The sequence below is a fragment of the Galleria mellonella genome, unplaced genomic scaffold (genome assembly GCF_026898425.1).
Source record: "Galleria mellonella isolate WM207_F2 unplaced genomic scaffold, CSIRO_AGI_GalMel_v1 utg35, whole genome shotgun sequence".
NCBI classification, from domain to species: domain Eukaryota; kingdom Metazoa; phylum Arthropoda; class Insecta; order Lepidoptera; family Pyralidae; genus Galleria; species Galleria mellonella.
The window spans coordinates 2185770-2257858 of record NW_026442082.1 but is presented as its reverse complement, the minus strand read 5'-3'; the positions used below and the strand labels follow the sequence as shown (position 1 = coordinate 2257858).

At 31.9% G+C, this 72089-nt stretch overlaps 3 protein-coding genes across 3 annotated transcripts; 2 read left to right on the top strand and 1 right to left on the bottom strand.

Moving 5' to 3' along the window:
• Positions 1-3155: 3155 nt before the first annotated feature.
• On the top strand, positions 3156-6980 carry LOC113514512 (uncharacterized). The gene is made up of 4 exons (XM_026898601.3): positions 3156-3580; positions 3984-4168; positions 4934-5212; positions 6217-6980. The coding sequence occupies exons 1-4, from the start codon at positions 3264-3266 to the stop codon at positions 6426-6428; spliced, it is 993 nt and encodes a 330-aa protein (XP_026754402.2). The 5' UTR covers positions 3156-3263; the 3' UTR covers positions 6429-6980.
• A 6446-nt stretch (positions 6981-13426) lies between these two features.
• LOC113514553 (uncharacterized) lies at positions 13427-15307 on the bottom strand. Its single transcript, XM_026898643.3, has one exon. It carries the CDS (start codon positions 15112-15114, stop codon positions 14347-14349), a length of 768 nt encoding a protein of 255 aa, XP_026754444.1. The 5' UTR covers positions 15115-15307; the 3' UTR covers positions 13427-14346.
• A 23152-nt stretch (positions 15308-38459) lies between these two features.
• Positions 38460-58629, top strand: LOC113514513 (uncharacterized). Its single transcript, XM_026898602.3, has 3 exons — positions 38460-39075; positions 42959-43086; positions 58028-58629. Exons 1-3 carry the CDS (start codon positions 38664-38666, stop codon positions 58193-58195), a joined length of 708 nt encoding a protein of 235 aa, XP_026754403.1. The 5' UTR covers positions 38460-38663; the 3' UTR covers positions 58196-58629.
• The last annotated feature ends 13460 nt before the right edge of the window (positions 58630-72089 follow it).

Genomic DNA, 72089 nt, shown 5'->3' with positions numbered 1-72089 from the left:
TCTTATCGTATATTTTTCGCTTTCTTTCTATACAATTAATAAAAAGTGGTATGCTTTAAGAAATAAGAAACAGGTTTCAGTAAATAAATAATATATATCATAATGTGTTTAAAATGGGCTGCACCTTGCTTTCACGTGGGTGTCGTCGTCGCCAAGCATGGCAACTACTAGCAAAACACCTCTTTTAAGGAAGGCGTATGTTCAGTAGTGGGCAGTTAATGGCTTATATGATATAATATATAATAATCTATAACGTATCATAATTATGTACTATGTACGTACAGCATAATCTGAATTGCATCATAATAAACTTATTAATTTAACATATATTTTGATATTATCTACTTCATAATAAGAACTTTCAATGTCTATATATGTACATATATAACGGGAAATTAATGAGCTCACATATGTATATAGATATCGGATAAAAAATGAACATATATTTTAAAAATAATAAGAACATACAAGTTACTAATATAAGATAAAGTAAGTAATAAGCAGCAATATATGTATTAATACACTTTAATTAACAACAATTAAATTATGAGTATAATACATATATATATATATATATATATATATATATATATATATATATATATATATATATATATATATATATATATATATATATATATATATATATATATATATATATCATGAAATTTTCTATAAACCATCCAGTACAATAGTTTATTGTATTGGATTAAAAAATACAAATCTAAACGCCTTAAAGTGTTCTAAAAAACGCTAATCGTTACAACAGATGAGGCAAAACGAGAAAACAGTGGTACCAATGTCATTGTAAAGTCGAGAAACTGTTACGTCACTCACAACTTTTACTAAAGACAGCCGGACGTATTAAAAAAAAATATACTTTCACTCCGTCAACGCATCGAGAACGAAAACGACGCAACTCGTAATCTAGAAACATTCTAAAATGGACTGCAACACGTAAATGATAAGAGAGAATTTAGCTTGGATGAAAATCTAAACATGACAAAATTTAAGGAGAACGATATAGCAGGTTGTAAGACAATGAAGAGGTCAGAGGCTCTGGAAGAGGTAGTCAGTTTAGCCTTGGGCACAATATATGTCAAATGCTTAACACAAAAATAAAAAATAAAATACTAATTCTAATTTCTCTAATGATAAATCCTATTTTTAATATATATTCTTAATTAGACTTAGAAATACAGTAGTAATAACAATTATTTGAAATAATATAAGCAAAAGTGAATTTATCTATATTATCTTGTTTTATTTTATAATAATAAAATGCGACTTCAAAAATGAAAACTTATTCTATTTAAATGTGTTTTTTTTTATGTTTGCTCCGTCCAATATCTTCACCAATTGTAAACAATTTTGAGTTAGCATACACTGCATTGGCTATAACTCGCATATTTTTGTTACTTATTTATTACATTTTATTTTTAATTAGTTAATTCTTTACTGACTATATTAAACAAAATGTTTGGTACAAAAGGCAGATTGAATGCCTAGCATTCTTTCTCGCCATGTGATCCCGGCATAGAATAGGTTATCCTTTCCTTTCCTAATGGTAGAAGGATGGACAGCAGTGTTCCTCATAAAACATCACTAAAACCTAAAAGCGGTAGCTAACCCGCCCGCCAAGCGTGGCAACTACTGGCGAAATCTCTTTATGGGGAAGGCCTGTGTTTAGCATTTGAAATATCCACGGCTGATATAATAATAAAAAGAAATTTTTCAGTTAACATCATATTATCAACAAATACACATTTCTGTATTTGTTGATATTATTAATCGATATAATTTAGTATTTAATTATTTTATAATTATTTATTTAGTGTTTATAGTACCATATTAATTTTTTACAATATGAATAGCTGTTTGTTTTTATAAATATTAAATTACTTTATACAAACCTTTTTAATGTACAGTTTTTTTTTTTAAATTTCAATACATCACTAAATTAGCCAAATCAGTTTAACTATTCGCAAGTCATGCACAAATGCTTTTATAAATGAAATTGTTAATTATATTTTTACAATAATAAAATCCGTGATTAGTGTAACAATCGAAATAAATGGTTTCTTCTCCGATTTCTATATCATAAATTGGACAATAATAATCCATATCTCGTTACAGAAATGAATCATGGTCATTATCTTCGGCTACTTTGAAACATAAAAATAACAAGCCTGTTGATTGTTATTGCTTAGATTTTTTGTTGAGATATACATTTTGTTTTAGATTAGAAGATTATATCACCATTACCAAAAACTATTTCTATTTTCGTTTTCTTTTAATAGATACACAATTATTGTTTCTTAAAATAGAAACTTTATCCTAATCAATGTCTAAAACTATGGCAACGTTGTTATTTATAAATTTGTCTGTAGTGATATTTATATTTTTAACTGTACTTTGTATGTTTTTTATTCATTTTCTATTTTATACTGATCATTTATTGCACCTTCATCCGCATAATACTCGTTGATTTTTTTTCTTTATTTAGGCCTTCGTTTTTATTTTCTCTGCAAAACTTTTATTTTTATACATTGTTTTGTTTTGATTTACTTCTTATTATTATTTTCTTTGATCATAATAAGGTTATAAACTTTAAAAAATACCTTTCGCACTATTGACAGTACTGTCACTAAACTATACAACCTCAATTAAAAGTCATAATACAACTGGTTCACAGATTTCGGAATACAAAAATAAACCAGATCATCTGACCTACTTTAGTTTGTTAACACACTTGTCAAATGGATACAATATAAAGTTGCTATTTGGTGATAGCACTATTTGTTTGTCATATAATATCGTACCAATCCATTCAAAATTCAATAGAACAATAACTTTTCACCGTACTAGACAGCACAAAACTTTACCTCACATAACCCAATAGCCACGTAACCAAAACAACTATTATTATGCAATGTGCCGTAATACGGACATATGAATCACAGATCACTCTCACAGATTTGCAAATTATCCATTAAGAATTTTCACCCTATTGTCGAGTCAGACGTGGGAACCAACCCGTGACGGTGTCTTGGATTCTTCACCAAAACAATGGCAAAGTTCACCGAGACATAACAAGGAAAGTCTATAAAACACTCGGAGACTTGATACAGTTTTGTTATACGTTATATCAGAAGCATCACCAACGGTGGTGTTTGCAAAAACGCGAAATCCTTCGGAAATGTAGTTGATTTGGAATTCAATAGCTTTTTTTTCCTAATTGTGATTTATCTTTTGCTTTCAAAATGTCGTCATTATCTGTAATATTAGCTTTTCTTTTTATTTCATTAAAAATTATACAAGTAATACCAATACAATTAGAATTAAAAGAGGGTGACAACTACAAAGATAATGTTGTGGATGATTCACAATTAAACGAATGTATAAGTGTTCAAAGAAGTGCAGAGTTGGGTGTTTGTTTCGGGAAAGAAATATTAAATAACCTCAACAAGTTTAACGAAGCAGATTCATTTAGTTTAGCAACTGGAGTATCGTTTGTAAGAGATGAAAAAACCCCAAGGGATATTGCAAGTTTCCTTGATAAGGATCCAATGGATTTTCGGTATATTTACTCTTTGATCAACATTCTCAATTCTCAATTCATAATTTTTTTAGTGTATATGTTATGTAATCTTCGTTAATTTGAAAAACCAGTTTCATTAATAATTCTATTACCAATCGATTGAATTTACGCCTGTATTGATTTTATATTAACAACTAATGTTGCAATATTTTGGGGAATACATTCCTACCTGATGTCATAACAAAAGAATTTATAATTATCCATTTATTTTAGGACATAGTACATGACTGAAGTGACTAAGAAGATCACAGTTATTTAATTCCATCAGAATTTATATCATAATTAAAACACTAAATTGTATAATAATTCATCAATTCAGTCACTAACGTAGAGTAATTCACTTACTTTATACACATTTCTACTTAAATGTAAATGCTTCTAGCTCCATGATGGAAGATGCCAGTAATCTGATCTCTAAAAGGTCATTGCACTGGGATCTAAGTACATTGTACCCAGGGTTGGTAATGAGGATTGGACCGACTCTAGCCAATGGGGTATTGGAATTTGTTATGGATCCGAGAGTGAAAGATCGAGCTTACCATCAACATCCGCATGAAGTATCTACTGGTAAGTGTTCACTAAAATAATTACTAAATATGCTGTACTGGCTTAGTCCACTATTATTACAATCGCGGAAAATTGTGAAAATGTTTGTTTTTTTTTTTATATGAATAAGGTGGCAAATGAGCATACGGCCCACCTGATGGTAAGCAGTTACTGTAACACGTGAACGGCTGCAATATGAGAGCCTAACCAACCCGGAAAAAACCTCTTTATTTCTTTTTTCAAGATCCTACTTCACGATAAAACTACAAATTTAATTTGGTACTTTTTATATTGATTTACACGGATAAAGCTTCGAAATACAGCTATTTACTAATAAGTTTTGTATCTTCTTCATTACATTTAGCTTATAATAATATCAACTTAGTAAAACTGGAATAAAATATAAATTAAATTAAATTAATTAAAGTATTATCGTATTTTTTAAACTAATAGATTCATGTATCAATATACAATAGATTTTGATGTGATCTAAATTAGCTTATAAAAAAAAATAAAGTACAATAATTCCTGCCATCTATGATTTTACATAAAGACTAGCACGTAGATGTTTTGTAATACGTAAGTTTCCATTGACATTGAACTTGAGATTCGATAGAGACATCTTGCGGACTAGCATTGAAGTTATATCGATTTTTGCTATAGACTGGTTGCTATAAAAATTTATACTGTAAAGTATAATTATATCATATTCTTTATTACACTTACAAATCACAAATTAAATATATATAAAAATTAGTAAGTGATATTATTTTTTCCTTTTTTCAGGACGTTTATTGGCAAGAAATCTATTGGTTCCATTTCTACTGGGCTTTAAATTTCAATTATCGACATTATTACCACTAATATTAGGATTGGTATTGATTGCAAGTAAAAAGGCATTCTTACTGTCAAAATTGGCTTTACTAGCAGTAACTGTATTCAGTGGTGGAGGTTCAAATTATGGTAGTTCTTATGGAGGAACGTATGGAGGATTCACGAGTCCGACATTATCGTCATATACTTCGTTTGATAATCCAGTCCATAGTCATGAGCATCATTCAGGAGGTCAGTATTAAACACAAATTAATTTTATTCATTAAGTTCTATATTTGCAAGTTAATTATTCAAACTGTATTTGTAATATCATTTATTTTCTCATAGGGATAAGACATTTAACCTCAATAAAAATGCACCAAATGTGTTGAACTAGAAACTGCATTATTATGACACCAAACCAAATTAAATTATATCAAACCGTCCCACTTTGTATGTGATGTTTACATAGACATGCGCCTTTTTCTAGTTTCGCTTTTAATGTGATAAACAGATTTTAAAATATGCTTACTTCAACAGATTTTTTAAATCACCGCATAGATATGATTGTAACTTTTTGATGCATGGCCTGACAATTCGGTGAAATTGCTTTAATTGAATTAAATTTTAACTTAGGTTTAGGAAACTTTATCCAGGTTTAAAAAAAAAATACTTTAGTAATAATATTGTATTAGAATTAAATTAGCACGACATACTTTGTGCTTATCAATATAGTAACTATTGGTAATACTAGCGATTCGATGATACCTATATAAAGCCTGCGAGGTTTTTGGGTACGAGAAATAATTGTACTGTATATCGAAAAAGTATATTGAATAAATAATACATATAAATAAATTTGGTTGTAAGTGATATTATGTTCTGAAGTTTACAAATTTGGCGTCTCAGGTTCACTAGCTAACTGCCGATGCACATTAAAGAAACCTAATTTAATTGGATCAACAGATAAAGTTGAAAATGTCTCTAGAAAAAATAATAAGTTAGTATGATAATTAACTAAAATTACGAAATATATAACAATTCGAAAATAAAAATAATTAAAAACATACCGACTTATCAAAGATATTCAGATATTTCTTCTTCAGTAATTAAATGTTATTGTTTTGGTGTCTAATACTTTGTATCATAATCATTCATTTATTTGCCATCAGCTTAATATATGAAGTTTATTAAAATAGTTCTAATAAAAGTTTACCGTCCTGCAATCGCCTCCGTATAGACATTTTTGATTTCAGGATACTATAATAGAAGACCCCATCATGCGGAGTACTATTATAGGGAAAAATCAGCAGAGCAAAGCACAGCTACGCCCATAACTCCAGATGAGTTGAGAGATAGACTAGAAAGGTTGTTCATAACTAAAAAAGACATAATAGATGAACCTAGAGATGAAAATAAGGAGAGAAATGCTAGAAATTTCGCATGGACACCAATTAATGCTGGATAGTGCTAAATGCAATATTTAGCATTACAATTTATGATAATATAAGTTTTTATTGGAATCTTTACAGAGGTAAATTGGTAATTTAAAAAATTTACCACAGCATTGAATGGATATCATACAATTTTACAACTATGATATTTAATATATAAAAGAGCAAAATTTATGCAATTGTATGCATACCGTATACCACCGCAATGTTGATGTAGAAAATTGAAAAAATACCGCACGAGAAATTCGTACTATATTGTGCCGGATCATGCTATGGTAAATTTTAAAAATCCTATCATAGTAATAAACCATAACGTTTTCTGTTTCTTCTACATTTACTATTATCTCTGTAGATGCTTGTTTTTCAATATTTGAATTCATTTAAAGCTACACTTCAAATTTTATTCATTAATAGCTCTCATAACTAATTTTATTTAATAATACCTTAGTTTAAAAATCTATCCTTCTAGTCAACTCTTTCTTTTCTTTCGAATCATTATATATTTCATCAATCTAATTTATGCAATATATATACATATATTGGTTATCTTGTACATAGATATTGGAATATCGTTAGATGATTCATATTATTGTAAAAATAATAAATCAATCAAAAAATATAATATTGTGTCAGTTTTTTACTCATGTCAATGTACAGTAAGTTTTCTTTAATAAATGATGATTGTGGAATTGTGTCTCGCAAAATTATTATTATGTATTGACTATTATATACATAACATTAAAGGTAAAACCAACGCCGGTTGTTTTGTATTATAATCTTTATAATCCTTATATTATGATATTACACCGAATAACTACAGAGTGGCTTTCTAAAGATGTTTTGACTGAAACAGTAAATTTTCTTTAAATGTAATATATTAAAATAATCTTTCTCCCATAGATTCTTACCTCACAAACCAAAATTTTATTTATTTACACTATCAATATTCTTATTCTTTTAAACTTTCGTTTATTATAAGAGATTGAACATTTAAATGCTCATTATGAAAAAATGCCAATAGTTGATTGGCCGTCTTTTTTAGGTATTTTTTGACTCGACTCAATATCTGGATATTTAGGTTATTTTTAATTTTTATTTTATTAATTAAATAAATAAAGTAGTAATATTAGAAAATAGTTTTCTTGGTATATTTCAAGATAACTAAGCATATAGCGGACCAGAGCGTGATGCGTCAGCACGCAATAGAATGTTAATAATTGTTGGTATTTCACGAAAAAAAGATGAAAGTCCACATTGAGAACAGTGGTGGCTCATTATAAATTACGGAGTGACTATGGGCGATCACAAGATCACGGAAAGCGAGGCTGCTTGTACGTTTTGTATGGGAACTAGTTTTTACCCGCGACTTCGTCCGCGTCACTGGGTTATGTTGATTGACCTGGATGAAGAGTAACCTACGCCCATTTCCATCCCAAATACAATATATAGGGTTAAAGTTTGTTATGATTGGTTAAATCATTTAGGTGTTAAGAGGTAACAAACAAATAAAGTCATTATCATATTTATAATACTTGTCTTTATCCGCGACTTCTTCTGCGTGACTAGGATATATTAATTTACTGAAATAAAATTAGTCTTCTGTTCTTCTTCATCTCAAATACTATAAATATACTAAGTCTTATGATTTATTTATTAGGTATTAACGTGCTAACTGGTAATAAATTAAATAAAATTCATATTTATAATATTAGTAATTTAAGCGTGAATTTACAGGGTACAGAGTAATAACACCTAAGTCCTCAGGAATGGCTACGCATGGGGGGTATCATGGGCGAAACAGTATACTCTGTTATATCCATGGTTATATACTACGTTATAGCTCATGTCTATAGGCGACGGTTACCACTTTCCATCAGGTGGACCGTCAGCTTGTTTGCCATTCTAAGTTGTATAAAAAAAGAATATTAGTAAGGACTACGATTTCCGACGCGTAAATTACAATATAACCTATTTGTGTACCAAATTTCATTCAAATCCATTTAATAATTTTTGCGTGAAAGAATAACAAATATCCACCCATCCTCACAAATGTTCACCTTTATGATAGAATTATAATGGGAGAATTTTGTACGTAGTATGTATAGATCAGGTAATGAACAGATTTTATGAATGCCCGTGTTCGGATATAACTGTAAATAGTAATAGTAAGCTGTGATGCATAAATTAGGAGCTCTAATATATGTATGAGACGAATTAAGATAATTAAATCGTGTTCCACAAAAAAAACCGATTTGAACTGTAACAAAATCAGTTATTTTGATTTAAAAACTGAATGTCTTAAACCGATTTGTACATCTATTCAGATAAAAAAAGAATTTTCATAATTTGGTTAGAGGGAGACTTTGTACAAAAGTCGATTTCTTATGTACCTCTGTCCCATTCGTGTTTCAACCGTGAAGCAGTTGTGTTTGCATGGCTGTGTTTCGGTTTGAAGGGTGGGATATGGCGTTAATTTACTGGGTACAAAGGAATAAAATATGAGTCCTCAGGAATGGCAACGCATGGGGGTTATCATGGGCGAAACAGTATACTCTGTTATGTCCATGATATTGCTCATGTCTATAGGCGACGGTTACCATTTTCCATCACGTGGGCCGTCAACTTGTTTGCCATTCTAAGTTGTATATAAAAAAAACTTTTTTTTTACTACACAGGGGGCAAACGAGCATGTGGTTCACCTGATGGTAAGTGACTACCGCTGCACATGATCACCCACAACACCAGCGGCATTGCAGGTGTGCTGCCGACCTTTTATTGTGAGATAATAAACACAAAAAATACATACAACTGAATTGAAATGTTCTTTTATTTTGAAGTCGTATGAAAATATATAATGAAAGAGATAAATTATATACACTCGATTGTCGCTACCGACATTGTAGGAGACTTTATTAAACTAAAACTTAACTTCTATTGGGGTACTCAGAGATATTTTTGGCTATTTTACAACTTGTCAACATTTCTTAAAGAAAACAGTAGTGTAATTTTCGATACATGATTTTTTTTTAAAATAGACTAAATTTTTTTGTATTCATCCATTACAAGGAAAAAATCAAATCTTTTATTTAGATTTTTATTTTACAAACGGGAAATAATAAAAGGTTTTTCATTCTCATTCATACTTTCCATGGTTTTGAAAATGTCCGATAGTCGTTGTGTGCGATACAAGTGAATTGGCAGAAGTTTCCAAGTTAACAGAGCGCGTAATCATAAAGACATGGAGCAGGATGTTTTAATGGGGGCACGGTACTAATAAAACTGATAGAGATAGGAAGTGCATTTTCTATATTATGCCCTGAAGTGGCAATTGGGCATTGAAAAAAAAAGAAACAAGTAAAATAACAAGAAGTGACTCTATATTGTACCCATAATACAGAGTACACTACTTTCTTTTTTATATAATTTTTTCTATTTATAATACTGAAGATAAAAAAATAAACACAAAATAGGTAATTTTAACAACTTCCAAAAGAATATTTTCAATTCATCTGTATTTCTTTTTTTATGATTTTGTTACGCATTTCTTTTTGCAGTAGATGGAGTATAATTCACCATTACTACAATAATATAATTTTAATTTTATTTATATTATTGAATTATATTATACATGTACTATACTAATTTGTAAAAATAAAATATATCATTATTTACTGGATGAATTCATTATTACTCATCATATTTACATACGACTTTATCCACACGATCAGGGCTTATTCATTAACCAGGTTAAAAAGTATATGTTATCACGAAATTTCACGACAATTTACTAACCTTTTAATCCATCAAGAGATAATAAAACTACAAATTCACTTTCACATTTGTAATGTTAGTAAGAATATAAAATAAGCTGCGCTATCGGTTTTAGAGATACTGAAACTCTATTTACTGTTATGGGCCCAGTACAACTGACGATGGATATAGACATCTCTCTCTCTCTCTCTCTCTCTCTCTCTCTATCTCTCTCTCTTTTCATTTAAGAGTTTTCTTATAGACATATGAACTAAATAAATATTTTTTATTACTACCACAATATTTTTTATTTTAGTCTAGAATAAAGTATTCTATTATGATAAATAGATAAAACAAATAGTGAAAATTTTGATACAAAACACCAATAATTCACGTGCAATTCAATACTTATTTTGCGTGCAACTTAAAACTTAACGGAAAATCAATTCATAAATATGAGAGATACGCTTTATTTCGTAACTTTTTTCTGAACCTAATTAAACACTGAATTGGATTAGCTAGCGGTCTTGTTGTGCTCTAACTGCCATCTTCACCTGGAGTTAATTGCCAACGGTATTGATAACGTATTTAATGATTAACTATAGTAATTCTCGCACGCAACTTTAAAGTATTACCATGTGTACATAAGTTTACGTGTCTTTTAGTATAATGGTGTATATACGGGAATTAACGAATAGGTATTGTAATGGGGGTTTGTTAGTAATAAGTGACAAATAAAAGAAAATAATATTAATTATGATCAACATATAATTTTCCCATAAGGAGGGTTTTACCAGTAGTTGTCATACTTGGCAGGTAGGTTGGCAACTGTAGTTAGGCTTTTGGTGATTTTCAAGAGAGGCATTGCTACCCATCCGTCGGCCATTACGTCGATTAGTACACTTAGTCGCCTTTTATGACACTAACGGGAAAAGAAAGGTTGCCCAGTCTATCCCGGAACTACATAGTATATATGATACAATAAATAATAATATAAATACACGGCGCATATATAACAATGCAAATGTAAAATTGCTATAATTAATTTATTAAATAAATTTAAATTTCCAAAGTATATATTTCCATGTTACTGTCAAGACATTACAAGATTTACTTAAATAATATGCATATAAACTAAGTAATTGCGTGAACTTACAGAATACAGAGGAATAAAACCTAAGTCGTCAGGAATGGCAACGCATGGGGAGTATTATGGGCGAAACAGTACACTCTGTTATATCCATGGTACTGTTCATGTCTATAGGCGACGGTTACCACTTTCCATCAGGTGGGCCGTCAGCTTGTTTGCTATTAAGGTGTATAAAAAAAGTAACTTCAGAATGATATTTTGATGTATTCTTTTTTTGTTTTTGCTAAACACTATTGTAATCTTTTGAAGGAAACAATAATGAGTGTCTATTTATATTATGAAAAGGCAACTAAGGCACTAAATATACTCTGTCAGGTGGAGTTCCACGGGCTTCTCCTTGGAAACTGTCGTGATTAAATCCTGGTAAAATCGTCATGATGAACTAACTGACCTAACTTCATCATCACCTGTTATGTCTCATGCTCTCTCTACTCTACTAATGCATAAACCAGTAACATTAGTGCAAATTACATTCATTTAATAATGAAATTATATAAACAAAAAAACTAGAGAGCTTATAATAAAAACAATCATTAGAATCCACTCACAATTAGTAAATTAAGTAACGTACACACAAAAAGCATACGAATGAATTGTTAACCTCATCATTTTGAAGTCGGTTAAAAAAACCATTTCCTATACAAGAAAATTCATCAACGAGTTCAGTGCAATTGTGGATAGAAAATCGCATGACGGCTAATCACTTCGTATCAATACGAAGTTGAATAAGCGTGTCGGAAATCACAGGAATTATCTTTTTTTCTGCTAATTACAAATATATATTACTCGTTAGGCTTACAACGATCTATCAATCATATAGTTTATAAGGTTTTATTATTGGTATACCTTCTATTTATTATTAATACAGAGAAAGTTTTCTATTTCTCTCTCTCTATCTCTCACCTCCGCTACATTATACATTTTTCTTTAGATTGCATCTTGCAATAATACAAAAAAAAAAAGGTAGTGAATAATTTTTTTTTATAATATATATTTTGCACATATTTACTTGTCAACGACTTTCTATTTTACGTTCTATTCATTCATTATATTTTATATCTTCCTATAATTTTTTTTATTCGACAATTTTCTCTTTTTTGCCTTTTTTATGATTTTATTAATTATTCTGTTATTTATATTATTTATTTTTGTAATTATAGTTTTAAATTATATCAATTATTTTATACAAATTATAACTGGCGTATAAAATCAGTAAATTAATTGTATGGAATTAACTGCAATGTTCAGTGACGCATTCATTGAGGCGTGATGGTATGAGACATGCTCCAATTTTCTCTTCAAATTAGTCCAAGCACTCGCGTATAAGCGTTTCTACTTCACGCAACTATTTTATATATTAAAAAAATATGTATACCAAATGGTTTGCTTGTTTGGCTTATAAAAAAGTTTGTCAGCGATAAAAATAAACGGTATAATTAAGAACAAGTTTAGAAGAAAGGTTTTTAACTCATTTTATCAAAAATAAGATTACGATACTGAAATTATTCAGGAATCTCGTACGTTATTTTGGTACTATTGTTTCATTTTTGATGATGTTGTAAGCTGAGTTCTTTTTGCGAAATTAATTTTTTATCAATGTTTTTCGTCGTCAGAGAGTTAGTCAAGATTATACAACACAAAGTCACATAAATTTTTGATATTACGCAGATTTGAACTTAAAACTTTTGTGATCTGTTTGGAATAATAAACCACTACGCCATGATTATCTGAAATAAATGGAAATTCGCTAATTATTGTTTTCACGGAAATTACCAAAATTCCTTTTTAATTGTTCTTTAATATTTTTGAATAATTTCGAATTATCATTTTTATAGACTTTTGTAGTTATATTCGTGTATTTATATTTCAATCAGTTAGCTTAATTTTAACAGATAATATGCTGAATAATATGTCGTTTGATTCTAATGCATTCAGCATTAGAATTTAGAATTCTAAATTTAAAAATAGATAATTTTATCAACAGTATTTTGGTTGACACTGGACGAAAAGTAAAAAAAAAATATATTTTACATACCTAAGACTACCATAAGACAACCTATTATAATCGACTTATAAAATTAAATGGATTGGGTACAACAAAAACAACATCGATACTTCACAAATATTTTTATTTCCTTCAACCATGGCCGTAATTGTCACATCTATGTGGTCCCCAAATAAAACAAACTGATCAGTATATATCTTTATGATCTCTAAATATATTCCATTTTAGTTCATAATTAGAATATATTTCATCATCATTTATTATTATAATTGAGCTATGATTATTGTTACACAATAATAGTGACATACTTAGTTACATAATATTTTTGTAAATAAATATTTATATTAAAGGTACTCGCGTAACCACCTTATTACTGATAATTTATAAAAGATAAAAGGTAAAAAAAGGGAAACAAACATTCAACTACTTAATCTAAAAAAGCACCCTTATAAATAAAATAAATATCATATTTTCTTCACATAACTAGTCTTAACATTATTTTATACAAAATTGGACAATTGAACGCTTTAAGAAAGAAATGCACAATACCCGTCGACTAGCCTAGAACTTAGAAAATATTTATTACATAAGCTATTATATATCATTATGTCATCTATCATCATTCATTTCCCAATAATTATTTGGTGCAAGCGATTATACAATATTTATAATACTATCTCCATTAATATTAATGCTATACCCAAAGATATATTATCATTCTTATTTACAATACTAATAAATAAATTAAATTTATAATTGCATTAATATATCTTTATAAATACGATTATGTATTTGTATACAGCGACATATATTATTCTACTATATAATATTGTTATTAGCATTTATATGTTTCTTCTAAATCGATTCCAAGCATTACAATATCTAATATAAATAATCTTTGTTTCCTATTTGCATTAATTAGCAAAAGGGCCAAAATACATCCGTTCGAGCTACGTATTATAATGCCCATCTGATCGTCGTTGTTTTTGTTAAGAGTCGTAAGTCTCATTCTTAATGCATCTTACATCTATTGCTGTTTGGCATAAGCTCGGTAAGCTCTATCCTGGGCTGCAGCCTCATCTTCAACACTTCTCCTATAGTGACCACCTGGGCCAGTCGTATCGAAGTCGCTTCCGTAATGGGATGACGAATAAGTATGACTCTGTGAAACTTGAGGATGTTTCACGATCTCATAGGTGGTCTTCTCGTGGGATTCTCCGCCAGATACCAACTTCTTCAGTCCAATAATCGCCGAAAGTAACAACGCTATCTTGCCAATAAGAAGTGCTTTTCCAGCAATAAGAGCAATCGCCTGGAACGCTATTGCTAAAAACCCACCTTTAATAGCAACACCTGCAATGATCGGTCCAATCATCTTCTTCAATTTTCCTCTAGCTTCATTTAACGATCTTCCGACATCGTCACCTACAGCACTTGGTGATATCACAACCCGATGAGTTTGCAGCAACTTTGTAGTAGCTAAATTGAGATATTTGTCAACTTGATCAGAAGGTAATGAATTCAGATCGCCTTCAGGCAACGATGAGGGGAACGCTCTCCCTAAATCCGATCTCTTCACTAAGGCCACACCATCCAGAATCGGTAACGTTTCCATTCGGGCTGCACGGTCAGCAAATTTTGCGGCATGGATCTTAAAGCACTTTATAATTTCCTGGGAGTGTTCGCAGTTCTTGTACACCTTCCCTAAAAGTTTTAGTCCATCTCCAAAAGTTCCAGCCGAAGCCACAGCAAGCACACTCAAGCACACCAGGACAAAACTTCCGCGGCACTGCATTTTGATTAGAAACCGCGTCAGTCCAGTCCCAACACTGGACCAATGTCCACTTCAAACGGTTGCGTCTATTGAAATGTGCAGAAAATACTTGAGCACTGGCATTTATCTATTTTCACCGGGAACTGCATTTATCTATAAATCTTTTAGAGCGTGCAATCGTTGCATCGTATGGCCGTGCACTGAGGCGTGTATGTGCATGCTGTCAATGGTTAGTGTGTGGGTGAACTTGGCCATGTATTGGTGGCCATGGTCGCTCTCATGATGACGTAGCGGGTAGTTTGGTCAATGTTAAGGTCGATGACGATATTTCAGGATTTACAAGAATTGACTATTTTCATATATACTCGTAACAAACATTTAATAGAATGAAATCATAAGACTTAATTACATTGATCATTGAAATGCTTGTTTACTGTCAGTTTGCCTAAGAAAGGTGATGTTTTTTGGATGTAGGTTTATACATATATGTACTAGTATATATATTGTACATGTCATATCAGGGTCATTGATACGACATATCAGCTAAAGTATTTGATAGATTTTAATGTATAGTACCTGTACAGAAATCAGACAAATCTAACCGAGATTTGTCTTATTTCTGAGAATGACCATCATGAATGACCACCATCACATGTGGTACAATCCATAATCATTCTTTCCCTTTTAGGAGAGAATATTAGTTACTGACCTAGCGATATGGTATATACCAAACCACCTAGCCAGCGTAATATTAAAAGGAAACCAATAGGATATTATTATGATTTCTCCTTCTTTTTTTTGTTCCCTTAACCGTCCGATGCATAATACTGATTATTGTCGTTTACTTATCCAGCCGACCTATGTTATATTTTATTTTTATTTGTATGCTCAATTTAATGTACGTTTTTTGACTGCTTAGTGTACGTTTCCAATTTACAACGTATCAAAGCGTATAACAGTATCATTGTTTCTAAATTACACTGATAACGAAAAAGAAACAGGGCATACAATATTTTCAAGTCACTTTTCAAAATCCTATGACCTATGAAATGAAATAGATTTTTTCACAAACTATCTCTCATAATTAGAATCTACTGATATTAATGCGATTGTTACAAATATAACCAAAAGTACAAAAGTTATTTAATTCTATTCGTGTTTTACAGGTAGTTATGCTGTATTTCAGGTTGAAAAGTGGCCTATAGAATATGGCAGTGAAATTACGTTATTGTGGTTACATATGAGTGGTACCAAAGCAATGGTGTGAATCTGACATTATACTGCTGTACAAGAAAGGCAACCCGCTTGATATTGGCAACTACAGACCTATCAGCTTACTATCCACAGTTTACAAACTCTTTTCATCCATTATTTTGAGCAGAATAGCAACAGAAATTGACAAATATCAACCAATAGAGCAGGCTGGATTCAGACCACATTACTCTACAATCGATCACATCCACACAATAGAACAGATAATAGAAAAGTACAAAGAATTTAATAAATCACTTTACATAGCATTTGTGGACTACTCCAAGGCCTTCGATAGCATTACACATTCATCCATATGGCATGCTTTGGCTGACAATAACATAAACAGCACCTACATAAATATTATAAAAAATATTTACTCTAATAGTATAAGCAGAGTCAAACTGGAGAGGCAGGGTGAAAAGTTCACAATTGGAAGAGGCGTAAGACAGGGAGATCCACTTTCTCCAAAACTTTTCATAGCAGTACTTAACAACATCTTTAAAAGTATCGACTGGAGCCATGAGGGTATATGGATACTGAACAAAAGACTAACACACTTATGTTTCGCAGATGATATAGTACTTTTTAGCGAATCGGTTAGCAACCTAGAAAAAATGCTACAAGAACTAGATTTGGAAAGTAAGAAAATTGGGCTAAATATGAATGCAACCAAAACAAAGATCATGACAAACCACAGCAAAAAAAATATCACAATAGAAGAGAACCCTATAGATTATGTGGATAGTTATGTGTACCTAGGTAAAATGGTCTCTTTCGAAACGAACAGTGGAGAAAATGAAGTTGATAGAAGAATAAACATAACATGGAAGAAATATTGGGCTCAAAAAGAAATCCTTAAAGGGAACTACAGTCTCAACTTAAAAAAGATAATTATGGATTCCTGCATCCTTCCAAGCCTAACATATGCATGCCAAACATGGACCTATACAGAAACAATAAAGAACAAAATCCTATCATGTCAGCATGCGATGGAAAGAAGTATCTTAAAGTTAAGAAAAATACAGAAAATAAGAAACACTGATATTAGGAAGAAAACCAAAATAAAAGATGCTCTTCAGCATAGTATGAAACAGAAGTGGAGATGGGCAGGTCATATAGTGAGGTACAAAGATAAAAGGTGGACTCTCCAAACAACAAAATGGCGAGGTCCAGCAGGAAAAAGAAATGTTGGAAGACAAAGAAAGAGATGGGAAGATGACATAATAAAGATAGCAGGAAAGAACTGGACGGGTATTGCTATAGATAAGGAGAAGTGGAAAAAGATGGAGGAGGCTTTTACCCTTGGGGACCACGGAAGTGGATAAAAAAAGCTATAATAATAATAATAATAATGAGAGGTATGATATGCATCGCATTACATTCTGTGACATACATAGTAGTGTATATGTGAATATGCTGCTGTTACGAGTTTTTTTTTTAATGGGTGAAAATGGAATGGTTACCCTGCTTGCGCTATCAGTATACACTAGCAGGGCACCAGTGAGAGGTGACAGGTGAGAATGAGAGCAGGTCAGTTGGCCCATTGTGAAGAATTCCACGAGAATTAACCACAATAGTTTCCAGGGGAACCGCGTGGAGGTCGACCTGATAGGATACATTACTAACAATGGAGGTGTTAGACACCATCACTAACAATCCCTTTCCCTCCGCAGTTACGAGTTTCCACTAGGTAGGCTTTTAGTTTGATCATATCTATACTAATCATCATCTTCCTACCCTCATCCCAATTTATTTGAAGTCGGCGTAATATGTTTTTTATCTACATTAAAGATTTGGCTTATAGTTTTACGACCGGTCGGCTGCCTGACGTCAACGGTCTTTAGAAATTTTGTTTATATCTATACTAATATTATAAATAATTTATTATTTGTTTATTATTAATTATTGTTTGTTTGTAATAGATAAATTCAAAAACTACTCGACAGATTTTAAAAATTATTTTATCAGCTAATAACATAGACATGCCGTGTGGTCCAGACATAGAATAGCCACCCCTTTCTTTCCCGTGGGTGTTGTAAGAGACGACTAAGGGAGAGTGAAGTATGGGCAAGAGCGCTTTCTTAAAACATCTCCAAAACCTATATACGGTTGCCAATCCACCTGTCAATCGTAGCAACTACTGCAAAACCCCCCCAAGGGGGAGGTTTATGTTCAGCAGTGGACAGTTAAAAGCCGATATGATGATATGACGAACACAGACTATTGGATGTCTACTCAGATGCAACAGATATCACTTTTTACACGTGATTATAATAGACAAAATTGCTGGTAAGAGAAGGGTCGGTCGTAAGTAAAAGTTTTGACTCCGGGAGCGAACGGGCATTTTTTTTTATGGGTGAAAATGGAATGATATCGGTATGTATATACCATGTTATCGGTAGATATATATCGGCTGGGCATCAGAGGAAGATGACAGCTGAGAATAAATGCAGCTAAATTGGCCCACTATGATGAATTCAACAAGAATTAACCATAATGGTTTCCAGGAGGAACCGTGTGGAGGTCGATCTAAGAGGGTATATTGTTAGCAATGGTGCTATTAGACATCATTACCCTTTCCCCTCCCTGAACGGGCATTGAGAATGCAGCCGAATTTTTCCTTCTCGCAAGAGATAAGGACAGATTCTGTGAGCTAATATCTAATCTTCACTCAGTGGGGAGAAGAATTTGTTAGTAATGGGGAGATTAGTCCCCATTGCTATCAATATACCCTATCAGGTCGACCTCCACGTGGTTCCCCCTGGATACTATCGTGACAAATTTATCGTTGAATTCTTCATGATGGGCTAACTGACCTACATTTTTATCTTCATCTATTACCCTTAACTGGTGCTCCGCCAGCGTATACCGTTGGCGCAGGCGGGGCTATCATTTCATTATCATCTATAAAAAAACCCTTCCCCCTACTAGTGAAGGTTTTTTTATAATGGGTGAATATGGCATGACAATCCCGCTTGCGCTATCGGTGCATCTGCAATACAGCACGATAGTTTCCAGGAAGGACCACGTGGAGGTCAACTTGACAGGGTATACTGTTAGCAATAGGACTGGTAGTCCACATTACTAACAATCGCTTCCCCCCTGGGGAGAAGGGGTTATTAGTAATGCGGTCACGTCGACTCCTACGTGGCCCTCCTGGAAACTATCGTGCTGTATTTCAGATGCATTCATCACGGTAGGCTAACTAACCTGCATTTTCATTCTTACCTAACATCCCCATTCCATTAGTATCCATTAAAAAAAAAACTTTTACTAGTTGGAGAGCAAAGGAAAAAAAAAGAAAAAAGAAAATTAGCTATATTTTCATTCATACCTATCTAACAGTTGCGTTCTTGTTATATATGTCTACGAGTATAATATTATTTTTGAAAATTCTATCTACCAGTGCGAAGTTGAACCAGTTCGAATTAGTTTGCTCTAAATTAAATAAAAAAAGATTTGATTGATTACTAATTTACCTGAAGATAGAATACTGACTGCAACACTAGCTGGATACGTAATTTAGTCTCAGTTGCGCTTTTATCGGCTACTGTAAATGATATTACACTCTGCATCCGTTTCAAAATAATAGTACAGTTAACTATAATAACTAGATCATTTAATAATTTCTTTCATCAATCAAATTTATAGTAATTGATCCAATAGAAATATTATTAAAATTATATTATTTATTTTGCCAATTGTATGACGTATCTGAATATGGATAAATTTTTTTATGCAATTTTGAATGGCAAATAAGCTGATGGTCCACCTGATGGAAAGTGGTAACCGTCGCCTATAGACATGAGCAGTATTATGGACATAACAGAATATACTGTTTCGCCCATAAAAACCCCATGCGTTGCCATTCCTGAGGACTCAGGTGTTATTCCTCTGTACCCTATAAATTCACGCCATACCCCACCCTTCAAACCGATGCGAACACAACTGCTTCACGGTAGAAACACGAATAGGACAGAGATGCCCAAGCAGACGACTTTTATACAAAGTCTCTCTCTAGTTACATTCAAATGTATTAATTAATCTTGACTAAATAAATATAGAATCAATATGAATCATTTCGACCATAGATTAAGAATAGTATTAAATTTGATAAACAAACAATATCAGATTGGGTTTAAAATTTTCCAAATATCGCATAGTGGACATTAAATAGACGTTATCATTAGATTAATTTAATATATTTTTGAATATATTATTAATAGCAGTAATTATATTAATATATGTATAATAATAATTTAAATTTGACCATAATTTGTTTGTATCAAAAGTGAACCTCCTATAATCAGCAGGTTGATAGCAATTGTGATTTTTTTTATGGGTAAAAATAGTATGGTACCCCTGCCTGCGCTAACGGTATACGCTGGCGGAGCACCAGTGAAGGGTGATAGATGAGAATGAAAACAGGTCAGTTAGCCCATCATGATGAATTCATCAGGAATTAACCATGATAGTTTCCAGGGAGAACCGCGAGCAGGTCGACCTGGTTGGATATATTGCTAGCAATGAGATTCTCAGTCTCCATTACTAACAATCCCTTTCCCCCCTAGCAATTGTTGATTAAAAATCCAATAGTTTTTTTTTATTGGATAATAACAAAATGATATTGTCCTTGTCCGCGCTATCAGTATACGCTGACTGGGCATTAGTGAATAATTAAGGTGAAGAGGAAATCAGGTCAGTAATCCCATTTTGACGAATTAAAAACGACGGTTTCCAGGAGAAAATGCGAGGAAATCCACCTTATAAAATTTGGTATATAAGCTATTTTTTATCCCGGTCAGTCACTATGTCTCCATGTGTAAAGTTAATAATATTAAGCTTATTAGAATTAATGTGAACATCGATTAAATTTATTTATCTAACCACTGGATTGCTATTATTTACACGGAAAACAAAATGTCTTGCGTAAACAAAGCCCTTGGTTCGATTCTCTGTTGGGTCAAATTAAGAAAAACCTTTTTTAAACTACATCGAATCTGAGTGTTTTTGTTATATATACTACTGTGGTGGCAAACCAGGATACGGCTCACCTGATGATAAGCGGTTACCGTCGCTTACAAATGCCTGCAGACCAGGGTAATTACACGCGCGTTGCCGACCCTGAAGAAATCTCTTTACCACTTTTTTGAAGAACCTCGACAGGACTCATTACGTAACCAGAGCGTTCGTGGAAGCAAACATCCCTGAAACCCCGTTGTATGTGACCATCTAGGTATAGCTGCAGGATATGAGGGTGAACTCCCTGTCGATGGCGAACTGTTCGATGGTACAAAGATGCAGTAAAAAATTTGGTACTAGTCAGATTCGAGCTTATGATTTTTGAAATGCGTATATGGAATGTTAATACACCACTTGGTCAGAACGCAGCCAAAAAAAAGTAAATAATGTCCTATTAAGAGGATTACTAAAATTATTTTTATCTCTTAATGTCTATTAATTATTAAATAACTGATGTAATGAGCTATTTATACCAAAAGTTAATATAAATCTTAATTTACTGTACAGCGCCACCTATGAATTCCATATCAAACTACAAGGTTTTTAATACTACCGAAGCAAAACTATAATTCCTGTTACTATAAAGCAACGATGTAGATGATACTTATGGTTTTATAGCACAATTGAAATTTTTTATTAAATGATTTCTAAGACAAAATTAAAAATATTTTAAACAGAATCTACAAAATATAAGATCAAAGAGATTTGATACAGAAAATTAGCTAGATAATTATTTATTAATATAAATAAATCGAATCACCTACTACCACTGAAATGAAAGTGGCGCTCTCTAGTATCAAGGGTTTATAGGCCTCTGAGGCTTTTCTTTAGGTACCGTCCGAAGTATGAGCTATTCTTTTACATAAATATTAATTAGAAAAGTTTTAAAATTTGTACATACTTTGACACTGCTGGACTTAGATGTCTTCTCATAACCTTCTAACCCCTGGCGGGTAGAGGGAAAGGGATTGTTAGTAATGGGATCTAACGGCTCCACTGCTAGCAATATTCTCTATCAGGTCGGCTTCCACGCGGTTCCCTTGGAAACTATCGTTGGAAACTAAACTATCTTGTTGGATTCGTAACGATAGGCTACCTGATTTGCTTTCATCCTCACGTATCATCCCTCATTAGCTTACCATTGCATACGTTAAAAACGGCTCTGGCGGGTTACAGGCAGGACATCAATAAAACATCTTCTTGTAGAAATAAATATTCTTTTTTGTATTTCTTTTTTTCAAAAAATTACAAAAATAAATTAATGAATGCAACCCTTAAAAAAACTTTCTTTACAAATCACCTTCCCTAATTTTCTCCCTCACTTTAGTACCAAGTAAAGCAAGTTTTAATAACTTTTTTAGGTTTTTTACTATATTTCGTCGAGTTCAGAAAAATTTTATACTTTCAAGGTTTAGAAGGATATAAACCTGGTATTAATTAAGTTGGCCAAGGTTTTATTTTAATGGATGAAAATAAACCCTGGTTTACACTGACTGGCTGGTGAGGTATGATAGATGAGGATGAATTTCAGTAGTCCATGAAGACTAATTCATCAGGAATTAATCGCCTCGATAGTTTTACACACTTTCTTTTATCATCTATGATGTATTATTCAAATAAGTATAATATCATCTGGCGTTTGCCAGATTGGCTATATTTTTGCTTTGGATATTTTGGATTTTCCTGTTTGCAAAATTTTTGGAGAAAAGAAATTCTTAAAGAAATTTAAGTACTTTTTTGTAACATATAAATGAAGATAGCAAAACAGAGAATGGGATAAGAGAAGAAGAAAGTCTTAGTCAAAGTAGAAACGGAAGAAAAGTGTTTTGTTTAATCAAAAATCTCATCTAGCAACTCTGGTATACTCAGTCATTTATTATGGTTTCCATGTATAAAGTGTAAACACTAAATTCGACATAACAAAGATTGCTAGCAATGGACAGATGAATTAAAAAGCGACTAAAGAACTAACAGTTTAAGTTAATTTCTTCCAATATTATTATGGGTGTCTAAAACGCAATGTGAATGGATTTAATCATTTTCCTTCGACGTTGTTTAACTTTATTGTCGCGTGCAACTGCTTTACTTGGAAAACAGTATTCAATCACTCCCCACGATAAGTACAATTATTCGTAATTAATCATAAGTATAAATAAATTAATGTATACTTTAACTAACGCTTTTAATTACTTTTAATTGGATCACACGATTATATTTATATACGACCAGAAATAGCATGTTACATATACTTATCACGCATGTCTATATGCATGATAAATATAAATCACTATTTATATTTTTTTTGATGGATGAAAATGGTATGGTAACCCCGCCTGCGCTAACAGGATATGCTGGCGGAGCACCAGTGAAGGTAGATAGATGAGAATGAAAACAGGCCAGTTAGCCCATCATGATGAATTCATCAGGAATTAACCATGATTGTTTCCAGGGAGAACCGCGAGGACCTGACGAGCGACCTGGTTGGGTATATTGCTAGCAATGGGATTCTCAGTCTCCATTACTAACAATCCCTTTCCCCCCAGTGATTTATATTTATCATGCATATATTTACGTACTAGTTGTATCCCGTGGCTTCACCCATGTGTATCAATATATATGTGCTAATGTGTTATGTGCTAAGATATAACCTACTCGTGTACTAAATTTCATTCAAATCTGTACAGTAGTTATTGTGTAAAAAAGTAACACACCTCCACCCATATTCATCCATCATTACAAACTTTCACATTTATACTATTTTTTTTATACAACTTAGAAATGGCAAACAAGCTGACGGCCCACCTGATGGAAAGTGGTAACCGTCGCCTATAGACATGAGCAGTACCATGGACATAACAGTACACACACATACACATGTTTCGCCCGTGATACCCCCCATGCGTTTCCATTCCTGTGGACTCAGGTGTTATTCCTCCGTAGCCTGTAAATTCACGCCATATCCCACCCTTCAAACCGAAACACACCCATGCAAATACAACTGCTTTACGATTGAAACACGAATGGGACAGAGGTAGCCAAGCAAACGACTTTTGTACAAAGTCTCTCTCTGGTGAGTGACTATTATATAGGACATACATGGGGTTAAGGATAAGCAAGCTGAAATGGTAATGGGCTGGTTATATAGTTTGAAGAACCGATAACTGGAAGGAGTGACGACCACGTGCAGAGAAATGCTATGTGGGACTCCTCACTATGAGTGACGACCTTAAACGCATTGCAAGGAGTCAGTGGATACAGGTGGCTCAAGATATTACACCAACTCCAAGTAATAATTGGGATAAGGGTAGGAAGATGATGATGATGATAACATAAGAACTGGTGATGTATGCTATTTTTTTTATTTCAAAATTGATTTCTTTTAACAATACCTTAAATTATAACATCAAAAGTCAGTGAATAAGTTAAGATTGATGAGTGAGATCATAAAAAATATAGCAGTGTTTCACACAATATCAATAACATTGAAATTACCGACGGTAATGAAAATTATGCACTTTTGCAAATTGATTCGCAATGGTGGTTAGATAATACATTCGTATAATGATTTAACTTTCTACACTTCTCAGTTTAATTTTAATTACGGACACAGTTCAGTGGTTTAATTTGAACCTGTAAACGTGTAAGTATACAAAAAAAAACCTCAAAAAGCTTTAATCATAACCTAGCATACTAGGGGGAAAGGGATTGTTAGTAAGGGGTTCTAACAGCCCATCGCTAACAATACACCCTATCAGGTTGACTTCCACACAGTTCCTCCTGGAAACCATTGTGGTTTCCTTTATGATTTCTTAACGATGGACCAACTGATCTGCCTTCATCTTCACCTATCATCTATTAGTGGTGCCTCGCAGTGCATACCGATAGCTTAGGCGGGGTTACCATTCCATTTCCACCTCAGGAATGGCAATGCATGGAGGGTATTATGGGCGAAACAGTATACTCTGTTATGTCCATGGTACTGCTCACGTCTATAGGCGACGGTTACCACTCTTCATCAGGTGGGCCGTCAGCTTGTTTGTCATTCTAAGTTGTATAAAAAAAACCTAGCATTCTTTGATGAACAATGAGATAGTATAAAAAAATGTTCTGTAGACATATTAGATTGAAAATATTTAATGTGTTATATTTAGAATCGATTTTATTTTTAAACCAACGAGCCCGTCCGATTTAGCACGAGTAGATACAATTTCCGAAAATAATATACAGCCATTGTCACTTCCTGATAATGTAGCTTTCTATAGGTAAAAGAAATAAATAAAAAATTGACTCAGTTGTATTTGAGTTATCCGTTACAAAAAAAAAATATCTTTCCTCTGTGTAATATTACCATAGATAAACATGATTTTTCTCTGCAAATAAAAATGGCGAATGTCTCCTACTTGTCGTACCTAATAACGTGCATTTATATAATTAAAACACGTTTCCAAATACTAAATTTAAATATATTAAATCTAATGTATCTACAATTTATCTACATTAATAATATTTAAATATGAATATAATATCGGATCATCATCATCATATCAGCCATTAACTCACCACTGCTGAACATGGGTGGAGCTATAAAGGGGGTTTTGCTCATAGACTTAGTATAATGCATTTATACTTCATCACCTAAAGTTTTACCAGTACTTTCCACACTTGACAAGCGGGTTGGCAATCACAGTTAGGCTCTGGTCATATTTTAAATGGGGCGCTGCTGCCTATCCCTCGACTATTAAGCTCCCTTAGTTACTTCTTACAACATCCACAGGAAAACGACAACAATGGGACAATGCCATGGATATTACAGGAGCACAGCGCATTTTGTGACGTCCATCTTACTGTTTAAATCTATTGGCAAAATTACTACTTTCTATCTGTGAATCGCCAGCACATTCGCCATTTCAAATTACATAAAAAATATATGACTTTTCAAACAAAACTATTGTGAATGGTCGAAGAATGATTAAGAGGTATTCAACTCGGAAACAGAGTACATACATGAGTGTACCATGTACATTACGAGCCTCATAAAGGTTTCGGTGAAAGTACAATTGCAAAGCATCATCAAGCTGTCATCTTCCCATAACAAATTTTTATAGCGTGTCAATTCACATAATCGATAGTGAAAATATTCTATGTCTTTCATACTCGCACCTATATTACATTTGCAAAAAGTAATCCCATTGATTTATTTTATGAAAGCCATATTCTGAAGAAGTAGAAGTTACCTGGATACGGACTTACCCAGCAAAGGGATTTTTGCAGTCCTTCTTAATCCACAAAAAAAAAATATTTTAATTTTGACAAAACCAGTTATTTTGATTTAAAAATAAACTACTAAACCGATTTTGATAAAATTTCATGGAATCTATTTAAAAGCATATTCTGTCAAATAAAAATCCAAATCGGTGTATAACTGACAAAATTAAATATAGATAAAATAATAATAAAATATATATAATAATAAGATATAAAAATAATAAAGTAAGATAAAAAAGATGCTTTTCTTTTTTTAAAAAAAAAGAAAAGCAAAAATGGATAATCCAATATAATTATAAAATACCTATTATATTATTACTTTTTCACGCAACGTGAAATGGCAAACAAGCTGGCAGTCTATTTGAAGGATACTGTGAATTATAGGCAAATAAATACTTTAGATAATACTAAATACATTGTCATATTATATTTCATATATTACTATATCTGAGGATTACTATTACTAAGGTGTTTGTAGTTTTCATATTTCAAACTTCACACCTAAAAACCTCCATTCAAGCATTATGTAGCTATGCAGCAACAATTGATATATGCCTTTAATTACCCTTATTAAAGATTATTATCATCACAGTTTTTATTTTTAATTTATTTATATTTGTATATTTTTTTATATATATTTTAATCAATAAATCATCTGGGCAAAGGTTTCCCTCGACTACTTCCATCTCGCATGATCGCTGGTCAAGCTGTACCAGTCTTTATGAAACCGGACGAGATCTTCTCTCCATCGTATACGAGGTCTACTGTAATTTCTTTTTTATTTATCAAAAAGCCAATATATACATTATTGTTTTATGTATTATTGTTATATTATGTTTATATATTTTTTTATAAACTTAATGCAATCATGCGTGGATAGATGTCAACTCCATAATCAAACTTATACACATTAGCATAACAATCTTGCTTTTACAATTAAATAACACACAGATGCATCGTGTCTACATAATAATAATTGGTCGAACAATAAAAATGTTCAAGAACAATATAATACTAACAAAATGTTCCTAAATGACAGTGCTTCACAACTTTCATCGTGTCACGACTATGTAAATACGTCAAGTGTCATTAAAGAATTTATCGCATTGCGAGCCCATTGTCGAGAAAAAGGTGTTTTAAGGTCATACATTCAATTTTATAGTTACGGTGTGTTGTTATTAAGGTATGAATATATTACGACAATTGCACTTAAAGTTTACAATGATAAACTTGCGATGAGAGGCTGTTGCATATGTATATTTAACAAACTATTCGGCGAAATACTAGAGGGAGAATCTGTGCAAAGTCGCATTTTACGCCAACAACACGCATGCTTGCGTATTGTTGGCATTAAATGCTGTAAGATTACTATCGCAATAAGCAAGAATCCCTGCGCAGTGTTTCTTTAATTTCACCTTATTTGGATGTTGGAATAACCAGCCGAATGTAAGCTAGAGTATGTCGCTTAGATGTAGTCGACATAGGATCTGACCATAAAACAATACTATTCATTTCACTAAGTTTGCTTTTATACCATAGAGATAGCAAAGGAACACACAGTCCGTCCAATGATAAACAATTATCACAGCTTATGGACGCTGAATACGTACTGGTGCCAAGGGAGAATTCGTACTTGTAAATACACCGATATTTCATGTTATCCATTGTGCGGTAATAAGCGACACCAAGGAACAAAATAATGAGGAAAAAACCAGACCATACGTATACCAGAGGGAGACTTTGTACAAAAGTCGATTGCTTGGGTACCTCTGTCCCATTCATGTTTCAACCGTGAAGCAGCTGTGTTTGCATGGCTATGTTTCGGTTTGAAGGGTGGGATATGGCGTGAATTTACTGGGTACAGAGGAATAACACCTGAGTCCTCAGGAATGGCAACGCCTGGGGGGTATCATGGGTGAAACAGTATACTCTGTTATGTCCATGATACTGCTCATGTCTATAGGCGACCGTTACCACTTTCCATCAGGTGGGCCGTCAGCTTGTATGCCATTCTAAGTTGCATAAAATAAAAAAAAATTAATGACTGTTTTCAAAACTCAAATATACATTTATAAATTTGAATTTGGAATTCTTAACCAAAGAGGATTTATTTCAGATAAAAGTGGTCAGTACGACAAAACGCTAATTCTATATGTAAGGACCTAATATCATACTTTTATCACTGACTTAACGATTATGGCCGGTTCACTGTATTTTTTTTTCTATAGTCTGTTTTTTATGGTATTGTCATAAAAATTTAGTTTTAAACAAAATACAATAAAATTTAAAGTTATAGGTTCACCAGTTTTTACCTGCAACTTAATTTACGTAACCGGGATAATATTGATAGAACAGAATAAAAAGTAACCTGTGTCCTTATCCATCGCAAATACTACATATGTACTAAATTAGCTTAAAAGCTACTAATAAATTTTAATAATTGAAAAACGTAAATTATTGAAAATAATTGAAACTGAAATTTGGAACATAAGTTAAATTTATTACGTAAACAACTAGTAAGAAAGGATTTTTTAAAATTTCAACTTAAAAAAAAACACAATGTCACGTCTGCAAAGTCGGGGTCATCAATAAGTATATTATATATTTCAAGCCTCATATATACTTAAATTCAATGATCAATATTTGGAGATTACATAAAAAAGCTAGCATCGTCACTATCTCTTAAACCAACTAATTTAAACATTGCGCATTCTTGAACGAAAGAATAAATAAAGATGAAATATGAATCTCTAGAATGCATTGGGTGTTTTTAAGTGCCTTTCAAATTAAAATGTTTCTTAATTTATCTAAATATTTATGGGTATGTCATGCAAATGTCGTGTGGTCCCGGCATAGAATAGGCCAAACCTACCTTTCCCATGTGTGTCGTAAGAGGCGACTAAAGGAGGACGAGGGATGGGCAGCAACATCTCCCTTAAAACACCTCCGTATCCTAACTGCGGTTGCCAATCCGCCTGTTAAGCATGGCGACTACCAGCAAACCCCCCAAGGGGAAGGTTTATTTTTTTTATGTAACTTAGAATGGCAAACAAGCTGACAGTCCACCTGATGGAAAATGGTAACAGTTGTCTATAGACATGAGTAGTACCATGGACGTAACAAAGTATACTGTTTCGCCCATAATACTCCCCATGCGTTGCCATTCTTGAGGACTGAGGTATTATTCGTCTGTACCCTGTGAATACACTGCCATATCCCACCCCTCAAACCGAAACACAGCAATTCAAACACAACTGCTTCATGGTAGAAACATGAATGGGACAGAGGTTCCCAAGCAATTTCTTTTGCACAAAGTCTTCCTTTGGTGAGATATGTTCAGTAGTGGACAATTAAAGGCTGATATAATAATATCACGAGAATACATTCTCAAATCTGAACCGATTTTTACAATTATTTTTAAAATTGAATACATTTAATTCAGCGCATTATTTCCATATTTTTCTGTACTGCAATAAACTGTTAGTTGCGAATCAAAATTTGTTTCTAAATACGGAAAAAAATATGAAGGGTATCATGGGCGACACAGTATACTCTGTTATGTACACGGTACTGTTTATGTCTCTAAGCGACGGTTATCACTTTCCATTAGGTAGGTCGTCAGCTTGTTTGTCATTCTAACTTACATAAAACAATGGCAAGATTAATTGATATTGATTAATAATGTCACAATTCTTAATTTAAAAATAAATAAAACATTTGAATGGAGAAATGAAACGATGAACGATGGTTAGTATTACAGACACGGATTTATATTTTATATACAATATTATGTATGTACCATTTATATTATATCAAATACTAAGGTATATATTTTATATTTATAAACTTTTATTGTCCTAATCGTAGATATCCGCAGAAGAACTAATCGACTTAGTCAGAAGAATCAGCGAATCGAAGTGGCAATGGATCGGTTATATAGCTTAGACAGCCGATAATCGTTGGGAAAGAAAGGTCTTTGAGTAGTGAACCCTTACAGGCAAGTGTAATACGGGGCGACCACCTCGTGATAAACTCAGAAATGTTGCAGGGAACCACTGCAAGCAAACGGTGCAGCATCATACTTTGTGACGTAACATGAAAGAGACCTATGCTCAACAGAGAACAACGGATAGGTTGTAATGATGAAAATTATTAAAAATATATTATTTTACATTAGTTTTTAGCCCTTTACTTGGTACGCGTCAATTTTATAAGTAGAAAAACTTCTAGATGAAATATGAAAATAAAGTATGTACCAGATACAATCATGTGTATGTTTTATCTTCATACCCTTTAACTAGACCTTCAGGAATATAACTGTTAACAATGAATGCAATTTGGTGCAGTAGTTCTTACATGGTACCGTATTAAGCATACAGACTGAATTCGACTGACTGGCGTAGATTTACTGGGTACAGAGGAATAACACCTAAGTCCTCAGGAATGGCAACGCATGGGGGGTATCATGGGCGAAACAGTATACTCTGGACCGTCAGCTTGTTTGCCATTCTAAGTAGTATAAAAAAAAAACAAAAAATATTGTATTAGCCCTATTGATCTTCTTGAGATCCCTTATATTAATTTTTAAAATTCCCCATGTACAAATATCAACTAGTTAATTTTTTTTTTATATTTGTAAGCTAAGATATAGGTTCTAATATTGAGAAAATTAATATGGGACCAATAATAAAATAACACCTGAGTCCTCAGGAATAGCGACGCATGGGAGGTATCATGGGCGAAACAGTATACTCTGCTATGTCCATGGTACTACTCATGTTACGACGGTTACCACTTTCCATCAGGTGGACCGTCAGCTTGTTTGCCATTCTAAGTTGCATAAAAAATACATCATTTTTGAAATCTTTTACTATGAGAATGCTGTTGGCTGAATAAAAAATATATTCATAAGTACCTATTTGTTATCATTTTTATCTTTTCACAGAGAAAGTACATACAATATGCGATTTTCTAACTTTTACTCGAGAAATTAGAGCGTCTTTAGAATACATCACGAATAGTCTGGTATTATGTTAAATGTAATGTACTTTTATGAACCTATCTGCATGTGTAATAGTAAATTTACAAGCCACTTCTATAAAGAGAAGACACTCAATTCGCCTGATTTTAAAGCGACTTCCAAAGAAAAACAGGTTCTAAATTCGTCTGAATATAAAGCGGCATACAAAAAAGTAAGTTTTTTATACCATTTTTTTTTATGGGTGAAAATGGTATGGTAGCCCCGCCAGCGCTAACGGGATACGCTGGCGGAGCACCAGTGAAGGGTGATAGATGAGAATGAAAACAGGCCAGTTAGCCCATCGTGATCAATTCATCAAGAATTAACCATGATAGTTTCCAGGGGGAACCGCGAGGAGTTCGACCTGGTTGGGTATATTGCTAGCAATGGGATTCTCAGTCTACATTACTAACAATCCCTTTCCCCCCTTTTTATACTATTATGGTGGTGGTAGCAAACAAGAATACGGTCAACCTGATAGTAAGTGGTTCTCTAAGACCACGCTGTACGCGACCATTCAGGCTCTAAGGTTTGAGAGTCAATTCCAAAAAGATTTGGGTTCTGAATTCGGCTGATTACAAAGCGACTTCTAATAAAAGAAAGTTATAAATTAGTGTAAATTTTTTTGTGGCAATGTTACACGATTCTATCACCAATTCTCCTGTCAAATTATCAATAAACGTATATTTTTTACACTTAAATGCAAACAAACTGACAGCCCACCTGATTGAAAGCGGTAACTGTCGACTATAGACGTACAGTATCATGGATATCACTGAGTATACTGTGACGCCCATGATATCCATCACGCGTTGCGTACCTTGTAATTTCGCTGCCAAATCCTACCCAGATACCCGTTAACAGAGGAAATCAACAACGAGCACTATTTTTTACTTGTACTGATTTTGATATTTTTTTTGCATATATGAAGTACGTAGTAGTTATCGTTCCGCAGTAGATCGGTAATCGTATTTTAGAAATTTGCTAGTCAACATTATTAAGAAACGGACACCACTTTGAATAGAAATTAATGACAAGTCAACTTTTTAAATAAAGGTCAGGTGTGAATGGGTGAAGTGACTTCAGATCATCTTATTGCTATAACAACCCATTGTAGTCATAATAAGTTTTTTTAGTAAATAAAGACGAACATACAGCCCATCTGATAATAGCATCATAATCGTAAAATACTGACGGATCTGACAAAGATTAAATATATATGTATATCCGTCAGTATTCTACGACTATAACGATATACGATCACTGTAATCTATGGATGCCTGCAAGGACAAAAAGTGCACATTGCTGACCCTGAAGGAATGTTAATACAATAACCTTTTTAAAGAACCCCATACTGTACTCTCTAGGGAAAACCTCAACAGCTCATAGCACAGGCTGAGCATTCGAGGAAGAAAATGCCTTTGAAATTGCACAACTTTAAACAATTCTTCAGAATTCTTCAGAACACAATACGCTAATGTTAGCAAAACATGTTAGAACTATACAAATCCTACAATAAATAACCAGTATGTCTTTGCACTTACTATGCACACATGTTTGCAAATAAATTTATATTTATCTTTATACAAGCGGTAGAAGATACAAGTAAGGCAAAGTGTCGTCTTAGACTTAAGAGCTCGATATTGCCTTTGAGCTTGGGATCGGCGGATGAACGCTAATCAATTAATTGGGATAACTCAATTGACTTCCTTGACTTTGAAACAACGGTATCTCACATTCAATACAAATTAACCATGGTAGTTTCCAGAGAAATAATCTCCTTATTACTAATAACCTATCCCCCTATAATTCTTCGCACTAAACACGGGTCTCTTCTAATTAAAGAAAGAGCTAAACTATTTCTATAATTTGTAATGGTAAACAAGAACACGTGACATAAAGTAGTAACCGACGTTTATAGACATAAGTAGCACAGTGGAGATCACAATATATACCCACGGTATCCCTAATATGTTGCTATTCCTGAGAACTAAGGTGGTATGCTCCGAAATCTGTAACTTTAAACAGTAAGGTACATAGCCTTGCAAGCACAGCTGGTGTGCAGCCTAAACGGCAGTGGGACAGAAGTATCTGAACAGATGTCTACAAAATTTCCCTACACCATACTGCAAATCAAGTACCTTTATATATATTGAGTTTTTATTATTTAAATAGCTGTAATGGTTTTTCAATTAATCGCTACTTGAAACAGTACTCCTGAGGATGAAAATATTTGATGACTGATGATATGTTGCATTATATTCTTACTTTGCCATTGTATAGAAAAAAAATATTATTAACTATAGAACAATGCAAAATATCGTTAATAATATACACGTGTAAGACTTTTTTAGATCCAACAACAAGCACCTTAAACCGGTGGTATTGCAATCGTCCATGGACTACAATAACTCGTCAGACGAGCAATATGGTTGTTTTTTTTTAATGGATGATAATGGAATGGCAACCCCACCCGCGCCATCGGCATACACCGGCGGGGCACCAGTGAAGGATGATAGGTGAGGAGATGAAGTAAGTCAGTTGGCCCATCGTGACAAATTCAACAAGAATTGTTCACGACGGCTTCCAGAGGGAACCACGCGGAGGTCGACCTAACAAGGCATATTGTTAGCAATGGGGCTGTCAAACTCCATTACTAACAATCCCTTTCCCCCTGCAATATGGTTGTTTGCCACTATTATGCTTAAAATATGTATCTGAAACTATGTGCATATGCATTGACATGTGATCCCTGCATACAATGGGCTATCCCTTCCTTTCCCGTGGGTGTGGTAAGAGGCGACTAAGTATATTTAATGGCGAAGGAGGCAGTAGCGTCCCTTAACATCGCCAAAGTCTAACTGCGGATGCTAGCCTACCTGCCAAGTGTAGTAAATTATTTGTAAGACACTCTCTTATGGGGGAGGCCTATGTTCAGCAGTGGACAGTTAAAGCCTAATATGATGATGTCTTTAAAAGAAGAAAATATGGAACATTTTTTAAAGTCAAATGTCGCAAGAATACAATTACGAGTAAGTACCTTCTACATATTACATATTTATGAAATGAGTATAATTTGAGTATATGTTTCCCATATAAAGTGTTGAACTTGCGACCTATCACGTTTCGTAGCTAGCAGTGACTTCTTCGATAAATATCACTGGCATTATGGTAGAAATTGAATGAAAGTTAGGTACTCGATTTATAAAAAAAATATAATATGATATTATTAATATATATATATATATATATATATATATATATATATATAATATATAACAAAAAGTTGTTAATGTAATATATAATATAACAAAAATATACAATGTATAACTTCTAAATAAAATTACTACAATTTAAAATTACTCAATTATTCAAAACTGAATGAAAGAAAATTTCCATTATTTAATTTCATTTCAATACCTAACGTCCTTTTTTAATATATCGAAACATATATTTAAGTATGTCTGTCGATAATCCATTACCTACAAGTACAAGATCTATTTATTTTAATAATACATCCACACTAATAATGTAAAGAAAGTAACTCTGTTTATCTGTTGCCTTTTCACGCCTAAACCACTAAATCAATTTTAATACATTTTAGTATGGAGATAGGTTGGACCTTAGAAAAGAACATAGGCTCTTTTTTGTCATGAAAATACGACTTGAATAGGATGAAATTTGTGTGGGGAATTAATCATTTTTCAAATAAGCAATATAAAAATCAGTAAAGTAATACTGAGTTTTATATCCCATGTATGTATAGCATGTACATATGTAGTAATGTCCGTTGTAATTACCGTATAGTCTTGACATAGAATGGGCCACCCCTTCCTTTACCGTGCATGTAGGGGAGAAAAGGATTGTTAGCAATAGAGTTTAACAGCCCCATTGCTAGCAATATGCCCTATTAGGTCGACCTCTACGTGGCTTCCCCTGGAAACTATCGTGAACATTTCTTGTTGAATTCGTCACGATGGGCTAACTGACCTGATTCATACTCACCTATCATCCTTCACTGGTGCCCCGTCGGCGTATACCGATAGCGCGGGTGGGGTTACCATACCATTATCACCCATAAAAAACTCTTACCGTGGATGTCGTTAGAGGCGACTAAAAGAACTTAATGTTCGAGGGATTGACTGCAGCGTAAGCGTACTTAAAACATCACCAAAGTCTAATTGCCGTTGCTAACCAGCCTGCCAAGCGTGGCTACTATTGACACAACCCCTCTTTATTAGGAAGCCCTATATTTAGGAATGGACAGTTAATTGCTAATATGTGGGAGTGGTAATGTCCAGAGGTATTATGAACAATATGGCATGCTAGCACGAGAGAGATCGCTTGCTATTAATTATCGTCCATTAAAAGAAAAAGAAAAGAATACCTCTGATCACCCCATTATGTATTATAGTCGTGAGCATATTTTTTAATTGTTGCAATTGCTTTTAATGATAACCGCTGAAATTTTCTAACCCACATAGATCTATCTTTAAAGTTAATTGGTACGGCGCACTATAAAAATCTCTAAGGTATTTCAGCTTTTCCGAATTCCCATAAACATTAACCAAGAAGAAAGCAAAAGTAAATCTCATGATTCCATAGATACAATAATTCTGGGCCGTGCGAATATATTATTCTATCGAGGTTGAATAATTAGGCTTTTTCTTTGCTTATACTTGCTAATTGCCTCTTGGCGGTTTTATTTGTTGTTTCTTTTACTTTCGACCTATTTGATTTATTATCGGATAACTAGTCATAACTTTATGTTTAATTTACAAAAATAATGATCGCCTTATTAATCTGTGAAAATTTTAAATTTGTAAATAAAAAACTTCAGAAATACAGACAGGTAAATTAATAAGACTAATGAAAATAAAAGGTAAAAATAGTGAATGATTAAATCGAAACAAAAACGAGTTTTAATAAAAATTCTATTGTTTTACGACTATACAATAATTAAAAAAAAAAAGAATGATAATATTATTTGAAAAATAGTAAACTAAAATTTTCATTTCATCACCTTGCTTTCCCATGGGTGTCGTAAGAGGTAACAAAGGAAATGTAATGTTCAAAGGATGTGCGACAGCATTTCTCTTAAAACATTGCCAAAGTCTAAATGCGGTTGCCAACTCGCCTGCCAAGCGTGACAACTACTAATAAAATCCCCCAACCCAATAAGGGGAGACCTACATGTATTTTATACAACTTAGAATGGCAAACAAGCTGACGACCCACCTGATGGAAAGTGGTAACCGTCGCCTATAGACATGAGCAGTCCATGGACATAACAAGCGTTTCGACAACTTGCCATTGAGGACTCAGATAAAAATTCACGTCCCAACCCACATAAAACACAACTGGGTTGAAACACGAATGGGACAGAGATACCTACATATATATTCATACATATAATGGACATATAAATCAATTTGTGATAAGTTTAATCATTCAAACTAAAAATAGAAAATAGTTAAAATGGAAACGAAGTAGAGCTTCAGTTTGCTGACAGCAACGTTTTAATATTCGTTTTTAATTATTTAATTTTGTTTTGTCGTAATGTTTTATAATTACCTATTTATTTCGGTATTAATCGCGTGTTTAACTCTAATCTCTGTGTTAGATGTCAAAAGTTAAACAACTTTTGGCTATGCTCGATTCTCATAATGAAAACCGCAACCGAAATTATTCTTATCTTCTTAATGATGTCAACTCTAAGTCATTATATTGTAATATCATTGAGTCTTATTCGTTTTAAATATTTAATATATAATTTATTTATTTATATTTTGTTGTACACAAAAATTAATTATTAGTTAATAGTTATAGACTATATTAAATGAAAATATACAACAGGCAAGTTTAACTCTGTAAGAGTTCTCGTCCAGCAAACCTTGATAGGAAAGGATTTTATCTTATTATTATAAGAAAATTAAGACGCCATGTAGTTCTGGTATAGAGAAGGCCACCCTTTCCTTTCCCATGGGTGTTGTAAGAGGCGACTAAGGCAGATGGTCGAGGGATGGGCAGCAGCGATCCTCTTAATATATCACCAAAGCCTAATTCGCTTGCCAAGTATGACCCTACTAACAAAACTCTCCCTTATGGGAGAGGACTATGTTCAGCAGTGGACAGTTAATGGCTGGTATGATGATAAGAAAGTTGTAACTAGACGTTGTCTATAGGAAGTGGGAAATATGGAAGAAATTAAAAAAATATAAGGGGTCGCAAGAATGCCGATAGAGGTTAAAACAATATTTTTTTATAAATTTTCTCTGTATATTTGTTTTGGCATTACACTAAAACTACTACACTAAATTGGATGCATTTTTCATAGTTACGTTTCTGAAAGTTGAACGTTAATTTAAATGTAGTGTAAATTTAATGATATTTTCTAAGATTATTTACAAGCGACATTTAAAAGATGACGGTTCCTAATCCATCTGTTTTTCTTATAGCTGTGTTACGCGAATAAATACCCATTGCTGAATTCTTTTTTCAATGATAAATTAAATTAAAGAACAGCAAATGCTGCTTCTGTAGAGAATTGTATTTAAAACTACTAATTATAAACTAGTTCTATCTATTACTACTCGTTTTTCATTAGTGGTGTTTCTGAAAGTACGTTTAACCTATTCTAGTGATCACGAAGCAATCGTGCTATATTATACCATTATATTTGACAATTAGCAATTGATCACAAAGCCATCACTTACACACAATCACAAAATCACAAAGACAATAAATAGTCAATTACAGAGACATCGTCATCATTCGTATGTCATAAACCCTCTTAATCATACTACCGGTAAACGCGATACTACCAGCAAACTCGCCGTTCATTCATAAGTTGACTAGTGTACTTACGGCTTAGAACGGCGTACCCCCGATGTGAACTGCACAATTCTTTTTGTAGTCACTACATAGCCTATAAATACGCGTAGCGTTTGCATGTACATCACCAGTCTTTTTTATCTAACCGTCCCGTCAACATCAGTCAAAGTTCACAATGTATTTAAAAGTGTTATTATTCTCTGTTGCTTGTACTGTAGTACAATCGGCTACGTCGAGGGAGGATATAGGCATGAGATACATCACAAGGATATACGAGGATTGCGTTCATTCGGATGGAGTTGTCCCTTGCTTGAAGAAGAAGGCCATACTGTTCTTCGATAGGGCTGCAAGATTGGATGCGATACCGTTAATCGATGGTGTGGATATTGTTAAGAGTTCAGAACCGGAGACAGTTTCAATCAGTGAAAACGACATTGAGTCGAATCTGCCAAGAAATTTGAACGACAAGAACGAAGCTTTGACTGATATGCTTTGGGACAGGATCGCGTCTTTTGCTAACTCTAGGACTATCCAATTGTCATTACCAAAGATCACTGGACAGGACCTCAATAGAGGAGTTGAAGAAGGTAAGCCAATGTCATTGGGTATCATTCTTACACGATGATCACATCGTAATTTATACTGCATAAGACTTTATAATATGTGAAACACTTTGAATACATTAATGCGTTCATTTACCTATAGATACTGATCACAATGCAGTGCAGATGCTTGAAATTTTATTAATTGCATGCATTATTCATAATTGCAATACAACGTAATTGTTTATCATTGCCTATAAGATATTTAAATTATTATGTCCTTTTTATACATACGAGTATAAATTACATTGTTTGCTTTTGAGGTATTATAATGTATTGAAATCAAAGACAATTTAAATTAATAATAAATAACCTACAGGAAAAAAACATAGAAATTAGAGATATGTGGATTTTGAGTATATTATGTAACCTGACCTGTCTGAAACCATGATACCTGAATTCATAGATATTCCTAAAAAGTTTTGTAATTGTAAGTGTTTAAGTTGTATGGATTATGCAGAAAAATTCAAATTCCTACATCATAACGAAATATCTGTAGTTAGGTTCATCAGGTTACTTATTACATATTATCCAATAGTTTTTATTCAAGAAATGATCAAAATCTGTTTGCTGTTATTAATCAAAAGATTTGTACTGACTTTAATTAAGAAAATTACAAATGAACATAACTATTTTGTCAAACTTTTTCATATTTTAAATTATTTATAATAATATAACATAATATATAAGTTCTTATAAATACCAAAGAAATATCTGAAAAAGGCATTTTTCTCTTTGATATATTTCAATATTAATGATGTCTCCCGTGAACCTAAATCTCCAATATAGACGCAGAGAGTAGTAATTTACCTGTTTTTAAGTGCCTTCAAAACTATAAGATTGAAAATAGATTTATATGATATTTTTTATATTGAAAAGACCAACAAGGAAGTAAAAGCACTTCCTTGTTGATCCTGTTGGATAAAATTAATTTTTAACATACATCAATGTATTAGTTTATTCTTAAATTCTTAAAAACGTAAATATTCTTATAAAAACTTATCAAAATAAATGAGCATTATAGATATATGAGACAGAGACAATGAGCATACGAGAAATCATATTATATAAAGATTTCTGTTTATCGAAATATTTTATTAAAAAAAAATGGGCGTAGCAAAATCATAAAAAGCTATTTTTTTAATGTGATAGTTTACATACACCATGTTTATTTTATCTTCTTAGTCTATAGCATTCTTAAATAAGGCAAATATAATGAAATCCGATGAATTGCAATCATTTAGGGAACAAGTTGCTCAATAATCTGGACATAACTATAATCTATTATAACCTAACATATTGTACAGAAGGGAAAGAGATTGTTATTAATGGAGTTTAATTAGCAAAGATACCCTATTATGTCGACCTCCAAGCGGTTCCCTGTGGATACTATCGAAGTTAACTATTATTACTAAATTTGTCATAATGGGCAGTTGACCCATGTCTGCTTCATCCTTATCAATCTTCCACCACTGGTGCTTTACCAGCATATATCGATAACGCAGTCAGATTTCATTTACCATTATCATCCATAAAAAAAGAACATATATATATAGGAATAACTTTATCCTCCTTATTTCAGCAATCGGAAATAAATGGAGAGAAGGACTTAAATCTCAGTCAGCAAATTTTTATTTTGAACTAAATATTAAATTTAAACTTGAATTACAATTATTAACTTTATTAGTAGTAGGCCAATATTTGAATACCTTAATTCTCTGCAAATCCAATAAGAAGTCGTGGAAAACCTCATATGTGATGAAGATATAATTACGATTGGTTGCATAAGATACTCCTTGGCCAGCAACCGTGGGAAGTAGAAGCAGTTGGAGAAGGGCTTTACCCATCAATAAAACACTATGAGCTATGACTGACTAATAATTATTAAAATAAAGAAACATTAAAGCATGTTACAATTGAGAGCAATGTTCCCAAACATAAATTTTAACGTGCCGCAGTTAACTCTAATGGTCGTAGAAACAGCAAAACATTTCCCATAAATTGCACCCATTAAGTATAATGTCCAGCGGCTACATTTGCACATTGTTTGGATCCTAATATATTGTTATACAGATTTCTAATAACCGCCATAACCTTTCATATCTGTGCATTACTTTAATCTTATAATATTATTCTGATGACAAGTTGCTTTCAAGAGAGCTGTTTAATTTGCTATTGAAAATTCTAATGCATTGAAAGCTATTGACAATTTTGTTATGGCAAATTTAAAATTTGATGTTCAGGAATAGAAAGTAAAAGTAAATGTAGTAATCGTAGGAAATGTAGTGTTTAGACAGATAGAAAGTAATAATACAAAAGGTTATTCTTCCGGTCAATTAAGTATAGGTCACGATGATTTTATTGCTCGCTCCGATGACAGATATGTTATGCGCAAATGATTAAAAGTTACAAGATAAAATTTAAAGTGAATTATGTATTTTGATTTTGGTTCTATTGTTTTCACATACAAATTGTCTGTATAATACCATTGTAAAATTTTATATATTTACATTTTAAAATAATTTACAGACGAAATCTGATTCTGATTGATGATGATAAAGTGAATTTAGTATAAGAAATGGATTAGCTGAAAAAGGTTCCTGACAACCTGAAGAAAGATATAGGTACTTATTTCATAATGTAACATAACACTGATTCTATGCAAGGTACTAGATATTACACGAATTCATATTTAAAAACGAATACCTCGCATCTCATATCTATTAATAGGATATTACAGAAGTTAAACGTCATGAAATAATTTACGTGCGATATGGAATGTGAAAAAAAAAGTCATAGCTTTCGAATAAATACAATCTCTTGCAAACATTAAAATATTAAATCCTCTATCGGCAGACTGACTTATTATGGTCATGTAAGGAGTTTGTTCCTAGCTTAAAATGAAAGTTTTCTGTTGTTTCAGTTGTCTTTACAGCAAAATTACACTTGCCAATATCTTAAAAAAAAATAGTATTCCAAATTATGTTATTGATTTTTATTTCAAATTGAACTTTCTAATTTTTTATTTAAGGTTTATTTTCTATTAAAAAAAAAGACAATGTATTAGTATATATTTTTTTAAAGTCGTCTAATAGTATTCACTTTCATGAATGACACTGCTATAGCGTCTCTCTTAAAAAAATATAATTACCATTTGGAAGCTTATCATTTGGGAGTAATTTATAAAAAAAAAATACATATTTATTGTTCGTTTTATTGAGTATTAAAAAAATTAAGTTACAATTTAGTAGGCATAATTATCTAGTCAAATGAACGTGCACTTATTCTAATATTTCCTATGTATGTAGTTCTAACCAATTATTTACTATCGAAAATAAACGCGAAGTATTTTTCAATTACATTATGATACTTGTGAAGGAAATATTAACTTATCACGCGATTTCCTTTATCTAGCACTACAACAGTATATTCCTGTTTCCTGAAATTATTTATGACTGATAAATTTTCCACATTTCAGATTTCTTTGAAATCATCACATACTTTCATTTGATCTCTAACAATTATTACACTATGTAATTTCACGCAATTTAACTCGATTTATCTAGCGTGTTTGTTATCTTTTTAATATAACAATACGTTATCATCACAACTACATAATTGTTTATTATTTACATAGCAAAATTGAATATTTTTTACATTCTCTAATGAATATTCAAATACGAGTACATAATCAGAAATGATAATTAATCTTTCTAGAATAGAATAATTAAGTATAATATTATTTACAGGAAAAAAAAATAATATTCTAAAATAACTTAAAAATTACAAACAAATATAGACTCTAATACTAACGAGAATGACAGTGTTTTGGAAATGATTTTAACGTGTTTCGGATTAAATTTTCCAGGTAGAGGAAAGATGAAGAAAATGATGGGAATGATGATGATGGGAGCCAGTATGAAGTTAGCGGCAATGATTCCGTTGGCTATTGCGGGACTCTTCGCTTTAGCCGGAAAAGCTTTAATAATAGCTAAGGTATTTATTTTTCATATTTATTTTATAATTATTATTATTATTCTCTTCTTAACATTAATTTACTTAAGGTGTAAGTAATATATAGCAATATCTATATATTGTAGATACAATACCTATATATTGACTTATTAACGCATATAATATATATCGGTTACCCAAGATATAATGTAGAAATAAAGAAGTCAATTGAATTAAATATAGATATCAGGCTGGTATAAGTGATATCGAAATAGGTAATGACTTTTACCCGTCATCAATGTTTAGAGGAAATCAATATTTATGAAGAGTAATATAGATGTTATCCATGACTTATTTGCTTAAACTGTTACAAAACATTTGATTTTATACTGATATTTAATCATCATACACGTCAAGTAATTCCTATTAGTTACTCTAATCTTAAAACAAAGAGTTTTAAAAACTTTTGGGACAAAGTTCTACTTATTCATAATGAGAACTCAATTCGTTTGTACTAAAAATACAACAATTTTATTTTACTTCCAAATAAATTATAATCATTATTAACAAAAATGACACGAAATTTACATTCAAAAACTTCATTATTACCTTCGCTTTCACGAGATAATTGTAGACACATGAATTCACATGTCCAAATTAACTTTAAACATAGAAATTTGTTGGCTCATAAATGATTGGAACATTGTTGTAATTACACATTGAAAATAAAGAGAAAACCATCTATTAGACATATTAATCGTGAGTAATTTAATTGATATTGTAGTATATTTCATCTATTGTTAAGTATACTTGTACATGGCAAAGATACGTGGGAATATTTCTGTGTTGTGACGTATCGGTGTACAGAATATTTTACTGTGAGAGTGTTCCTTTTTGATTTGTGCCAAGATTATTGTCATGTTCCACATTTTCTTTGTTGTTGAGGTGAAATTCTAGCCCTAAGCCTTCACTAATACATTCTAAACCTTGATCTAGATTTTATTTAGTACACTGACAGAATATACTAGACGTCAAATAACTTTGACGGTCATGTTTTCCCTTTGTTTGTTACTATTAGAAATTTCAAAATCTACTTAGATATTCTTAGATACACATTGCAGTAGGACTTACTGCTATTTAGCTTTCAAAGGTGTTCGCATGGATATTTGTTACTCGTGTACGTAAAAACTTTTAAATAGATTTCAATGAAATTTAGTATACCTGAAATTTTATATTTTATATATATATATATATATATATATATCTAATAAGTTATAAAATAATAATAAACTTGGCGTGTGTGAGCGGCTCAACCAATCGTCATGAAATTTGAGATACACGTATTTGGGGTGAAGAAGAAAAGGTTTTTATCGATCAATCACCATATTCCGGTTACGCGAACGTAACAGGCAACGAACTAATAGTGAAAGAATATAATATATGATATAAATTAGGATACGAATGCAAATTATTCACAATAGAAACTGCCCACCCATTTGCAGTCACTTCTCTATTAATCAAAACATTCTCTCTGACAGATTTGACACTTGACCTTTCTAACAAGTGATTCTTGATAACTCCCATACAACTTTCTTTTTTTTTTGTTTCCCTAATCTTCTACAATCATCCGTGAGAGTTATTCACTGCGCGATTTGTGTTGGCATAGATAATCTTTTTGTTTTTTTTAAGGGCTCTCTGTCCTCAATGTGGTATTCGTAATGACCTTAAATTTTTAACATAAATATACACGTATGAGTCACTATGAAATTGATGTAGTATATGGTATTTATGATGAAATATTAACTTAAACAAATGCCTTCATTATCAACTATCAACATTATTTAATTTTTTTTTTATGGATATTTTTAATTTAGTTCACTTTTTTTTTAATTGAATAGGCCTCATATTGTTACACGACGTATATTAATTAATTATATTTATGATAATACAAAAAATACTTATTTAATACTTAGTTTATTAAAGTATTTATTTAGTTAATTTCAAAATTGCGCGTTATTTGCACATTTTGAATTCACAATCAGGACTTAACGTGTTACCACTTGGTGCAGTCCACATCGAAACATCAGCAATAAAATATCGGATATATTGGTACTATTTACCTGTAATCGCGTCGCGTTATATCCCGATTATAATTTTTATACGCCATGTTTGGCAGGCGTATCGGCAACCAGAGTTATTCTTTTGCTGATAGGGTCGGGACAGTATTGGGGTAAAAAATATTTTAAGCTACTTCAATTTATTTTTATTCAATCACAGAGAATTAACAATGTTATATTAATTGATACGGTACAATAATGTTTGATCCAAGTTTGCTCTTCAAAAATATGCATATACAGCATGATCTAAGTTTAACGACATATTTTGAACATTGATGTTGTTGTTTTATTAATAGATAACAATTTGTTGTCTTTCAATAAGTTCTTTGAGGAATCTGGTACCTATAAATATAAATAGGATCTCAATAAATGTTTATAATACTCAAGGCCACTTAGAGCTTGCGGCATAGATTGAAAATAACACGTTGGTGAAGCCGCGAGAAGTTTAGAGCTAAACGTAAACTGTGGTTACAGACAAAGTAATGTTAGCATGTAAAGAGCAAAATATAAAAAATAGAAATATTGGAATTTTGTTTAAATCAAGTGTTTCAGTTTACCCACTACATTATAATAAAGGGCATTTCAAAAGACGTACCTACAAATATTTAAAAGGCCGGTACGCATAAGCAACTCCTCTAGTGTTGCAGATTTTCGTGGGCAACGGCAGCCGCTTTATATCTGGTGGAACGACTGCTCGTTTGCCTACCTAAAATAAAAAATAAAACAAGTTAGAATGGCAAACAAGATAACGGCCCACCTGATGAGAAGTGATAAGTAATATACCTATTGATTCACAGTAAAGTTTTTGCGTTAAGATTAAATAGTGGCTTGTCTAAGCTATTATTGTATAATTGTTATGAATTATTCACTGAGAATGGTAGATAACGAATTATCGCGAGCACAGTTAGAGGATAAAGTGGTTATTACTGCGACTGGGAGTTTTGTTTTCAATTCCCAAACCTCCTCGGGGATACGAATGTGTGCTGTCGGACTCCTACCATCTATTCCGGTGTTCCGGTAAACACCGGTTTTGTCAAAGTTACGGTTTTATTTTCTCATGATTCTTTCAGAAACTCCTTCCCTCTCCCCCTCTTCATAAAACCTACCGTTGTAACCTCATCACGTTAAAAGGTAGTTCCTTTTACCTTTTACTTACCTACTACTAATAAAAACCTTAAAATGATCCATGATCTGTTATGCAATTACAACTTGAATACTCTCTGAACCTATATGACAATAAATTGAAAAGTTACCTTTTTTTATTAGTATGAAAGGATAAATATTTTTCTAATTAACATTATGTAATTCTGTATCAATATTTTTTATTTCTATAAGTATTTAATACGTTATGGAAAAGGATGTGCAAATACAAGAATAAAAAGGCATCACTTGGCTTATCACAGTTACTAGAAGAAGCGGCATTGTCTGTTAGTAACCGCGAGAATGTCTGTTAGTTTCCAGCGAAAATTTCCAAAATGTTTTCTAGTATACGGATAAAGGAGATGTATGTGTTAAAATAACAAAGCCTATAGATTTTGTGAATTAGTTTTTTTTTTATATATTAAAGAAAAAAATAAAAACTAAGAAAGACAACGTAATAGTAAGATCAAAAAAGTTAGGTTAGCAGAAAAAATAGCGAGTTAATAATATTTACAAATAAAACTTTTAAAATAATTCAAGTCATTTATACTGACGTTACTTTTACTTAGCGATATAGGTACCATCATAAACAAGTACAGTTCTATTTTATTTCTAGAACGGTTGAGACACGATCTAGGCGTTTAACCCTGACTTTCCGTATATTTGAAATTAACTGTTATTCGACTTAAGATGGAACATATAGGTAACATAAAAGATATTTCACATATACTATAGGCATTATACAATATTTTAAGATATTAAACTATACCCAAAGATTACTGTTTAAATTTATTTATTTATTTTTAATGCATAATATAGAGTTGTTACCGTGGTCTTATGAAGAGTAACATAAACCCTGTTTGGGTTGAGCAAAATTTAGTTCCTAAATAGTTTACATATGTGCATCAATGTCCATTGAAATGTTAGGTTATATTTAATTGCTTTAATATATATTTTTCTATTAAAAGGGTCCCGTGACTGATCACGATCTCGCCTGATGAATAGCGTAGATGTAGTCTAAGATGGGACTCGCGGGTTTACAAATAGTTAAATAGTTACAAATATATTGGTCTTTTATAATGTTTGTGGTATATATTTAAATAAATTTTGATTGGAATTAAATAAGAAACATGAATAGTCTAGCAGGTATCTATTGTAGAAGTCTAAAAAGCTTCCTTCCAATTAAAAAACATTAATAAAACATATTGAATAACCCTTGTCAAAAATTAAGTATTGAGTAAGGCAATATTTTTTTCTAATTACACAAAAATAACAATTTATAGTTATTTATTTCGACTTTGCTCACGTTTTAAATTCGGAAATACAATATAATATGACTTGTAGTAGTCAATAAAAGTAGTATTATTCAATATTATGGACTTCATTTTAAAATGTAATAAAATCAAGCCTTTAAACGTACATCTTATGAAACAATGCAGAAGAAACTTCCCTTCCGTTCATATTATAGTACAAATGTGTGCTAAATGATACTGGCATTGATTTAATCGATGACACAGTTTACATGATGGAAATCACAAACAATAATGTGAAACTAAATCATTGCTAAGTAAAGAGGAGACACGTTTTTGTTAGATCATCGGGGAGATCGTTGAACCTCATTTCTTTACAGATCAGGGTCTATAATTTGCACCATATCGTTTACTAGTGACTAGTGATCTCACCTCCCTTCATATGATTAGATAGAATTTTCCAAAAGAAGGATATGTATTATTTTTGTAAAATTCTGTGACTGTTATTCACTAATCTAACTTTATCTTTCTATAAGACATTTTTTTTTAAATCGGTTTATTAATTTTTGAGTTTATCCATTACAAACAAACAAATAAACGATCATGTCTTCTCTCTTTATAAATTTAGTTATTCATATATATTACAATTAAAAACAATGAGTACTGTTTCATTTAAAATAGTAGGGTTTATTTAATTTTATAACCATATAATGAACTTAAACAGGTGCCTGATAGCTTATTTACAAATTTTAATAATGCTTTCTCAATAGTAAATTTACCTTTTCTAAATTGAACTGTAACTTAAAAAAAAAAGAGTTATTCCTTTTATGTCTTAATTGATTTTACTCTATTTGAATTAAAGTTTGATATTTCCCATTAATGAAGTCTAAGTAAATGTTGTGACAATGTGTGTAAAAACTAAAGCACTGTAACGATTTTGATTAAATTTCCAATAGGACCCATCTGTAACTATACCTATCCTTTTAGATAAAAAACGATTTTTCCCATACAGTTTATAAATAACAAAGTTCTGAGGTAACAAACATAAAAATATAACCTCCTTTTTTGAAGTCGGTTAAAAATTATAAAATAAACATCATGATAATACGAATAAATAACAAACATTAGTCTCTAAACGGGAATAAAAATATAATTATGATTATTATCTGAAACTATCAAGGGATTTATATATAAAAAAAAATATGATATCAGTCTCTGACAACGATTACGATTATGTTTCTATTATGTTCTTTCATCTGCTCCAAATTCAATCGACTTCAATTAAACACTACTAAAAGATTCCATTTGGCGTTCCATTGTTTCTGCCTACCCTAATGGGAGACAGGCGTGACAGATATGTATGTATGTATGTATGAAAGATTCCTCTTTCTTTTCCGTGGGTGTCGTTAGAAGCAACTAAAGGTATTTAATGGTCTAGGAATGGCGGCAGCGTCTCTCTTAAATCGTTCTGGCCGTGTCAATGACTGGAAATATACCCCCAAAGGTAAATTGTTATCAGGATCGGTCCCATTCCTTATCGCAGTCTATGGGATAGGTCTACGTTCAGTATTAGACATATCGTCATAGTCGTAGAATACTGACGGATCTGACAAAGATTACATATAAAGATCCGTCAGTATTCTACGACTATGACAATATAACGACTGATATATTAATGAATATTTGTAGTAATGAAGCGAATTATCCCATTGCTAGCCGTCGACCTATACGCGGTCGTCCCGGGAAAGTACCATAGTTAGTTACTGATGAATTTTCAGTAAGCCAACTGGATTGACTTCAACCCTACCTATCATATCTGCTAGCGTATACTGATAACGCAAGTGGGGGTACCATTATATTTCATCCTATAAAAAACAAATTATTATTACTAATTCTTAATCTACTTTTTTTTTATTTATGATTCATTAGTACAAATATGTGTACATGGCGGACTTAATGCTAAAAACATTCTCTCCCAGTCAACCATAGGGAAGTGTCAGAATACTCGAATGCGGTACTGCTAATTATTGATATACATACATACTAAAATTACATATATAAACTAATAAATATATATGAATAACAAATATACATATACATATATGATATATACTATATTATACACGAAATTGAGAATAATATAAAGCACTTACTTTTCATGTCAATATGGCACAAAACAAATACCGTGTGGTCCAGGAATAGAATAGACCACCCCTTACTTTTCCGTGGATGTCGTAAGAGGCGACTAAGGGAGGGCGAGAGACGGGTAGCAACATCGTTCTTAAAACAACTTCAAAGAAATTATGTATAATCATTGTGCAATATTACATGTAGGCACAGCCTAAATGCGATTGCCAATCAGCCTGACAAGCGTGGCAACTACTGGCAAAACCTCCCAAGGGGAAGACTTATGTTCAGGCTTACTAAATAACGACGGCAGAAAAAGTAATATTTAGATTTCTATTTTATTTTTTTAATATTTCCTTAAATGGTTTCTTGCTTTTGAACTCTTTTCATATTTTTTTTTTCAAGTTATAGTATAAAACAATAGAATTTACATTAATTACAGTATACATTACTTTCTCTGGTTTAATTTTCACTTTTGAATAATTAACTATATGTTTGATGTGAATCTTCTTTACATCTAACCAAAGTAATTTACTTAAATGACTTGCTTTATACAGAGTATATTTGTTGAAAAGACTTATTACACAGCGGTGCATCTAATGTTCAATTGTCTGTAACGCAGAGATTTATCAGTGGCACTGTACTTGTAATGTTTACGAGTACAAGTTTTGTTATTGTTCTCTTTAATTTATATATCACTATTATTATTGTCTTTTTTAAAGTAGTGAATGTGAATACAGTCAATCAAATAATTATTGTTACGTCAGTTAATCTATTCTCATAAAATCCTTTGTCCTGACTATCTATCAACACACAGTCAGAACTACTAAGTCTAGAAACCTGAAATTTAGACTATAGGTTTATTTTATAAGCATACATTATAGAATTTTTGAAAATTTCAATCTACAAAGAAAATACAACACGATGAGCGCAAAACTGCGGGCAATAGCTAGTCTGAGGGATGATAGGTGAAAATGTGGCAGGTCAGTTGGTCCATTGTATAGAATTCATCAAAAATTAACCACGATGGGTTTTAAGAGGGACCTTGTGGAGGTCGACCTGATGGGTTATATTGCTAACAATAAAGGATTTTAAACCACATTTCCCTCCATAGTATTTCAGTTTATATATAAGGATAGGATATATAGCACTGATATTTCTCTAATATGGCGTACGCATTAGCAATATCATGGGTTTAAAAGTGTATTCTATGCTATATAAGTGAAAAGTGCTACTCATGTCTGTAGATGACAGTAACCACTTTCCATCGAGCGAGCCGTCAGCTTGTTTGCCATTTTAAGTATCATAAAAAATGGCATCATTTAATCATCAATCATTAAACAAGTACCACAATCTGCAAACATAATTTAATTCAAATGTATAGTCTAAAAGGAATACGTATCGTCACGGCTGCCTTTCATCCAGCACTCTCATGGAATGAAAGGTAACTTTCCTTGGAAAGTGCTGATGTGGTGGGTCAGAGTAATTACTGGTTGACCTAAGATCATGCAATTTGAAAGTAATACGTGCATTATGATCGTGATCCTCCAATTCCGACCCAGTTGTTACATTAATTATGTTTTGTAAAAAAATATGTGCGTTCGTAATTATGAAGTTAGAATACTGCTATAGTTTAACTTTCTTGTTCGTAAAAACATCAAATATCTTATAACTTCTATTATAGCTATTGAACTGTTTTGTCTCTTTCTTTCATGTTAAATTCTCAATTTTAAAGAAAGTGACGAAACAGTGTAATAGTTAAAATAGGTTTGTAAAAGGTTTCAGTCTTTATGAATAAAGAGTGTAAGAATTTATACCACAAAAAGATGTGATTTCATTAAATCGTATTAATGTTATAAATGCAAAAGTTTGTATGGATGGGTGTTTGTAACTTTTTCATGCAGAAATTATTGAATAGATTTAAATGGAATTTGGTACCGTATTGGTACATTTGGTTGTTAAAGTATATGACAATACATTTTATCAATTCTCGTTTCTTAACCACTATTCACTAACTACCGAATTGAAGTGAAAACTGATTAAGTACCTAAATAAAAGATTTATTACTTTTGACAGTTCTTAAGAATGGGAAAACAATGATAAAGTTAACAATATTTTATTAGTACCTCTCCCAATTTGTTTACATTCTTATGGGTGAAAGTCTATGTATCTATCATTTTTCTTCTATTGTACTTTATCTTTTGATTGGCATCAGTCGTGGCTATTGTTAATTTTGTTACTTCTTGCATGGGTGTGGTAAGAATTTTACTGTTATGTTAAACATCGCACATTCATGTTCATTTTATCTCGTTATTAATTTCTTCACATATTATTTCTAAAAGTGATGCACAGTTTTTATCTTCTCTTTTGGTATTACCTTTCTTTCTTATTCTCTTTTGGTACCTTAGTTGCCTCTTACGACACTTACGGGAATAAAAGGGGTGGCCCATTCTATGTCAGAACCTAGCATGCTAGTGATTACTTTCTAGTATTTGTAATGATTAGTGTCAGGCAGACAAGTTGCGTGTAATTTTAATATTGTAGTACACATAATTAGTCTAAACCGGTACGTCTTAAGCGAAAGTGTGAAACCGTTTTAATTATTGTTTGCTTTTCAACACCTCATTCTGCAGTATCATTTATCTTGAAAGTGTGAAATGGGATCCAGACTAATTTCTATAACTAGCGTTAACGTTGTGTTGGATATTGCAGATTCTATAACGCTGTTATATCCATGGTACTGCTTATTTCTATAGGCGACGGTTACCACTTTTCATCAGATGGGCTGCTAGCTTGTTTGCCATTATAAATTGCATAAAAAAACGTAAGAATAATTACGTATGTTTAGCACCAAAATTTTATGTATATTAAAATTTTTAATACTCTATATGTATGTACTAATATTATAAAGAGGAAAGATGTGATTGTTTGTTTGTTATGGATAAACTCAAAAACTACTCAACCGATTAAAAAAAAATGTATAAAGCTACATTATCACCAAATAATACCCACGCAAAGCCAGGCGGAATCGGTAAAATATAATATTTAATTAGTTTTTACATTATTACTATTTATGGGCCAAAAAATGGGGATGAGTGTTACCCTCTGGTGACCAGAGTTTTTGGATACCTTTATTATACATAAAGGCCTCTAATGTTATTAACCTTGATGATCTATATATATACGTAACACTGATTAATAGCTTTGAAAATTTGTGCATATTCAATGTCTTTTAGTGCTGACTGTACCATGCCTCTATATCTGATGTTTTGATGTTTACATCTAGTAATAGAATTATATCTCTATCATAGTTTACGAAAAAATTAAAAAAATCCTTATGCAGTTCTATTTTATATACAAAAACTTCTGTATTTGATATATATATATATATATATATATATATATATATATATATATATATATATATATATATATATATATATATATATATATATATATATATATATATATATATATATATATATATACAAAACATTCTCATACTATCTAAATATAATAAGTAGGTATATAAAAACATGAGTATGTAACAATATTACAAGCGAACAATAATGTAGTATTTCGTAACATTTATCTCTTAAGAGAATGCTTACGTCTAATTAATTTAATTTTATATATGTGACGGTCATTAACACGTCAAATGGCGTTTAAAGAAATATTAATTGAAGTTTTTACTTTTTTTATGCAACTAAGAATTTCAAACAAGCTGACGGCCCACCTGATGGTAACTGGTAACCGTCGCCTATAGACATAAGCAGTGGACCACCAACCATAGACATAACAGAGTATACTGTTTTGCCCATGATACTCCCCATGCTTTGCTATTCCTAAGAACTTAGATGTTATTCCTGTTTACCCTGTAAATTCATTGCTCTTCAAATCGAAACGAACACGAATTGGACAGAAGTGCCAAAGCAAACGACTTTTGTACAAAGTCTCCCTCTAGTATCGTTTTATTGTGAGATAAATGAAATTATTTGTACAATTATGTTTCCCATATAATAATAATAATAACTACTTAATAATAATAAGTACTTTTATAATCAATACAATATACATCCATATAGGTGTTACATTAATTACATCATGGTTTTTTTGATGGATGAAAATGGTATGGTAACCCCGCCTGCGCTAACGGGATACGCTGGCGGAACACCAGTGAAGGGTGATAGATGAGAATGAAAACAGGCCAGTTAGCCCATCATGATGAATTCATCAGGAATTAACCATGATAGTTTCCAGGGGGAACCGCGAAGAGGTCGACCTGGTTGGGTATATTGCGAGCAATGGAATTCTCAATCTCCATTACTAACAATTCCTTTCCCCCAAATTTCATCATGGTTAGCTACATATTAAGTAGGTTACTAGTCTTTTGCCGGCTACTTCATATGCGTGGATTTCAAAAGTAGAAAAATCAATTAAATAGTACACTCCTAGATAGTGTATCAAAATAAAACATATACCAATTTCTAAGTGAGATCTTTAGTAATACAATTGTGAAAACCACGTAAAATTTGGTATAATATTTATTGTGTGATAATGGAACAAACATACAAATTTCTAAAAATTATTATTTAGGCTTCTAATACTCTTGTTCCCCTCCCTCACTCCCCATATAAAATTTTCTTGAATATCTCCAATGCTGAAACATTGTCTAATTAAAATTTTATTATATAATTCAGTTAATTTTGAACAATCGTATTTATATAAACAATCAATGCGATTACAAAAAACAGTTCTAAAATTAGATAGCGCTGTTTACCTGTAATTTTGTTACATTATGTTTCGAATATAAAATTATTGTATTAATATTTTAGCAGTATAATTTGTGTAGGAAATAAAATATAAATTATATAATTTGGACGTATTTTCAGAATACTGAATTGTTAATATAACAGTCACAAAGAACATTGAGTCATCCACATTAAAATACAAACGAATTGTTTTAATATTTTTAATACAATGGATATAAATTTGACGCCTGTTATACAATTATAACGTGTAAATTGTTTATGGATGTCAAAAATTTATATATATAATCATTATTATATTTATATCCGTTTATTATATATTACTGAAAATATACCTCCTTCATAGATTGCCATGAGGAAAGGTTTTAAATTTCTAAGCCACTTGCTATCATAGTTGAGCCATCACTTAGTTTGCACGTCGACCTACACTGCGTTAAATATCATCAAATTATAATATAAATAACACACATGAAAACAAAAAAAATTGAGACCAAAATAAGTAAATAAACTGCAAATTTACCATTACGCTTGGTATCCCGTCAGTGAAGTGTAATACATGTAGGCTTCCAACATTTAGAGAAACAGTATTCCCTAGGAAAAACATGCATTAGTTTAAACAAAGATGCTTCTTTCCCATCAATTCTCTATTCTTCGAGTTACAGAAATGCCCTATTTTTTAATTCAGGTTGCCGATTTTTTGTACTCTATTTTTTTATACACTATAAGTCTTTTCGTCTTTTGTTATAACTCTTATTTTTAATTCTATTATCGGGTATCTCGTGCCATACAGAAATATACTGCAAATAATTTTAATTATTATACTTATACATTCGATGGAAAAAAATAAGAAATATTAAAAATAAAAAATGTAAAAAATATACTACATTACAATTAAAAACAAACGCTACAGATAACTATTAATTAATCAGATTAGTAAACAAGCATGATAACTTAAAATAGTAGATCTTAATGCCATTGAAATAAGGTTTTAATTTAATAATATCTAAAAATGGAAAATGTAAATAACATATTAATATAGATAATAAGATATTATATCATAGATGTCTGCATATAGGACAAAGTCAGGTATTTACTAAGTACCAACACTAGGTTGTCGGTCTTCGGTGAACCGTTTCAATCCATTCAGTACGCATTGTATTATGAAAATGTTGCCATGTTACATTTTCCCCCCGATCGTGAGGGGAATAATATAAATAAATTATGAATATTTCGAGTTATAATAGAATACTTATTTCTTATAAAAATCTGTGTTTGTGCAACGACAAGCGACACTGATATCTTGATTCTCAAACACCTTGTTTTTTAACACTTTTGATTTTTTTTTTCTGTAAACTATTTTCTTAACAACAACTAATAGCTAAATTGATTTATAGAAGATTTTAGTATTTATAAATAAAATAATACTTCTTTAATTTTTTATTTTAATTAAAATTGCAAATATTTTTTAATAATTTTCATATACATGCATTACCAATATTTTTGACAGTAAAATAATCAACAATAAAACATTATATTTTGAAAGCTGTTTATTATATTTATAGTATTTATATTGTTATCAAAGACTCCCACATCTCATTAATTTATAAGATATCTATATTTTTGTTATGTTTCGTTTAAAGCACTAATATTATTTAAATAATAATTTATTAAATGAACAAAAAATAAAATAATTTATTGCTCATTGCATATTATTATTAAAAAAAGAACAAATTTCTAATCAAATCACGCAATTTTATTATAACAATAGGGATAATAACAATTGCAACTGGCAACACCGATCCAATGCCTGGCAGTCGTCTTAAAACAGCGTTCGCTATAAGCCGTTTAGAAATTTTATATTCTGAAATGTAGATAAGGGATTTGTGAATGAAGATTAGTGTTTGTTTTATTATTTACTGTCGCTCCAAGTAAATCTCGTGCGGCTTGTTTTTTTTTAATATTAAGCCGTTCGAGATTCACTTAGAATGATGGTGAAATAGTCGTCCATATGGAAGCGTTTGGTATGTTTTTAATTAGATAAAAGTCATTGCAGTTGGTCGACAGTTTTTTTTTTTTTTTTTATAATAGAGGCGAGGATATTGTTTTTTCTTTATGTTTAGTATAGTACTAATATAGTACTTATTATCTGTAGTATATTATTGATGTTTAAATAGGTCATTGCTTTACATCTGACTTATTTCGAAAATTTCTTTTGACAATTAAATTTTCTGAGTAACTCTCTGGTGATAGTAAATATCTATAACCAATAATGAACTGCTTTTTATAACTTTTTAGCAATCTATAAAGTTTACTTCCATATCAGACCTATATTAACCGTATCTCAAGTTATTTTTTTTAGCGAAATAGGTATCTCTCTTCTTTTACACGATCCATATTTAGCACCTTAATAATCATGCAAATATTTACTTGTATTTTTTTTTTATTAACATCTTTATCATTGTTACAAACAGAATTATATTAATTATTACCCGTGACTTTGTTCGCGTGACCGGGATGCAAGTATTGATTGACTGGGATAAAAAGTAGCCTGTGTTCAAATATCCCAAATATTAAATGTATACCAATTTTATAACGATTGGTCGAGCCGTTAAATGCCACAAGTTAACAAATAAACTTATTTTCACATTTACAATATTAGTAGAAGTTTACCTTCGACGAATTATGTAAGTACATATTTATGCTTATCACGTAGAAACCAACAGCATATATTAATCCCAAAATGTCCAATAATCAATTCTGGGAAATAAACTTTATTACAAACGTGTAGAGCTGGTTATTGCATAATACACAAAACGAATGGCATTTGTTGAGTCTGTTACATATGCAAGTCCGGTCGCCCGTTGATTTACTTAAGTTGTATTATAAAAATGAAGATCGATTATAATGTCCAACATACAGACAAAAGGTTTTGACTACTGGTCCTGCAATTTTTTTTTTTTTATACGTGTTGTAGAAATCCACTATTTTAAGGATGAATACGAATGGTAGCTTCGCCTGCGCTGTTAGTTTACGCTACCGGTGAAGAATGATAGGATGATAGGAGAAAATGAATCAGATCGAATAACGGAGACGAATTCACCAAAAATTCACCATGATTCTTCCCATGAATACCGTTTTGATAAAATTAATTAATTAATTATAATTAAATTAAAAAAAAAAAAAACTAAAATTGGTATTTGCACATATGTATGTCGAGCATAATTTGATATGGTTGAAAATATTGCTAATTCATTTTTAACAAATATTTTTATTAATTTATTTATTTGTCAATCAATTATCATTAAAAAATATGCTCACAATGATAAATCCTGATAACGAGTCATTTCACTACTGTTCCCGTTGTGATGTGAATAAAACTCGAAATATCCACATTTAACCGAGCGTTTTAAAATTCAATGTGACAGGCAGCGAACCTACCACCGTCATTTGGTTTATTTTATTTTATTTATTTAATTACTTTATTGTACACTTTTATAATACCTAAGATACATGACAGTGGAAAAAAGTGGTTTTGTCTTATAAATTCAAATTTTCTTATATGTTTTTTCTCCTTTCCCAGATTGCGTTACTTCTGTCAGGCATCATGGCTTTGAAGAAGCTAATGTCACAGAAGAACGGTGGCCACGAGAGCCACGGATGGTCATCAGGTGGCGGCGGTGGCGGTTGGGATCGTAGAGCTTATAACGAGGGCTCAGACTTAGCTTATTCTGCTTACAAACAAGAGTAAACTTACGTAAGCCTGATTTAAGTAGAGCGTGTTTTTCGGAGTCCTAATTTTTCTAATTTATTTTCTGTTTTTTTTTGTGATTTTACCCACCTTTCCATAAAAACGTTTTTCTCCATAATGTTATGGTAATGGTTAGTGAAAATATTATTAATGGTTAATGTGTGTATAATTGATCCAATCATGGGGTCGATTCTTGGTACTTTTTATTAAAAGGCATTATTTATTGTAGTTTTAAGCAACGACTGTATTATAGAATAATTTATTTATTATTATTTATTGAGAAACTGTGCCTAAATAAATACTCATCAATGTTACTCGTAACATGGATTTTTTTTGGACGCCATGTTTTTTCATTTAATATTTCTTTCTTCTACTATAGTTGTAATAAAAATAATACTTATTATTTATTAAAATAAAATAATTGTGAACATATAGTTTCTTGGTTTTATTTTATAATGTCTAATGTTTTAATGAAAAGAAAGACTCATTCAAGGTAAATTAAAAAAAAAATTACTGACTCCTAAATTAAAAAAAAAAACACCAAATATTCACACGACAAGCTACAAAAGTGGATGAAGCAGCAATTATGTATAAATAGACTTCGGTGGTCAATACGTTTACCTATATCTACTTACTTTAGATAGATAGATACTCTTTATTATTTCCTACGAAATATTATTGTAGTAGCCTTATTATAGCATACTGACATTTATTTGTAATTAAAATATAATATAAATAAACCCAAAAAAAAAGAAACTATTTTTATGGCATAGGGTGACCTCCTATGTAAAAAAAAAAAATTATGACTTAGGGTACATCACTCAACGATCATGCGGCATACCTGATGACTAGTGATTACCACTTCCCATAAGTACCTGCATCCCATTAGAAAAATTGTAGTTAAGCTGCTAGCCTTTTAAAAAGGAATATACTCTCATTAATAATTACTTAACTGATTTTTTTTATTCTTACACCTACAGAAAGCTTTTTTCAAAAAACCGAGAGAATCTGGGCATTCATTGTATATTTCGTGCGACTCACGTGCGAGTGACGTATCACTAGTTGCACGAAATATAGGTAAAATGATACCCATGATACTCACACCTCATTCGTTGCCATTTCTAAGGACAAGGTGATATGCCTTCTAATGTAGTAATATCATAATTATTATTGCCTTGCCTTTTCCCATTTATTTACGGTCAGCACAGTATGTCTTCCACTTCCACAAGTTCCTATAATAATATATTTATTAATAATATTTTTTATAGTATAAGCAATTATTTTAAACAAACAGCAATACATAATAGAGTAAGAAACTTACAATAAGCAGAGCAATCTACAGTAAAGTATAGAAAAATTTAAATGTTCAATAGAACGCCATCTATACAAGCCACTTTGTACTAGAAAAGACTTAGAAGCATATAACTTGACTAGATTTTGTAGATAATCTCCATATAAGTTATTTATTTTCCTTGCCAAAAACATTAAATCCTGATATTTCGTAGATTTACAGGACTTTTTTTGTGATACTAAGAATGGCAAACAACTATGGCTGATGACTCACCTTATGAAAAGTGTCAATATCGTCTATAGACATGAACAATATCATGAACATTACAGAATGCACTATTGCCAAGTTATTACGAAAATTACAGATTAGATAAGAATTTATAATAAAATTGTTAAATAGGTGCTTCTATAGACACTAACTAAGAAGAGGACAAAGCAATAAACTAAGTTATGACAATTCTGTGTTACTGTGGCACACTCACGAAATGAAAAATTATGTTACCTCTTTTATGTAGGAGTATTGTTCTTTTTGTATATATATGTATTATTTTATTTCTTTTTCTAAGTGTGTACCAATATCTATTGTTATTTGTGTGCTGTAATGCAAATAAATTATACACATATCTATTTAAAACAACTGACTTGATTTTATATTAATCTCACAACTTTTTCTAGTAGAAGAACTTTATTGCAAGATTTATCATTTTTTTTATTTTATATTTTTAATTAGATCTCATTTCTTTTTGTAGGTAGTTCTCTTTTTTTCTCAGGTAATATATTTTGTCTATCTGCTACATTGCAAATCATCACGATTTCGGGATTTTTAATTTCTTTTCCTCTTTTAAAGTCTAAATACTAACTAGAATTCAAAATTTTATGTTTGTGAAACTTTTTTTTATACAACTTAGAATGGCAAACAAGCTGACGGCCCACCTGATGGAAAGCGGTAACCGTCGCCTATAGACATGAGCAGTACCATGGACATAACAGAGTATACTGTTTCGCCCATGATACCCTCCATGCGTTGCTATTCCTGAGGACTCAGGTGTTATTCCTCTGTACCCAGTAAATTCACGCCATATCCCATCCTTCAAACCGAAACACAGTCATGCAAACACAACTGCTTCACGGTTGAAACACGAATGCGACAGAGGTATCCAAGCAATTGCTAGAAGTACCTTAAAATTTCAATAATCGGTAATTGTGTCAATGGCAAAATTAAAGAAGTTTGACTAGCAATCATTCATAAACTGTAAGGTATAACTATTAGGTATACTGAAAATATAGCCAGTTATAATGTATTTACGTGATAACTAAAAATACAAGTAGTTTTTTCGTGAAACCAGACACAAAGAAAACCTAATGTTTAAATATTTAAATTAATAAATAGCGTATTTTTATAGTTCTCTTTTTATTTTAAAGTAGATTATATTATTGTCTTATTTCAATTAACTTCAGAAAAAAGGAGGTTCACAATTCGGTTGCATTTTTATTTTATTTTAAACAAAATCAGTTACGTAATTTAGTGTTATTTTGATGTTAAACATCAAAAAACTGGTTTTAGCACGAGTCTATTGTTTTTGTAGGACACAATCTTTAATTATTTATATTTTCAATCACGCACAATCGTTCTTTGGAATCAACTTCCAGCAGCGGTATTTCCAAACCGATACGACATCATAACATAACATTCAAGAAAAGAGCATATTCCTTTTTAAAAAGTCGGCAGCGCACTTACAATGTCGTTAGTGTTGTGGGTGATCATGGGCTGCGGTAATCACTTATCATCAGGTGAGCAGCAAGCTCGTTTGCTCCCAGTATTGTAAAAAATATTGTTCCGCCAACAAACTTGATACATAGTTGACTTATAGAGAACGCCTTTAGGTTTTATATTCTCTATGTATTTCTTTGTATGTACATGAAAATCAAATAAATAAATTAGCAAAACAAACATATTACGCTAGTAAAACATGGAAAAAAGAATACACACAAAGCGTTATAATCATATAATATTTTCTTTCTTTTTCTTTAATTATATCGTAGTATAAGTCTAAAATATAATTATTAAATATAATAGGTCATGTAATTGTGTCCCACAAAAGAAAACTTGCTTCAATTTTGACAAGTCCAATTATTTTGATTTTAAAACTAAGCTACTAAACATATTTTGATAAAATTTCTATAGGATCAATGTGTAAGTATATCCTTTCAGATAAAAGATTTTTTTTTTAAATCGGCCGAAAACTGACCGACTTATGCGGTTACAAATATAACAGAAACAACCGAATTAAGAACCTTTTTTTTAAGTAGATTGATAAATACATTTGTGATGCCTCTGATGTCGTGTGTTCTTGCACTGCAATATTCACTTGCCATCCGGTTAACCGTATGCTCATAAAGTCCTGTCACATAAAAAAAGAACTAAGATTTTTACAAGCGTAAAACTTAGTACAAAAGTAGTTTGTATGGGTACCTCTGCTTTATTTACATATCTGTCGTTAAGCAGTTGCGATTGCATAACTTTGTTCGGGTTAACGAGTGAGATATAATGCTGACATTACAGGGTACAGAGAAATAACATCTAGTTTTTAAAAAATAGAATAGTATAGAATATAATAGAACAGAATTGTATAGAACAGAATAGAACAAAACAAAACAGAATAGAACAGAGTACGACAGAATATAAAAGAAATTATCGCTGTGTACATGACAATTCATGAATGATATCATGGGCGTCACATCATCATCATTTCAGTTATTACCCGTCCACTGTTGGACATAAGCTTCCCCCATAGACCGCCATAAAGAACGATCCTAAGCCACCTGTATCCACCGACTCCCTGCAATGCATTTCAAGTCGTCACTCCGTCTAGTGGGGGGTCGTCCTACACTAATTTTGTCCGTACGGGGTCACCACTCAAGAACCTTTCTTCCTCATCGGTTGTCGGTTCGTGCTGTGTGACCAGCCTATTGCCATTTCAGCTTGCTTATCCTTCGGGCTATATCGGTTACTTTGGATCTATTGCTTGTTTGATTGCTATGTAAAAAAACTGGATAATGTCTAAAAGACCACAGTGAAATTTTGTGTGAGCTATATCTGCTCTATTACGAATGTAAATGGTCTTTTAAAACACCAACTGCGTGGTTGGAAATGTTACTTCCTCGTTATCCAAGTATGTTCATTAGGAAGTTTGCATTCACGCAATCATGTAAAGTGCAAATATAGAAATTAATTATTGTTAAATTAAAATTAACGTATTGCTAATACGTTAGTTTATTAATTCGCCCTATATATATATATATATATATATATATATATATATATATATATATATATATATATATATATATATATATATATATATATATATATATATATAGAAAATGAAGAAATAAATATCCGTTACGCCCGTCTCCCGTTGGTGTCCCGTTGTCCCCTTTTCTCCTCTTTTCGCTTCCTCCACATTTTTCAATCTATTTAATACACTTTCGCCGGCTACGGCTACACTTAAATTGGCTCTTCTTCAGCCTTTCTACCATGTGATTGATATACGTCAGTCGAGGACGGCCCCTATCAATATCTCTATTTATTCTTGCTCGATAGAATCTCTTCCGTAATTCTTCTTTTGTTCATCCTCTTCAAATTGTCAAATTAATTTGACTATTTGAAGAGGATAAACATTTCTTTTTATATGTTTACCGCTACATCATCTTTTAGTCCACATACATACATTTATTTTCTCTAGAAAAATATACCAAATTTTTCTTTTTTCTCTTTCACACAAACCTTAATTTATTTATTTATTTAACTCTTTATTGCACCATAAACAAAAATATACAATGACAAACGAATAATTCAAGTGAAATACAGTAACATAAATACAAATTGAAATGTACACATAAAAGTATAAAAGGCGGTTTTATTGGTAAGGCAATTTCTTACAGATAACCTTTGGTTAAAGGAGAACAGATTTTACTTTAGAGATCAGACTTTTACCTGGTAATTACAAGCACAACAAAAAATAATTAGCCAGATAGGTGCAACTGCTATCAAATAATGCGTTTACTTACATTTGCCAATTGATTTTTATTTATACAGATTACAAAGAACGGTGTTATCATCATGATATTAGTCGCTAATCGCTCACTGCTGAACATAGACTTCCCTCTATTTTTTTCTAGTAATTGCTATGCAAGAACCGTAATAATAATATAATTAAGTTATATTGGCAACCGATATTCTTGTAGACATTTTTAAATAACAGCCAAAATAGAGGTACTCAATTAATTAGTCAAAATTTATTTTTATAAATATTTTACGCAATTTCATTGCAAATTTTTACAATTCGTTTTGCAAACGATAAGATTTGCTATTATGTATTAAGGATTGGAAGTTTGGTACCGGCTTAGGATAGACCACCTCTTTCTTTCCCGTAGATGTCGTAAGAGGTGACTAAAAGAAAGCGAGAGATGGGCAGCACCATTCCTCTCAAAACATCTCTAAGACTGAGGTTATTAATCCTCCTGCCAAGCGTAGCAACTACTAGCAAAATCTCCCAAAGGGGCAGCTACATTCAGCAGTAGACATGTCTGGTACTGTGTGGGCTATATGCTTCTTTGATTAAATTATTTCTTTCTTTGGTATGATGATTAAGGAAGAAGTTCTAAATGCTAACATGAATATATTAATATATAATTTAGTTATATTATTACTACGTAGTATTTGTTATAAAATTTTAAGTGATTTAATTTTGTGGAAAATAGTAAATATAAAATTTTTTTCTACCTCCCATTTAACAAAGAGAAGAAGTGGTAAAAATGAGTAGTAAAAGCATAGTTGGTCGAAGTTCAAAACTCTAGAGTACTACTCTACTATGCGACTGGTATCACCGAGCATAGCTTTCTGCGTCATTTACAGAGATGAACCGTAGCGGCATTCTTTTATACAACTTAGAATGGCAAACAAGCTGACGGCCCACCTGATGGAAAGTGGTAACCGTCGCCTATAGACATGAGCAGTACCATGGACATAACAGAGTATACTGTCTCGCCCATGATACCCCCGATGCGTTGCCATTCCTGAGGACTCAGGTGTTATTCCTCTGTACCCAGTAAATTCACGCCATATCCCACCCTTCAAACCGAAACACAACCATGCAAACACAGCTGCTTCACGGTTGAAACACGAATGGAACAGAGGTGCCCAAGCAACAGATGTCCTTCCAAAATGGTTTTCTTTTTTTATTTTATGGATGAAGATGGAATGGTGTACCCGTCTATGCTAATGTACAATGGCAACAGTGAGGGATGCAACTATGAAGAAGAATAAAATCAGGCCAGCTGACTCATCGAGGCGAATTTACTAGAATTAAACACTATGGTTTCCAAGGTGACCACAGGGACATTGACCTGATAGGGTATATTACTAGCAATGAGGACTAACCATCTCATTGCTAATAATCTTTTCCTCTCTTTTCCAAATGTTCCAAATGTCCAAATGTTAAGAACGTTTTACAACAGAACGTTAATGGAACAACTTTGGTAGATGCCACTCCTAATATGACTACATCAATATCCAGATCTGGATACATTTGTAAAGGACATTTATTATTATTAAAATACAATAAACATGACATAAACAATAAGAATATCCGCAAAAGAACCAAAATAACCGACATAACCCGAAGGGTAAGCAAGCTGAAATAGCAATGGGCTGGTCACATAGCTCGAAGAACCGACAACCGATGAGGAAGAAAGGTTCTTGAGTGGTGACCACGTATAGGAAAATGCAGTGTAGGACGATCCCCCACTAGATGGAGTGACGACCTGAAATGCGTTGCAAGGAGTCAGTGGATGCAGGTGGCTCAGGACTGTTCTTTAAGGCAGTCTATGGGGGAGGCTTATGTCCAGCAGTGGACGGATAATGGCTGAAATAATGATGATGATGATGACAAAAGATATGAGATCATGACTGGGATTTTATGTATATTTCTGGATTTCCAACTTGCAAGAATTCTCTAACCAAACTGTAACTGAATGTTTATTGACTGTAATTCAGATTTCACCGTTACTAACTTAGTAGACTTTATCATGCAATATTGCATATGATTTTATATACTCTCATTACGTTCTATGAGTAAATTGTAATTAGAATGTGAACCTATCCGTGAAAATCTAAATTATCTTATAATCAAGTGTTTGTTATAATTTAACATTGTGTTTAAAAAAAAATACCGATTTCAATTAAGACAAATCCAGTTATTTCTATTTAAAAACTAAAGAAATTAGAAGTTGAAATTTAGAAGAGTTGTATACATTATTTACATATTGTTGATTTAATTTTAATGCAAAAGAAATATAATAATAAATCCACTTTCTTTTCCAGAAAGTCCAACAGAGATAATTTCAAAATATTTGAAATGGGACATCATATAAATGGTTTTATTTGCAGTATCCTAAATTAGTCCAAATTTCAAATCAACGAACCGAGATGCATACCACTATAAGAATTATTAATACCTCTATCTCCTACCAATAAAAGTTCTTTTATATACCAAATTTCCATATGGCTACTTGCTTTAGTAGAAAAGGTAGTAAGAGGGGTGGAACATGTATCCTGATAAAAAATGGACATCAGTGGAAATCACTGCCTAAAATAACTGAACTTTCCATATCAGAAGTATTTGAATGTTGTGCAGTTGAGTTAGTTGCTCATGATACTGTTATTGTATGTATATATAGAGTTCCAAAAGCAAATAATTTAGATATATTTTTTCAAAAACTAAATAATATATTGGAAGTAATTTGTAAAAAAAGTCGTAAAAACATAATTATTGCAGGTGACTTTAACATTGATGTATTGAAAAAGAACGATCTCACCTTAGAATTTGAATGTCTACTTTCAACTTATAATCTCAAATTAGAAATTCGCCAACCCACGAGATTAAAAAGTCAAACATGTATTGATAATTTTGCTCACAATTTAGGAAATAAGTGTAGATCAGAAATTATAGATTTTGCACTATCTGATCATACATCTCAGTTATTAAAATGTCGAATAAAAAGAACATTTACGAGTATCAAATATTGGCGCATTAAACGACGTGACTTTAGCAAGGATAACATGACAAAATTTATAGATTGCTTAAAATCCTACAATTTTTCTGACATTTATGATACTAATGACGCAAATGAAGCCTTTAATATTTTTTTTGACCATTTTAAACTTTTTTATGACTTATGCTTTCCAAATAAACTTATTACTAAGAAACCGTTTAAAAAGCCAAAGTGGATATCGCGTGGAATTAAAGCTTGCTGTAGAAAGTTTTGTCTGCGCGTTCACCGCAAAAAAGACACCGTTCGTCATATCACCTCACTTTCAGGGCACTTCCCTTGATAATAAGTCGAGTCTGGGGATTCTTGGCGTCGATATATCTAGCGACGTCCAGTTTTGCGGTCATCTGGAGGAAAAAGCTAAGATAGCTTCCAAAAAGTTGGGGGTGCTCAATAGGGTGAGACGGTATTTCACGCCAGAAAACCACCTGAAACTGTATAAAGCTCAAGTGAGGCCACACATGGAATACTGTTCTCACCTGTGGGCAGGAGCGCCACAGTACCAACTCCTTCCGTTAGACCGCATTCAAAGTCGGGCAGCTCGAATTGTTGACGATCGGCGTCTTACTGTCCGGCTCGACCCACTGAAACTGCGTAGAGATGTTGCATCTCTGTGCATCTTCTACCGAATTTATCATGGGGAGTGCTCTGAAGAATTGTTCGGATTGATACCTGCTGCAGATTTTCACCATCGTACAACCCGCCATAAACTAAAATTTCATCCCAACCATCTGGACGAGTGGCGGTCCTCCACCGTGCGTTTTTCAAGGCACTTTCTTCCACGCACAACCACTCTTTGGAATCAACTTCCAGCAGCAGTATTTCCGAACCGATACGACAACATAACCTTCAAGAAAAGAGCATATTCCTTTTTAAAAGGCCGGCAGCACACCTGCAATGCCGTAGGTGTTGTGGGTGACCATGGGCGGCGGTAGTCACTTACCATCAGGTGAGCCGCATGCTCGTTTGCCCCCTGTGTTGTAAAAAAAAAAAAAAAAAAAAAAAAGAAAGAAAAGGAAACTTCTATGGGATTATAGATTTAATCCAAACGATACAAGCAAAGACGCCTTACAAAAATATTCTAGAAAACTTAAAAAAATTATTAACCTAACTCAACGTTCACAAAATAGTCATAAGATAAATATGTCATCGAATAAAACTAAAGCGACTTGGCAAATAATAAATAAAAACAAACAAAGTATAGCTAGGAGTTCCATGCATTTAGTAAAAAAAGAAGGCAAAATTATCTGTGACCCACAGGCCATATGTATATATATTCTTTATTGCACAAAAACATACAGTAACAACAATAAGTTAATAACAATGTTAGCAAAGGCGAACTTATCTCTAAAAGAGATTTCTTCCAGTCAACCTAACGCAGTGGCATAGGAAGTAGTGAGTGGGCAGTAGTAGTGCAAGACAGAAATTTAAATAAATATTTACATAAATTATAAATAATTATATATATACACACATGCATTCACATATATACATACATACACATACACATATATATACATATACACATACACATACATATACACACATACATACACACGTTAAATACAACATATAAATATCAGATACAAGAGAACACAATGATGACAGTCTTCTAATCATTTTTATATTTAAATTAAATTGGAAAGATAAAATGATTTTAATCTTTTTTTGAAGGAACTGCTAGACGGGCTATTCTGAATATTCACGGGAAGTTTATTCCACAACTGTACAGCACGATATGCAAATGAGTTACCCATAAAATGGGTTTTACAGCTGGGAAGCTTCAGTACCTTGGACTGGTTCAGACAAAGACGTCTAGGTCTGGAAGGAGGAGGTAATAATTGGAACCGGGAACGAAGGTAGGAAGGAGAATTGGGATTATTAAGGATATTATATAGGACCGCTAGGACATGTGCCTCATGACGATGTCTAATTGTATGTAATGCTTTTAATAACTTTATTATCGACAAAGTTACACCTATACTGAACTCAGGAAATAAGGTTACGAGTACTATAAAAACAAGTAAAAATTCAATATTTATGGCGCCTAGTTTACCCCATGATATATTAAAAATTATAACACACTTAAAAAACACTAGCAGTGTTGGCATTGACGAAATATCTACAAAAGTTGTAAAAGCTGCTTCAACATACATAGCCTCACATCTTAGCTATATTATCAATCTCAGTATAAGTTCAGGTACTTTTCCTAAAATTTTAAAAACTACAATTGTAAGACCAATATTTAAAAAAGGGGATAAATATTCAATGGAATGTTATAGACCAATTGCATTGCCTACAACATTTTCAAAATTTTTTGAAAAATACATATATTTACAAATATACGAGTACTTTGAAAAACAAAATCTATTCACATCAGATCAGAAAGGATTTAGACGCAACAAAGACATTAACTTAGCAATTTATGATTTCTTGTACACTGTTTTGACAAATATGGATAAAAGTACACCGGTTTGCTCCATTTACTGTGATATGACTCAAGCTTTTGATTACGTAGACCATAATATTTTACTTCAAAAATTATATGTATATGGAATCAGGGGTAATGTTTTAAATTTACTAAAGTCTTACCTTACTGACAGGAAACAATGTACTCAAATAAATAAAATAAATAATAGAACCAAACTTGAAGAAAATTATATTTCTGACCAGAGAACTGTCTTGTATGGTGTTCCCCAGGGTAGTGTTATGGGTCCATTGTTGTTTATTATATATATAAATGATCTACCCAAAATAACAAAGCAACCTATGTCACTTTTTGCTGATGACAGTACAGTAACAATAGAATGCCAAAGTATTGATGAGTATGAAAATGATGTAAACCAAGCTTTGAAGAATATAGTTAAATGGTTGAATAATAATAATCTAAAAATAAATATTAATAAAACACATATAATGCATTTCAGTCAAAGGACTTCTTTAAATACTATTGGTGCTTGTTACCTTAATAGTGATATTAAAATTGTAGAGAATACAAAATTCCTAGGTATTATAATAGACAATAAATTAAACTGGAAAGATCATATAGATGAATTATCCAAGAAATTGAGTTCTTCGGCTTATGCTTTAAATAAATTGTCTCCTACAGTAAATGAATCAGCGCTCATTACAGCGTATCATGGTATTACTGCTTCAAATTTACGGTATGGCATAATATTTTGGGGAAATTCAACGAAGAAAGAATTTGTATTTAAAGCTCAAAAAAGGTGCATAAGAGCCATGTTTAATCTTAAAAATACTGATAGTTGTATGCCGTATTTCAAACAATATAATATATTGACAGTACCTTCATTGTACATATTTGAAGTGTGTGTATTTGTTAAATAAGAATTTATTTCCACGACTTTCAGAAATTGTTAAACGCAATCGACGTGATAATGATAAGTTATATCTAAAAAAATCTAGTACAAAACTTATGCACGATAGTATATTATGTATAAAACTTAAATAATAATATTAAATTAAATTAAATATACATACGACTGGAAGTCCCTCTTAAAAGATCACCAAAGGCTATCTGCGGTTGCTAACCTGCCTGCTACGGATGACAAATAATTGCAGGGTGGGGGGCCACCCTTTCTGGCCTATGTTTTTTTTTATACCACTGAGGTGGCAAACAAGCATACGGCCCACCTGATGGTAAGTGGTTCATTAGTAGACAGTTAACGGCTGCTATGATTATGAAGATAACGTAAAATCCAGTGTATTTTTTATCCTGATACGTCATCTAGAACTAGGCCTTTTCGGCGCTTATCTACTTCTAAAATCCATGCATACAAAATTGCTGGCATGAGCCAATTCTTTCTAAAGTAATTACCAATACTATACTTTTATTTCGAACTAGTGACTAGCCCGGGTTGACGCGGGTGCAATAAATATTGCAAAAATACAAACAAATTGTATTGTAAAATCTTTATTGTACATAACTCAGATTAAACACTGGTAAATGATTTAATAATTACAATTGTTTGTGTAACTTTTCAACACTGTTAAGTAAGGCTGGTATTTTGAAATGTATAAAAGTATCGACTTACATTAAAATTTTGCCGACTTCAATTACCTTTATTCAGATTAAATATTGAAAGTTTATATTTATTAAAATAAAAAGTAATCTATAGCACTCAATAATAATATACCCTTTCTAACAATAAACTAATTTTCAAAATCGGATTAGTAATACCAGAAATTATCCAAAAGATCCAAACTCACAACCTTTACCTCTTTACAATATTAGTACAAGTATATTTAAAAAGTTTCAAGATAATATTTCTACATTTTCTAAAAGAAATTAAAGTTAAAAACAAAGATTATCACCACCGTGAAGGTGCAACCACAGATAATATAATGCTGGTGCAACAAAGTAGCCTATGATTTCAATCACTGTGCCTAATTTAATCACTTAATTGATATAATGTTGAGAGTTAAGATAACTAGATGTACAAAAGTCTGTACAAAAGTCGCCTCTATTGTATTCCTATTACAGCTATATTTTGGTGTGAACGGTGCACTCTGTCATCGATGGTATTGTTCTTGTGTATAAGTGATATTTATTACTTTCCATGGGCCGTCAGCTTGTTTACTATTCTAAGTAACATACAGAAATGTAGAAAATGTTTCAATGTTGATTTTTCTCTAATTCATCAATTTAAATATCTTAATATATATTGACTAATTCATCATCATTTCAGCTGTAAAATGACCATTACTGGATACTGACTTCAATAGACTGCAGTAAGGAATGATCTTAGGCAACCTGTATCCATCGATTCCATGCAATGCATTTGAGGTCTAGAGATCGCTGGAGAAACTTTTTCCTTCATCGGCTAATACATGAAGGCATGTCAACTTAATCCTCAGGAATGGTACATGAAACATACCATAAATACCACAGTGTATTCTGTGATATCGATTGTTCTATTCACATCTACAGGTGATGGTTGCTACTGTCCACAAAGTCGTCTGTCAGCTTATTTAGCATTTTATGTTGGAAAAAATATATTTATATTTGACCAGAATGGAATACAACACCTTTTCTATTTTTAAAGCAGTTTATATCTAAGTACTAAGTTAAAAATATCTGTTGTATACAATACCTATGCCATGTATAGAGTAAGATGTATTTCTGCAGGTGCAATTGGTGCAGGAAATGGTTTATAAACTAAATATCTTTCCTCGTGTACTCCAATTTTTATATTGTTTGTCCATCTCATCATCCAATCCCAAAAATGTATACCTAAAAATTAGAAAATATATTTATATAATTACAATCGGATAAGGATATAAGAATATGTATATTAGAATATTCTTAGAACCGACCTGTAGAAGTCACGCTCTAAAGCGAACTGAAAGCTCCACTCCAATACTGTCACTTATGTACTGATTATTGTAATTCCTACTATAATTATTCAAATATCTACATACGTGTACTAAATTCAAAATCATCTCCACGCTCTCATTTTCTTCAATTTCC

Coding starts and splice junctions, on each gene's coding strand:
- LOC113514512 (XM_026898601.3), top strand. CDS start 3,264: ATGTCGTCATTATCTGTAATATTAGCTTTTCTTTTTATTTCATTAAAA. Junction 3,581..3,983: donor AAGGATCCAATGGATTTTCG/GTATATTTACTC, acceptor AAATGCTTCTAG/CTCCATGATGGAAGATGCCA. Junction 5,213..6,216: donor TCATGAGCATCATTCAGGAG/GTCAGTATTAAA, acceptor TTTTGATTTCAG/GATACTATAATAGAAGACCC.
- LOC113514553 (XM_026898643.3), bottom strand. CDS start 15,114: ATGCAGTGCCGCGGAAGTTTTGTCCTGGTGTGCTTGAGTGTGCTTGCT.
- LOC113514513 (XM_026898602.3), top strand. CDS start 38,664: ATGTATTTAAAAGTGTTATTATTCTCTGTTGCTTGTACTGTAGTACAA. Junction 39,076..42,958: donor CAATAGAGGAGTTGAAGAAG/GTAAGCCAATGT, acceptor TAAATTTTCCAG/GTAGAGGAAAGATGAAGAAA. Junction 43,087..58,027: donor AAGCTTTAATAATAGCTAAG/GTATTTATTTTT, acceptor CTCCTTTCCCAG/ATTGCGTTACTTCTGTCAGG.